Source organism: Rhipicephalus microplus, chromosome 7 (assembly GCF_043290135.1).
Source record: "Rhipicephalus microplus isolate Deutch F79 chromosome 7, USDA_Rmic, whole genome shotgun sequence".
Lineage (NCBI taxonomy): Eukaryota > Metazoa > Arthropoda > Arachnida > Ixodida > Ixodidae > Rhipicephalus > Rhipicephalus microplus.
Genome location: NC_134706.1, coordinates 150,647,436 through 150,718,347, shown reverse-complemented (window position 1 = coordinate 150,718,347; position 70,912 = coordinate 150,647,436). Strand labels below are relative to the sequence as shown.

Sequence of the window (70,912 nt, the reverse complement as noted above, 5' to 3'; positions counted from 1 at the left end):
GCTCTGGAAAATCAACTGCAGACTTTACGCGATTTATCTCGTACACACACTGCAGAGAAAGTTAGAGCAGCTTCCCAAGTGAAGATGCTAAAGTTAAATAAAATGACAAACGTGGTATCATAAATCAACCAGTTTCCGTTCATGTCTCGCCTTGGCGAAGTTAGAGCCTTTAGGCAACATGCGAAAGATTGTCAGTTGCCACTTCGTGCAAATATCAATGTATCCTGCGGCGATCAGAAATGGATGATAGGCAATGACGATAAAACTGTTATAGTGCGGTGGCAGATGGACGGTGATGGTGAACAAGGACGCTTTTCATTTCAGATTATTTTTGCAAAAGACCCGAGTACAGAAGTGGCATAATGGAGGAAAGTGTCATCCTGACAGCGCAGTTTCAATGTCGGCCAAAGGAACTGTGCCTGAATACAGGAAAGAACAAACAAAGTAGATAAATGCGGCTTCGCTTTACGTCGTGATTAGCCCAAATAAGGTTGATTAAACTTTTACACGTGCAGCAGGGTTGCCACTATTACCACAACCATCATGTAATGGAACAAAATGGAAGTAATACTACCTGTAATATAGCGCCCACTCAGCTCTTCACAATTACGCTCTCTACGGAACCCACTTCAGCATCTAAACAAAGTTTTGCTTTTATTGCTTCTTTTACGTTTGCTTTAGCATAGCGGAGCCACAAAGCAAAAACCGTTTCCAATGTGAGCCACTATTACCACCTTAAACAGAGTAGCTGCGCCTACGATTGGATACTTGTGCAGGACGAATTACAAAGTGATTTCGATGTTTTCTACGGGTGGGCTCACTTCTCCTCCCTGGCTGTTCTTATAAATGAAATAAAACAAAAATTTGTGCCACAAAACTGGTTTCCCGACGCATGTGTGTGCAAAGGTTCACTTATGGAAAGAACTAAGAAGCGCATTACTAAAACTTGGTAATTAAATTTATGCAGTGTGATTTTATGTGGCTTCTATTCAATACGTCATTTTTTCCTTGTATCTTGCAACTTATTCATTAGTTCAACTCGTTTATTAGCACTTTCAGAATGCTGCAGCCCGAGAAACAATAAATAATTGCTGCCACGATAAAGTCTGAACATTACACTGCACATAAGCAAAGCCATTATTCTAAAGCAGGTTATCACGACATGGAAAACTTCACTGACTTGTCCTAATGGCTTCACCTTTTGCTCTTTATTCCTTGGTGGCATCATTTCCAATGGTGAGACTCTACAATTAGCTCACACCGCGTAAATACAGCGTTATTTATGTAAGATTTGCTGTCTAAAATTTACACAGTGACCGTGTTTACTATGCTGTTGCAGCCTTGTAATAAATAATATATCGTTGCTACTATGACTCAGTAAGCTGAAGTCTAGGATGGTTCGGGCCTCCAGAAATCAGCGTACGGTGCCTATTAGGGTTTAACGTCCCAAAACCACCATATTATTATGAGAGACGCCGTACTGGAGGGTTCCGGAAATTTCGACCACCTGGGGTTGTCTAACCCGCACCCAAATCTGAGCACAGGGGCCTAAAACATTTCCGCCTCCATCAGATATGCAGCCGCCGCAGCCGCGATTTGATCCCGCGCCCTGGGGGTCAGCAGCCAAGTACCTTAGCCCCTAGACCACCGCGGCGGGGGAGCGTACGGTGCCTGTGATATACTCGTCAGTGCAGAGCAACTTTACTAATGTTTGATGCAACTCATGTCGGTGCTCTAATGTGACAGCAAACGTTGAGTTTGCACTATGAGGTATCCTTCAGGTTTCACAGTGAAGTGGATGTGATTGGGAAGGTTGTGTTACGCAAACAACTGAATTTGCAGAAAGATTTCAATCCGCCTCATAACACTTGACTCAAACATTAAAAACACGGCACAGGCCGCTATTCGACGACTATTTCGCATGACATGGGTCTTACCACGCGTTAAGTTCCATATAATTTCTCGTACCAAAAATTATAATGTCAACTTGAGTAAAGGTTTTAATGCTGTGACGTCTCAATTCAGTCTATACGCTCTGAGAGAAAAAGAATAGTGAAGAACTTTGACTTTTGTGTCCTTGTTTGCGAAATATGATAATCTACTTTAGAGACACATCATTCCTCTCTTTGGAGGGTCGCACCTCATGCGCCTCCCTAAAGCGAGCATAATGATCTGTAAAAGAGATTGACATATCCCAATAAATGAAGTATTACACGTTACAACTATTCAGAAAGAAAAACAACAGACACTAATATTTTTTAAATGCGAAGCATTTCTTAGTGAGCTTCAGTGACTGAGCGTATCTGTCTCGCCGCTTACGTTCGGGTGCTTTCGTGGTCACGCCATTTAGTTGGCGTGAACCGAAATTAGCTTGAGAGGGTAAGATGTCTTGACGAATACGACGCGCTTGTCAAGACATGAATGATATCATGATCCCGTCGCGTACGTTGCCAGATACTTCCGGTCAGACAGTGGCACATACCCATGGGCGGGTATGTGCCGCTGATATGTGCCACAGGTATGTGCCACAGGTGATCGGCACTTGGTATCTGTTCAGGAATGACTAGAACACACATGGGCAATTTTAACGCGTGAGTGTTACGAAATACCTGACGTCGGTAGCGTCGACCCGACGAGTACCAGCTGGAATCGAACCCAAGCATTCTGGGTGCCAATGAAGCATCATCATCATCTTCAGCCTGACTACATCCACTGGTGGACAAAGGCCTCTCACATATTCCGCCAGTTAACCCGGTCCTGTGCTTGCTGCTGCCAATTTATACCCGCAAACTTTTTAATCTCATCTGCCCACACAACCTTCTATCTCCCCCTAACCCGCTTGCCTTCTTTCGGAATTAAGTTAGTTACTCTTAACGATTAGTGGTTATCCTGTCTGCGCGCTACATGCCCGGCCCATGTCCCTTTCTTCTTGATTTCAGCCATGATATCCTTAACCCCCCCTTATTCCCTAATCCACACTGCTCTCTTCTTGTCTCTTAAAGTTACACCTACCATTTTTCTTTCCATTGCTCGCTGCGTCGTGCTCAATTCAAGCTGAACCCTCTTTGTAAGTCTCCAGGTTTCTGCTCCGTAGCTAAGTACCGTAGCTAAGTACAATGAAGCATTTTACCACAAAGCTACGCCCGGTCTCAGAACTATTTTTCAAATAGACGCTAATCTTCGTGAAACTTCAATATTGGTTTCAGTGCTGCCTACCCGATGTTACAAACAATACCTATGTACTATTTTGACACATCCGTTACGTCGGGTTAACGAACGATGTGGTTAGTTGCCATGCGGTGAAGTTGATTTGTGTAGCAGTGTCCAGCGGAAGCATCTTCGAGAGCATCAGCGCTTCATCTCTGCTACAGGTGTTGGTAATACGCATGTTCCAGTTGGCATCGTTGCGCAAGTGCAAACAACTGGTTATATAAATATCTGCAACTCTTTAACATATGTCTATGTGTGCGACAATTGTACAATTATTTAGCATCACTTCATGAAGTGTCGCTCAATAAAAAAATTGCCACACGATCGCCTTTCTTCCGCATGCCTCGCATAACGTGGATTCTCAGGTACGTGGGGTGTATTGCCCCGTAGGTTGCGGTAATGGATGTACAATCTAACGAGGTGACGTCCGACTCCGGTTCGACCACGGCCACAACCTCGAGGAAGCGAGGAAACACATCAAGTGAGAGCGATGACACTGAGCTGTACTCCGCATCTTGCGACGAGTTCTCAGACGACGGCTTTCAACCTGTCCTGCACCGCAAGGCCAAGCGACGGATCATCAATCCATCGCCGGTGTCAAGTAGAGCCACTGTGAAAACGGCGCCCCAGCGATGGCCCCATTCCATTTTGTTTGTGCCAAAGAACGCTACCAAAAATCTGCGTGTTCTGAACAGGCAAGCGCTTTCGCTCTATTTTGAGAACACTGTGCCGAACGAGATCAAATACGTACGACTTAATACAAGGAGAAACATCCTGGCTGTCGATGTACGAACCCGAGTGCGCTGAGCACGCTGCAACAAGTAACACAACTGGGAAACATTGCAGTTAGGTCCATCATACCAGCCGATGGTGCGACCACATCAGGAGTCATTTACGACATTAAAACGGAAATCCCAAACGCAGACCTTCCAATACTTATAAAACCAGCCAGTCAAGACAATGTCATTGTCAGCGATGGACGGCTTGGTAACACACGCTGTGTGAGAGTAACGTTCAAAGGCGACTGTCTTCCCGCACACGTGAAGGTTGGCCACTTTCGTCAACACGTTCGACCGTTCATTCCTAAACCCGTGCAATGCTTCAATTGTCAGAAGATCGGGCATGTAAAGGGTGTTTGCAGGAGCTCCGCAGCGTGCCCCCGGTGCGCCGAACCACACGCGGAAGAGAACTGTAGCGCTACCACACTGAAGTGTCCTAACTGTCAGGGTGCTCACAAGGCTTCTTCGAAAGAATGTCCACACATTAAGAAAGAATTTTCTATTCTGAAGCAAATGATACGAGAAAGCTCAACCCACAAAGAAGCTGCCGAGAAAATCCGGCGAAAACGACGTCGCCGTCGAAGGTCTTCACGTCGGAGAGCGCCAACTTCAGGCGATAAGTCGACGCATCAGGAAAGATCGCCAGCTGCAGTTTACAGCACGGCAAACACAGACGTTGGAAAAGAGCAAAGGGGCAGACCAGTTCCTACAGAAGAGTAGCCTCCACTTACGCGTACAAAACGCTCAGAAGAACCGCAGCAGAAGCCGTCTTCTTCAGAGCAAGCTGCTGCAATGGAGGACTTGCGGAACACAGATCAGCAAGTGATAGCTCTTTTGCGACCCTTAGTTAACGCCATCCGCTTGTTGTTAAGCAACATGCACACACCGTCAGCAAGAAGTGCATTGAAATTACTGGACGCTTTGAGTCCAGTACTCGCAGCGCTTGAGTAAACAATGGCTCACCAGCCACTGTCTTTCAGAGAAGAGGTCTGAAAAGCAGCGATTATTCAGTGGAATGCCCGGGGCCTGAAGTCACGCATCGCCAATTTCCGTCGGTTCATGTACACCAATAAGTTCCCCATCATTGTGATCTGCGAGCCAAATTTGCAGAAAGAAATCAGACTTTCTGGTTATGAGTCATACATGTCGTCTACAACTGCGGACAATAGGAAAGTTCTGATGTTTATTCGCCGCGACCTCACCTACATTCATCATCCGGTGTCCCCCCACGACGACAATCAGTATATAAGTATAACAGTGAAAAGGAGACTTACCATCACAGTTGGGAGTGCCTACCTCTCTCCGTGAAGCCGTTTCCACCATACAAGACTACAAGGTATCCTGTCAGCAACTCCTCAACCATGCATTATAATTGGCGACTTTAACGCCCATCATACAATCTGGGGAAGTTTGAAGACCAATGTTAAAGGGATAAAGTAGGTGTTCTTCGCCTCCGACAACCAACTTTTCTTGCTAAATGATGGCAGTCCAACGTTCCTACGTGGTTCAACGTATAGCAGCTGCCTTGACCTGGCCTTTGCCTCACGAGGCCTCGTCAGGCGTGCTGAGTGGTTTCCAGACACTGTAACGCATGGAAGTGACCACATTCCCACTTACGTCAAAATCGAAGGATTGTCCGATGCTAAGATACGCGCTAGTGTTCAGAGAGTGGACTGGTTGAAATTCCAGTCTCGCATGGAAGAGCAAGGTGAATCAAACATATCCCTCGACATAGAGGAGATAATTAAAAGCACAATGCACGATACTACGTGTACCCTCACCTGCTCTCCCAAAGTAACGGAATTTGACATCGAGCTAGAACGACTTCGAGCAATCCGACGGCGTGCTGAACGAAGATACCGACGCACGGAGGCAATAAAAGACTTACGGATCGCTCGACGTATACAAAAGAAGATTCAGCGTCGGATAAACAAACTCGAGTCACAACGTTGGACTGCTTTTTGTGAGTTACTTGACCCACGAAAACCTTTATCCCAATTGTGGAAGACGGTACGAGGTCTCCGCACAAAACCCAGTCAGTGGTCACCATTCAGGGCTCTCGCACTTTCTGAACAGAGACGCGGCATTGACGTGGCAGAAGACTTTTGTGCCAGAGTGTCTGGGCCACTCGCAGAGCCAAATAGCTTATTGCCCTCGAAGTAACTGTCCAGAAACACTGGATTCCCGCATGGATATGCCTTTTTCCATTGTGGAGTTCAGAGCAGCACTAGCTTTGTGTGGACGCACGTCGGCACCTGGGCCCGATAGAATTTCTTATAGGGCCTTGTGTCATCTGGGTGAACGCGCGAGAATTGTCCTTTTTGAGTTGTACAACAAATCCTGGCAAGATGGAACGCTCCCGACAAGCTGGAAGACAAGTCACCTAGTTCCACTTCTGAAGCCAGGCAAGTCACCGTTGGACCTCTCATCTTATCGTCCGATCGCATTGGCCAGTTGTGTAGGCAAAGTTATGGAGAGGATGATCCTTGGACGCCTGGAGTGGTTCTTGGAGTGTAACAACATCTACCCTGATGCCATGGCAGGATTTCGGCGTGGTCGAGCATCGATTGACAACGTAGTCGACCTGGTCACTTATGTCCAACACGAGAAAGGTCGTAAGCGTCTCTGCGCATCTTTGTTCCTAGACGTCAAAGGGGCGTATGACAACGTTACGCATGAAGCTGTTCTCACCGCTCTCGAAGATATAGGAGTAGGTGGTCGGATGTATCGCTGGATACGTAGTTATTTGTCTATGCGATCCTTCTTTGTGAGCACTGAAGACGGTCCAACCTCTCCACATTACAGCCACCGTGGCGTCCCCCAGGGTGGCGTACTCTGCCCTGTGCTGTTCAATCTTACGTTAGTTGTTCTCACTGAGCATCTGCCAAGCACGGTCAGGCTATCAGTGTACGCAGATGATATCTGCGTTTGGACATCGGCTGTAACACGCCTGCAGTTACGAGGGAGAATTCAAAAACTGCCACTGAAACATTACGCTACCTGTGAAATCGAGGCTTGGAAATTTCTTCCGAGAAATGCGCCCTTGTAGCTTTTACACGAAAGCCTATGGATAAGTTCACCATAAGCATCAGTGGTCAAACTGTACCATACGTTCGATCATACAAGTTTTTGGGCGTCATAATTGACAGGAATCTATCATGGAGCGATCACGTTTCGTACATGAAGAAATGGTTTTTGGAATTCTGTAATATACTGAAGTTCTTTGCAGGGAAGACTGGGAGAATGTCTCCCAGTGCAATGCTGCACCTGTACAGAGTACTTTTTCTCGGTTTCCTGCGGTACAGTTTACCGGCATTGACCAATGCAAGCAAAACAAGCCTTCGAACGCTACAGAGTGTTCAGTCCGAGGCACTCCGGATATGCCTCGGCTTGCCTCGTAGTGCGTCAACAATGGCTACTATAGCTATTGCCGGTGACCACCTCATCACTGAATGGGCTTGGTAACACCACAGCTATGGCCACGGCCTCTTACCTGCAACGCCTTTTTGTCCTGCAGGCTTTCGTGCCACTCTGCGGCCCGCGGTCCGACGGCGCGCGCTTCGGTGCCTTTGGTGACTTCCCGGAGGTGTCATGGTCCCTGGCATGGCTGAACGTTGACCGCTACCCGGACCCACCCCTTCGGCCTGTGCAGCTACGACTGCCACAATCGCCTTCTGCGCCCCCGCGCGGAAAGTGCGTACCAATGCATCGACCGCCGCTACTGGACTGACTAGGTGATTACAGGGATTGCTAATCTTCGGATAACATCCTCCTTGCCCCCGGACTACATAAGCTTAAACTCGCCCAACGCAGCCTTCAATGGGCTTGGCAACACCACAGCTATGGCCACGGCCTCTTACCTGCAACGCCTTTCTGTCCTGCAGGCTTTCGTGTCGCTCTGCGGCCCGCGGTCCGACGGCGCGCGCTTCGGTGCCTTTGGTGACTTCCCGGAGGCGTCATGGTCCCCGGCATGGCTGAACGTTGACTGCTACCCGGACCCACCCCTTCGGCCTGTGCAACTACGACTGCCACAATCGCCTTCTGCGCCCCCACGCGGAAAGTGCGTACCAATGCATCGACCGCCGCTACCGGACCAAGTGATTACAGGAATTGCTAATCTTCGGATAACATCCTCCTTGCCCCCGGACTACATAAGCTCGAACTCGCCCAACGCAGCCTTCAATGGGCTTGGCAACACCACAGCTATGGCCACGACCTCTTACCTGCAACGCCTTTTTTGTCCTGCAGTTAAATAATCGATACTCTCCGTATGCACGTCGTACTCGTTACGCGGCCCTCCTGGTGTTGCCAAGCCCACAGTTTTGTTTCAATGTTGTGCTTCATTGCGCGCCTGTCATTAAGCTATTGCTAGCTTTGTCAGGCGACATTGAATTAAACCCTGGTCCTACCACTCGCTCTAACGTACTCGGCTCTAGCGAATCGCTACAGTCGAGTGACGTAATAACAGCACTTAAAAACATCCAATCTGGTCAAGCTTCCATGCTACAAGAACTTAAGGCAATCCAGCAGAACTGTCTCAAAACGATGACTCGATCAGGGAGATGAACAATAGACTAACTGAAATAGAAAAAGACTGTGAATCAGTATTGGGCATAAAAACGCAATTGGACAATATCAGTAAGCTTTCAGACCAAAATGCACAAGATGTCACTGCAATCATGACCAAATTGGATGACTTTGAAGACCGAGCACGTCGATCGAACCTTGTTCTTTTTGGTTTAAAAGATCGCGAGCGTGAAACTTGGGCTGAATTGGAAGCCTCTGTGCTCCAATTTTGTAGCAAAGAATTAGAAATCAGTCTTGACGCAATGAATATAGAAAGGGCTCAACGTTTAGGTAAATATAATGCTAACAAAAACTGACCAGTCATCATTAAATTTGAACACTTTAAGGTTAGGGAGAACGTACTGTCGAGTGGGCGCAAGATAAAAGGTTAGAACTATCACATATCGGAGGACTATCCACCTAACACACTTAAAGCCAGAAACTTCTCGGTGAGTTTGAAAGGGCACAGCAGCAACCTTAGAAACTCCGTCATGATAAGCTTGTCATTGGCAACAAAACTTTCATTTACGATCGTAAGACTAACAAAGTCATTCTGCGCCCGTGAAACACATAGGCCCCAGCCGTACTATTCCAACCAGGAAATCATTCTCCTTTCTTTATACTAACATTGGAAGCATTATGCCGAAAGTTGATGGCTTACAAAATCTAATTAGCTCTTCAGAGTCACATTTGTTCGTAATATTCAAAACTTGGCTTAACTCTTCAATAGCAGACTCAGAGCTGCTACAATATTTCCCGGACTTCAACATTTTTCGACGTGACTGCACTAACAAACGTGGAGGTGGAGTGCTGATAGGCAGTCATAAAAGCCCTCAATGTACAGAAATTCGTGTGTCCTCATGCTTAGAAATCACGTTCATTCTCTGCAATACTTCTTATCCCCCCACGATAATTGGAGTTTGTTACCGCCCTCCCGGTTTTCACCCCCTTTTTGTACCGAATTTTCACGTGGCTATTCACTCTGTAACTAAAACTTTCCGTCATTATCCGATACTTCTCTTCGGTGATTTTAATTTTCCAGCAATTTCGTGGAATAATCTGGCAAGCACAGCCGCCAAACACGGTCCTGAAAGCGATTTCGTCAACTCATGCCTAACATTTGGACTAACGCAACTCGCCACTGAACCCACACGTCAACATACTACCTCCTCCAACACTCTAGATCTTATTCTCACTTCCGAGCCTGACAAGGTTTCCAAGATGACGTTCTTGCCTGGCTTAGGTGACCATTCAGTGATTCATGGTACCTACCTCTGCCAACTAACACGCTCGTCTGAAATAACAAAAACGATAACATTGTATAACAAAGGAAACTATTCCGCCCTAAACAATGAATTTGCAGATTTCGCTACTTGCCTGCTAGCTGATTTTTCGCAGCGCTCTGTCGAGACTAATTGGTTGCTCTTCAAAAATAAAATCCATGACCTGTTTCTAAAATACATGTCCACCATTACCGTCACCGAAAAAAATACGTCCCCATGGTTCACAGCTACACTAAAACGACTCAATAATAAAAAGAAAAGACTTTTTAGATCAGCAAAACGATCTAATAACATTTCTGCATGGAACAACTACAACGCTGCGGAAAAAGCATTCAGCACGCATGCTATGAAAGAAAAACGTTCTTTTTACTCACAGACTTTGCCGGCCATGCTGACCAATAACCCGAAGAAATTTTGGAGCGTTATCAATCCTCAAAATTACCAACCACTGGCACTGTTTGATAATCATAACCTTCCGATCTCCGACGATGAAGCCGCCGAACAACTTAATCATTTTTTTCTCTTCCATGTTCACTATCGAACCTAACGGCAACTTACCTTCATTCTATCCTCGTGATTACGACATGATGCCGGACATCACGTTTTCTCAACAGGGCATTGCTAAATTAATCGACTCATTAAAGCTTACATCTTCTTGTGGCGTCGATGGTATCAACGCTAAAATGTTAAAAAACACACAACCCATTGTCAGTCTGATATTAGGCCATATTTTTCAGCAATCACTGTCTTCAAGAGTGGTGCCGGAAGACTGGAAAGTGGGTAAGATTGTACCAGTCCCTAAAAAGGGCCCTCCATCCTAGCCTAGCAGCTATCATCCCATCTCGCTCACTAGCATTTGCTCTAAACTAATGGAACATGTGATCTACTCTAACACCGTCAAGTTCTTAAACCGCCACAACTTCTTTCATCATAGTCAACATGGGTTTCGCTCAGGATTATCCTGCGACACACAACTTGCTTCATTCTACAATGACATCAGTTCTAGCGTTGATCTAAATATACCCACCGATGCCCTCTTTTTAGACTTTAAAAAGCATTTGACAAAGTTCCGCATCAACGGCTACTCCTCAAGCTTTCTTGCTTAAACATTAATACAGCGTCGTTCAACTGGATTCGTAGTTTTCTGACTAATCGGCAACAATTTGTGTACGCTAACAACCATTCATCTAACCATCTTCCCGTAATCTCTGGCGTCCCACAGGGCACAGTACTCGGACCCCTACTTTTCTTAATTTATATAAATGACCTCCCAGCTAATATTTCATCAAATATTCGTCTGTTTGCAGATGATTGCGTCGTGTACCGTCCAATAAAAAACCCTACAGATATTCCTATACTTCAAAACGACCTTAACCTTATTGAATCCTGGTGTAACGACTGGCTAATGTCTTTAAACGTAAATAAGACATCGCTAATATCATTTCACCGTAAGCAACATTATCAGCAAGCGACTTACACCATTTCGGGCTCTGCAATCTTAACAGCAGAATCCTATAAATACCTCGGCGTAACATTCTCAAGCAACCTCACCTGGTCCACTCACGTTAACAACGTAGCACCCTCCGCTAATCGTGCGCTGGGTTTTCTTCGTAGGAACTTAAAACTTGCTCCCTCATCAGTGAAATTGTTAGCTTACACCACATTTGTTCGCCCTAAATTGGAGTACGCATGCTCGGTTTGGGACCCTCATCAATCTAATCTATCTAACCTTCTCGAATCTGTACAAAATCACGCAGCCCGGTTCATCTACTCCGTGTACTCTTATCATTCCAGCGTTTCCGAACTTAAAGCTCGTGGCCACCTCAACAACCTAGAATCACGTCGTCATATATCTCGGCTCTGTCTTTTTCACAAATTTTATCACGCTCCTTTCAACGTTCCAGCCATCTGGCCTGCTCATCGATTATCCAGCCGTACAAACCATCCCCGAGCCGTTCATCCACCGCCAGCACAAACTACTGCCCACCTTCGCTCCTTTTTTGTTGCAACCACCCGGGACTGGAACAACTTGCCTGCCTTCGCCATGCACCACTCCGACCCACACGTATTCAATACCGTGATTGAATCGTTAATATGTTGCTAATTATGCCCATCCCTCATGTAATACCCCGACTGGGGCCTTTGAGGTATACTAAATAAATAAATAAATAAATAAATCACGACACATATCGACGTTGAGGCACTCAGGACACATGTAAGGCACATGGCTCGGGCACCCTGCCACCACCTAGCCTCTTTACCAGCAGACAGACCACGTTCGTCATTTTGCCAAACGGTCTCCACATAACGCGATCCTTTGCCAACATGCTTCACACCCGCCGCCAGGCCTTCGACTCCTCCCTGGTGCCTGACTCAGGCTAATATCAGGCTAACTATACCTGGCATCAAGAAAAAAAGCAGATATGTCATCACCTGCTCTTAGACAGCTTGCTCTGCTCTTGCTATACGAGACGTATCAAGGCTGTATACACGTATACACCGACGGCTCTGTTTTACAGAAGAGTTCAACGGCATCATTTGTTATACCGATAAAAGACACGACAAGAAAATTCAAGACCCCCCACCTCACGACATCAACGGGAGCAGAGCTCACAGCTCTTCGTGCCGCATTGGAATTCATCAGCGATCAACAGCCACAAAATGGACAATTTTCAGTGACTCAAAGGCGGCACTGCAATCCTTTTTATCACCTTTACGCCACGGCCCGTACGAACAGCTGGTATTTGAGATTGCAGAAAAGACTCACCAATTCATTGAGGAAGGACATGAAATAGCCTTTCAATGGCTTCCAAGTCACTGTGGAATAATTGGCAATGAACGGGCCGATCGAGCTGCCCGTTCTGCCCATTCTGAAAGCGATGAAATATCTATTCCGCTTTCCATATCTGACGCTGCACGGAAACTCCGCATGCTTGCTCGCAAGCGCACCACGTCACAATGGAACGAGTCACATTTCGCCCATGCTCGGTTAGGTACTTTAGACCCTACCCTCAGTCTTTGAATTCCTCCGGAATTACGCCGACGAGACGCTACTATGCTTTGCAGATTATGGTTGGGCGTCGCATTTACCAATGCGTAAGCATTCCGCATAGAAATGGATGACACTGCTGCATGTGACCATTGTGGCAGTGATGAAACAACTTGGCACAATCTGTGTGAATGCCCACAATACTGCTCGCAGAGACAGTCACTCTGCAATGCACTAGATGAACTGGAGAATGAGCCTGTTTCGGAAGAACGACTCCTGCGCTGCCAACAGGACTTTATGTCGCAGAAGAAGGCTGTGAAGGCGCTCCTGCGCTTCTTGCGTTCAACCGGCCTGTCCAAACGACTGTGATCGGAACTCCCTGAATGTGTGCGCATGTGTTTTTTTTCTAATTTATTTTATATCTCTCTCTATATATCCTCTTTCCGACTCTTTTTCCCACTCCCGTACAGGGTAGCAAACCAGTTCGTCTAGGTTAACCTCCCTGTCTCTTGCTTTTAATTATTTCTCTCTCTCTCTCAGGTACGTGGAATCTGCCACATTTTTTTTTGTACAGTAGCACTATCACAGCGTAAAATTGGCGTGGTTTGTTTGAAAGTTAGACTAATTGTGAGTATGTGCGCAGACCACGTCGTGGAAGAAACCCGACACGGACAGTGGCAAGTTACCGTATTTCTAACCAATACTTTTTTATGAGAAGAACGCATCTTAACAGAAAATGCCTAATAGTTCGACAATTTGTTTGAAAATTACGCTAGTATTGATAAGCAGACCTTTTAATAGAAAGAACATTATAGCTAAACAGAGAACGTATAACGGAGGTTCGACAGCGTGATACATGTTGTTATATTTCAGGAATCCCTTTCAAAGTTTGTGTTGTCGGTTAGGATCGCAGTTGTGGTGCGTTTTGCATTTCATAAGTTCTTCACGTCGGCCGGCATTCAATCAGTGGTTTTGATAGAATGAAACAGAAAAAATAAATGCAAAAATAAATAGAATAAAATTCATTGCAATTTCATAACTACTGTTTTGAAGAGGTTCTCGTAGTCGCAGTGTGATTTCTGACGTGTACAATACTGAAGCGAAGGCCACTTCCGGACCCATGTCACTATACAAGGCCTATTGGGTCTGAAAAAAATGCACTGAACAAAATGAAATCGCACAGTTGACCTTCTACCTCTTGAATGTTAAGAGACGGCTTTATGCTCTCCCATAATAAAGTACTTCGTACTCTAAATCGTTTTCAGTTTTTTGCAAACACACAAGAACGTTGTTTGTATATCTGCTTCCATTCGCAGTTACTGCATTGCCTTCCGTGCTCCCGCTTTTCGGCAGCCGCTAACCATGTCCTGGAGCGCAAGTGTGCGTGCCACAACAAATCGCACACTTGTGTTCGGTTACAGTAACACGTCAAAAAAGCTGCTAAGCATTGCTAAGCAGTATTTAGAGTAACGCTAACATAAGCCCGTCTCCGGTGCACGCGAACTATTCTGTTTATTTTGCCGAGATGAAACGTACACTAAACGCACCACCAACCACCATTATTTAGATTCGTCTAATGATCACTGATCACCCCTTAAGCAGAGAAATGAAAGCAAGAAACATACCACCGCCACACTCAGTAACAAGATTATTGTGTAGCCTTTCTAAAGCTGAAAGAGAAGGAGAGAGATGCTTGTGAACAGACACGTGCAAACGAAGTGTACGCTGACGTTTCCGAAACCGCGGTCTGATGATTGCTTTGTAAAGTGTTCCTCTCTGCGGGTTGTACTTATATACTCCGAAAATCCGCAACCCGCCACCCACCACCTCGCTGGCGCTCCTCACGCCGCCATGGCGGCGTGAGGAGCGCCACCTGGCGGGTGATGAAGACGTCACACCGGCCTAATTGAAACGAGCGCGCGAAACCGGGTGTGCATGCGTGTGCGAAAAAAGGGCCCGTAAAGCACGAGGGCTTCTCACCTAAACATTCATCACGTGACCCATGAAAGCACACGAGCCCGCCTTCATTGGTCACGTGAAAGAAAAGATCCTGTGAAGCGCAATCCCCACCTGCCCTCAACAACCGGATGCAGTTGTTTTGTTGTACGTTTCGCCTATCTTTTTTTCTTCTTTGGCTATAGGCCACCAAGCAGGCACGCTAGCGTCTGCCGAGCCCCTACTCTGTTCCAATACAGCAAACAGTAATGAGCAAGCAACGTAGTGCTGCACGTACGGTTACGGGGCTCGGCTGTCACATTTCGATTGAGGTGAGAGGCAGAGGACCTTGCACTGTACGATGTCACCGCATACATTATTAAAAAAAAAACACCAGTTGGGCTGCTCGATGGGTCGCTTATTGTCGACACTGGTGAACAAAAAAAAGAAAATGCCCTGACTTTGCATTCTAAACCAACGTTGCAAGTAAAGCCTCCTGCAGACTTTTCCACGGTGAATATGAACCCCTGAGTATCGTTTATGCAACTCCCAATAAGGACCTTGTATGGTTTATTTTTGTCAAGTGCATACCTTTTAAATACATGTAAATAATTCCCTTCCTAATATTTTTACTGCTTTTTCACTGCGTTACTATGAAAGCTCGACTCAGTGGCTGCTGAACAAATTTCGTTGCATTATCGTATAAAATGCTCTGCTTATCAGTATAATGTACTTCTATGCTTAAGTTTCAATACATGAGCACCCAACCATTGAAAATCTATTTTGCTTACTCAGAGTTCAATCACAATTTTATTCACTTGACAAACGCATATCAATGTATGTGCGTTCGCGTCGTAATTGTTCAGGTACTTACTACCTGTACTTTATGTTGTTTTCATGTTAAACAGCAGAGCTCCAGCAAGTGTCATGCAATAACGAAAGCTCGTGGTATGGCCTGTTGTGACGCCACAGTGACATCATATTGGTGTAATGATGACTGACAAATTTTGTTATGTTATACCGTATGGTGGTAAAAAGAAGCGTAAATTTAGGAACCCCTTTGCTTTGGCACGCAAAGTATTCTAACTCTTAATAAGACTGTGTCTCACGTTGACGTCATAAAATGGTGATGAATTTTTCATTGTTAATAGTAGCACCGACGCCCCACGACGCCGCTGTCATTAACAGGGGACGCCTGCCGATTTTCTAATTTTCTGAAGCATCCAAGGCTATTTTTCGCCTTTAGAAGTGACTGCTCGATAAGATATCCACATTATTTGGGTGATTTTTTCATAATGGTGCCTATTATTCACAATTATTCCAAACGATACTATGAGCGGAGCCTACTGGGTCTTTTAAAAGCAATAAACAAAACACGGTCACGCAGTTGACCTCGCTTGTCTCATGAGATATTGCGTCATGAGACAAGGTTATTCATATTATATTTTAGCCTTAGAAATTCCAGGCGTTTTTCTTATTGCTTTAGCAAGCTGCCGCATCGTCACCGTCTAGTGAATTCCAGTGCACAGCGGCAGATTGAGAAATGAAGATGCAGACGCTGAAGTTAAAGAGGCTTAACCAGTGGCTCTGAAGTGCGCATTCAGTTTTGACGGCCAGACACGAACACCCTGCATCGGTGCGTGATGCGCAACTTGACGATTGAGCACTGAACTAAACCGGTGTGACGACACCGGTGAGTACGCAAATGGAATGCGGAAATGAAATTCTGAATACTAAAACAGCATATCTCAAGTCTGATTCACCGCGTTCGTCGTGGTGTGGCCTCGACACGACGTAATGCTCATACCATCGGCTACCGCGACACCTGTTTTAATTGTGAACACTGGGAAGAAGCATTCATTGCTAACGCGCGTCAGAAGTAGAGATTATCATAATTGCTTCGTTTTTGAAAGCCGGTACCCCCCTACAAAAGGCACTCACGCTACTACGCCTATTCTGTTAAGGCCACGTAGTGGATGCACAGCAAACTTGAAAAAGTTTACTGCCTTAAGTGTTTGAAGTACGCCCTAGGAACAGGCTGGCGCTATCGCGTTGAACTCCCAAAGGCGAAGCTTTAGGGTGCCCTAATTCTTCATTTATTGCGCCCTGCCCTAATGCAGATAAAAAAAGAAAACAATGCTGGACATTAAAAAAGCAAACTTTGATTTGAACACAATGATTTAGCAACTTTATTTGACAGATTTTCAGGCAGCTTTGATACTCAATTAGTGTAGTTTAACTGAGATATCTTTGCACCTCAAGAAGAACGAATAAGCAATACGTATATCTCTTGCCATACCATTATATCTAACGGGCGTGCCCCATGGCAAAACGCTCACATCAAGCACCTATCTAACAGAAACAAACGTTTTTATCGTGCAGCAAGATGTTTACCTACTATTCACCCGCGCTGGCTGCCTATAAATGTGCATCATTCATCTACATATCTGCACTGAAATCCGCTGAAGACAAGTTTCTTACTAATGATTCGCGGTCTATGATGTTACAAACTAAACTAAAAAAATTCTGAAGAGTCATGAACCCGCCATCCAACAATCATATTTCCTTTATTGATTTATCTGGTAACAAAATTAGTGAAGGCAATTGCGCGGCTGTTTCAAACGATTCTTTATCAAAAACTTGTCCGTGGATAGTCGTATTTATTTACCTAGCGCGACTTTTCACAAATATTCACCCACGTCATTAGTCATTATTTAAACGGTTGGAGTTGTATACCTTAATCAATCACTTAAGAATAATTCATCTCTTGGTTGTGATGGTACGAAATGAATGAATGAATAAATGTTGTTCAAAGTCCGGCAGCTTTCACTGGGCGAGGTGGGGAAAGAGGGGATTAACCCCGGTCCCTTCCCACTTTCTGTTGATGATGAAGGCGATGCCTCAGGTGACCTCTAGAAGTCCTTGGACCCGGGTGGCATCTTCAGCTTGGCGGACGGCCCAAAGCTGGTCGGCCAGCTTGTCGCTAGTGAGTGCCGCCTCCCAGTGGCACTGACATCACCAACAACACACGGTCATCAGATTCTTGATAAATCAGCCCAAGCCGACTGTATTTTTCTAGATTACTTGAAAGCTGTTGACAATGTTTGCCATAGACTGCTACTTAACAAACCTAACTAAGTGTTGACGGTAACCTACTAATGTGGATTGAATGTTTACTCACTAACTGATCACAATTAGTTACTGCAAACGGTCAGAAGTTTTCTTTTCGCAAAGTTTTTTCCGGCATTCCGCAAGGGTCCATCTGTTGTTCGTCATTTATATTGTAGACCTGTCATCAGTTGTAGTGTCTAACATTCATCTCCTTGATGACGACTGTGTTATTTTTCGAGCAATTGCTAGCGATATTGACATTAATATATTGCAGGCTGACCTTAACGCTATGTATAACTTGTGTGATAAAGTGCTATTGAGCGTAAACATTAAACGAAGCAAACTGATGCGTGTATAGAGAACTTCACCTTTTCACTATACAACGTCACCTTTTCACTATCCTTATAACATTACTCTGAGTTCTGTTAACTCTTACAAATATCTTGGAGTTCACACAGGAACTAATCTCAGCTTGTCACCTCTTTGAATATAATACTGACGATGCTAACCGTATGCTTGGCTATTTACGACGCAACTTTTTAACGCTCCATATGACTTAAAACTGCAGCTCTAAACACTAATGCGCTCTGTACTAAAATATGCTACAGTTGTGTGGTGCCCCACCTATATTACTCTGATAACTTCCCTTGAATGTGTTCCGAATAACTCCATTCGTTTTATATTGCCTAATGATAAGAAAACTGCGAGCATTTCAACAATGAAACCTTCTCTTGCAGCCCTTTCTTTACCATCTTGCAGAAAGGTATACCATTCACTACTATTTCACAAAATGTACCATCATTCCTTCTTGCATGGCCAACTACTTCTTCGCCCCCAGCACATATTCAGCTTCATTGACCAACATCGCAAAGTAGGCATCCCTACATTCAACATAAAAACGTTTTTTAATTCATTTTCACCTCGTACATCAAACGAGTGGGATAGGCTTTGCGGTGACATTGTTGCTCTTAGCGGTAACAACTTGTTCCGGAAAACATCAGCTAACATTGTGTAATTATGTATTTTCGTTGCAATAGATAACATTGTACAGTAAGGTTCTGTATTCTATTAGCTAACATGTGTTATTATATAGTGTATTAGCAGACTTTGTATACATAAGAGATTTATTTGCATATGATCCAACCGTATTCACTGCTTTTTGTTCAATTACATATTCTTTAAATGACCCACCAGCCTCTGTAATGCGATTTAGCCTGCAGCGAGAAATAAATAAAAAATAAACAAAGAAGAAATGCTAAATCTGTTCGCACCTTCACTGTGGATGTCAAAATGTTGGACCAGGTAGAGCCCTCCATGGGCTGATTATTCCGACCCGGGCCTGATCCGGCCCAAAAAATTCATCCTCTGGCCCACCCGAGCATGGCCTCGGGTTTTTTTAATACGGCCTGTAACCGGCCCAGGCCCAAAAGGGATGGGGCCGGTCTAGCCCGGCCCATTTCAGCCATATATGCTTTTAGCGCGAACGAAGCACTGTACATTCGTCGGTGATTGCGTAGATATCGGCAGCACACAAGATAACTTGTAAAGAGTGTTCTTAGAATTTGTTTTGAAGGTGAACACTTTGGCTGGTTCTGTTTATATTTTTAGGTAATTACGCCTGTAAAGCTTTTGTAAAATAATTTTAGGGCAATATAAATTAAAATTGGAGTCATAGTGGGCTCTCTCAAGTACGCAGCCCTAACCACGCTCTCTTATTTTGGCATTTAAAAGAACGACTATAAAATATAATAACCTAATGAAGTGGAAAAAATGGCAGACATCTATTCTCCGAGCATATACAAAGTGCATATGAGCTGCGGCTGTTGAATGGAAGTAGAAGTCTCTTGCATACTGATGCTTCGTCATTTGCACATGTCACTGCCACTGCGCACGTTGTGTGCGCATACCCTTCAGAGGCTATAAAAAGCCTCGCTCCCAATAAACGTTGTTCACTGTTGTACATTCGTGTCTGTACGCTTCACCTACTTCATTTATTGCACGATGAAATAAAAAACACGCTCTAGCTGCTTCTGGCAGGACAACACCAAGTTGAGATGCTTTTCGTAGAGCTTTCATGTCGACTCCTCAGTAGGCAAATGTTCCCAGACTACACAATGTTTTCGCGCGTTGAACAAGAGGGTTCTTGTAGCGAGTGAGCCACCGTACTCAATGTTCGCTGACGATGCATATCTCTTTGTCTTCACGTGACAGCCTTTCATGTTTGAGTACGAGGTCTCAAAGAGGCTTCCAAAAAACTGTCAGAGAAGGCACAGAAGTTAACCAGCCGGTGCGGTATCATTGGCGTACCTGTACCCGCAGTACGCACTGTGCAGATTGTCTGGAGTGCTATCTCCCTCGGGGACCAGAAGCTGGAGCACGGGTTGCCGGTGACTGAAGGCCTTGGTGCGATCGAGGGGGGGGGGGGAGTCTGGCTGTGTGTAGCTCATGATAGTGGTTGCAGACTTGCAGCTCGTGGCAGCTACAATGGAGGAAAGTGAGGTGTGTCAAAGATAGGAAAAGCGGCAAATATGGTGCGGAAGAAAAGCTTGAAGGTAACGAAAAAGATTCGCAGAGCCCATGTGCTCTGGAATCAGCGTTACGTGAAGCATGCGGAGGGAAGGTGACTGTGTCGTGATTTTAAAGACGATAGTATTTTTTGGGGACCTTCCACGCAAAAAATTTTGTCTATCTGTATGTCTGTCTGTTTGTGCATTTGTCTATTTGTCCATCGTTACCGCGAACCGGGTACTCTGATTAGCAACAGCCGTTACCCAGAACGACCGACCCCATCCGCAGCACCCACCAATGTTGCTCAAGAATAAGCGTTCATACGTGTGCCATTGTCAATTAAAAAGCAATTGTTGCGCATATCTGAGGCACCATAACAACACGTATATATTCTGCATGTTCGCTTTTTACTAAAAAATGCATAGATAGGTAAATCTAAGGACCGTAGCGCTTATCACGCTGCGCTGACCATGCAACGCTTGCACACAGAAGCGATTGTTTCCAACGCTTAGCTAAGACGAGATGGTGGTGGCACCCACCTATCGCCTTGCGTTCTACACCTTATCACCTATTAGACGGGCGCGCACACCCGTCTCAGGGTCACGCGCTTTTTTTACCAAAAAAGACTGCCAGATGGCGCTAATGTCTCATGTGTGACGTGACTTGATGTGCTCGTTCGCCTCCGCTGCACGCTCGAGGCACTCTACCGCAGCTCCTCCGGAATAGCATTCGCAGAAATTCTTGCGCAGAACATCAAATAACTGTTTTGTTCACTCTCTCCACACGGAAGATTTTCGTCTTTCGACGACACTTGCAGATTACATGCACATACGGGGCCAATTTTTCATTTAGTAAAACGTTTTGAATTGATGTGAAAGATATATTGAAAAATTGTACGCACAGTCATATTGTTACGTGAGTAACGAGACAAAGTATTGCGAATATATTCGAAAAATATATTTGCAAGAGCGGTTGCAGCACTGGCCAGTCTGGCTCCGAGCTCGAGCAGCCAGCGAGCCTCATCTTCCTCGTCGGGCGCACACGCGCATTCGCACTATGGTTTGTGGCAGCCTACAGGTAGCATAACCCCCGTCGGCAAAGGCGCCGTCTCGGCGCATCTAGATGTCAAGATCATTGGGCGAGTGGTACTGCTTCAGGCGTGCGACGTGTACGATGTCGGTGGCCCTAGGGGTGGATGAAGACGGCGAGGCAGCAGGAGTGATTTCATAAGTGACGGGAGTCACCTCACGAAGCACTCTGTAGGGCCCTGTGTACCGAGAGAGCAGCTTGTCAGACAGGCCAACGTGCCTGGTCGGAGACCACAGCAGAACCAACGAACCGGGCGAAAAGTGCACATCGCGGTGTCGTTGGTCGTACCGACGCCGTTGGTTTGCTTGGGAGGTCAGAAGGCGAGCACGAGCGGTTTCGCGTGCGTGGGCGGCCCGGCTGATGGCGTCCAGAGCATATTGTGAAGTTGGAGCTGCTGGTAACGGAATCGTCGTATCGAGGGGTAATGTGGGTTCGCGGCCGAACAGCAAGAAAAAAGGGGAGTAACCAGCCGTGTCGTGGCGCGAAGAATTGTAGGCAAATGTCACGTATGGTAAAGCGATGTCCCAGTCAGAGTGATCTGAGGAAACGTACTTTGCAAGCATGTCAGTTAGGGTTCGGTTCAGGCGTTCTGTGAGGCCATTTGTTTGCGGATGGTACGACGTAGTGAGCTTGTGGCGTGTTGCACAAGAGCGTAGGATGTCCGCTATGACTTTCGATAGAAATGTGCGGCCTCGGTCCGTGAGCAGCTGGCGTGGAGCACCATGTTGCAAGATCACGTCGTGTAGAAGAAAATCGGCGACGTCAGTGGCGCAACTTGTTGGAAGGGCGCGTGTGATTGCGTAGCGTGTGGCGTAGTCTGTGGCCACAGCTATCCACCTGTTGCCAGCAGAAGACAGAGGAAAAGGGCCGAGTAAGTCCAAGCCGACGCGAAAGAAAGGTTCCGTAGAAATATCGAGTGGTTGAAGGCGCCCAGCCGGAAGCGTCGATGGTGTTTTGCGGCGCTGACATTCCTCACACGCCGCGACGTATCTTCTGACGGACCGTGCCAGACCTGGCCAATAGAAGCGACGGCGAATCCGGTCGTATGTGCGGGACACACCCAGGTGACCGGCAGTAGGAACGTCATGAAGTTCGTGGAGTACAGCCAAGCGGAGGTGTTTGGGTATGGCAAGCAGCAGAGATGGGCCGTCGGGATGGAAGTTATGCCGGTATAATGTGCCATTCTGGAGTACGAACGAGCGATAGGATCGGTTCGATGGGGAGGAGTCGAGGCGCTCAATGATAGCTCGTAGGGCTGCATCACGGCGTTGCTCGTCGGCTATGTGGTTCAGTTGAGAAACGGAGCACACGCAGGCGTCGTTGTCAGGTATGGTGGCCGATGGGTCAACTGGATAGCGAGAAAGGCAATCGGCGTCCTGGTGCAGGCGTCCAGACTTGTATATCACAGAAAAGGTGTATTCTTGCAGTCGCAGAGCCCAGCGACCAAGTCGACCTGTAGGATCTCTTAAGGATGAAAGCCAGCAGAGCGCGTGGTGGTCGGTGACGACGGAAAAGTGAGTGCCATATAAATATGGACGGAATTTTGAGACCGCCCAGACAAGAGCAAGGCATTCTCGCTCCGTGATCGAATAGTTACGCTCTGCAGGTGTAAGGAGGCGGCTAGCATACGCGATAACGCGGTCGTGTCCCTGTTGGCATTGGGCGAGAACGGCTCCGATACCGTGACCACTGGCATCAGTTCGGACCTCAGTTCGGGCAGATGGGTCAAAGTGGGCGAGGATAGGGGGCGTCGTCAAAAGTGTTATGAGGTGAGAGAAGGCGGCAGCTTGAGTGGACCCCCACGAAAATGGAACGCCTTTCTTCAAAAGATCGGTAAGTGGTTGGGCGACGGGGAACGACGGCGTTGAGGGGACGGAGAACGAGCAGGAAGGCGGCTGTTAGACGTGTCGAAAGCAGGGGCGGTACGGCTGGACGAATACCGGCGAAGATCTTCATATGGGCTATAAGGTGCGAAAAACTGGCTCCTATGTGGCGGCGTCCAGGAGGCACGGCAGTAGCGAGAGACATGTCCAACGCGGTGGCACCGGAAGCAGATCGGTTTGTCGTCAGGAGTTCGCCATTCCGCCGGGTTGCGAGATCGTGGAGCAACAAATGGGTCACGTCGAGGTGCATTAGTGGGAATTGGTCTGGAGGAGGGGCAAGAGATGGGGCAAGCATCAGGGAACCCGCGGTTGGCGAATTCTTGTCGTACGACCGCCTGAATAACGGAGATCGCGGGGGTTGTCGGTATCGTATGTTCGAAAGAAGTGGGCTGAAGCGGCGCTGGACTTGCTGCTTCAAGTTCCCGTCGAACGATACGCGTTACACTCTGCTCAAAGGGCGGTGTGACGGTAGAATCGGAGCAGGTGGACGTAGCCGCCGTGTTTGGCAACCGAGAAAAAGGAGGGCGCACCCGACGGCTTTTTGCTGTTTCGAAACGGCGGCATTCTTGAATTACACGGTCGATGGTCGAGACGTTAGTGTACACCAGCAAATTGAAGGCGTCGTCCGCGATCCCCTTCAAAACGTGTCCAACCTTTTCAGCCTCAGACATCGCCTCGTCCACTTTTCGGCAAAGAGCGAGAACTTCTTGGATGTATGACACATACGATTCAGTTGGCGACTGGACACGGGTAGCCAGCTCCTGTCGTGCAGCTGCGTGGCGACCGGTCGGGTCCCCAAAGATGTCACGTAGCTTCTCCTTGAACGTGTCCCAGCTGGTGAGTTCGGACTCATTTGTCTCGTACCAGACACGCGGGGTTCCGTCCAAGTAGAAGAGAACATTAGCGAGCATCATGGTAGGGTCCCAACGGTGAGTTTGACTGACCCGTTCATAAAGGCGAAGCCATTTGTCGACGTCGAGGCCAGGTTGCGCAGAAAATGTCCCGGGATCACGTGGTGTTTGGACGGCGACAAAGGTTGTCGGAGAAGCCGCAGATGATGAAGCGGACGCGTTGTCACTGGAAGCCATGGCGGAAAGCTGGAGGATGCGGCCACTGCGGAGCTGCGTGGTGAGGACGGGGATCGTTCCACCTCCACCAAATATGTTACGTGAGTAACGAGACAAATTATTGCGAATATATTCGAAAAATATATTTGCAAGAGCGGTTGCAGCACTGGCCAGTCTGGCTCCGAGCTCGAGCAGCCAGCGAGCCTCATCTTCCTCGTCGGGCGCACACGCGCATTCGCACTATGGTTTGTGGCAGCCTACAGGTAGCACTATGTTGAGCAGTCGAATATTGTTGATATAACAAGTTGTTTACAGTTGCGTAACGATATTAACAGCAACATGTATATTAGTAACACAAAAAGTGGTTAGCTTATATGTCGCACTTGTGCTTGCGAGAATGGTAGTCCTGGACACTGCTACATAAATAAAGCTCATTGGATGTCACTTAAGCACAATTGACGCAAACCCAACGTGACAGCTGCACCTTGGGAGTACGCATGTAATGTTTACTTTGAAAATTTCATAGCCAGCACTGCAACCACACTTGACTTTTTACAAACATTACTCTCTATCTAAAAAGCCGTTCCGAGACCTCGCGTGGCTCTGTGGTAAAATACTCGATTACCACGCAAAATGCTGGGATTCGATTCCTGCTAGGACCCTGACATTACTTCTTTGCAGTAGTCTGATGTCAGCTCTTTCATAACCCTCTCTGGTTAGGTTTGCGAATGTCTATTCTGACCATTCCTAGGAAGATATATAGCGTCAGTCACCTGTGGCACTGCCCGCGTTCTGCTTCATCTAGAATTTTGCCCAAGCACGCGGGGACAAAGATGAGAAACACAAACGGGTGTGAAAACAGACAGGCCCGCTGCGAGGAACGTGCAGCACAGTCACAGCGAGAGCTAGAAGAGCGGCCTTTCAGAGCTTTTTCTAAGCTCTTTGGGTAACTGCTACAAACACACTTGCTGATTACCCACTATGGCATAAACACTTATAGTTTTTGTGTAGTAGGTCGGTCTTATTTTTCTTCTTCTTGTTGACCTCTTTCTGCGGCTCATGTGCACTATGTGGGATCGGCCAGTAATTTAGTGGTCTTAAAATATACCATTAAAATATGCTGTAGCCTTCACAGAGCACCGACAGAGCACCGATATACAAAAAAGGATAGTTTTCGGTGCTTTGCCAAGCCGGTTTTTTTTTTCGTTTGTTGAGTGCAGAACTGCGGTAGTATACTGTTTGCTCTTGTCATCGGCCAAATCGGCTGGTGCCCAAATATTAGGTTGACAAAGCACAAGAGACCATTGTCTAATAATGCTTACTCACACATAAGGTGGCAATGTTCACAGTGTGGCTGTTCCCCGCTGTTCTCTGAGATTGAAATACTGTCCAGTCACAGAGATCATGTGACCAGGAAAGTTATAGAGGCCTTCCACATCACAAAAAAAAGAACTGTATTAGCCTAGCATCGATAACTTTAATCAATTGCGGAGTGTACTTTTTAGAAAATATGCTGCAGCCTGAACGTCATTGTAGCACATGGTACACCGTCATGTTGTATAAGAACTATGTTCTTCTGTCAAATAAACTAGCTGAGAGTGTAGCGGTGTCCCTATTGTTCCTTTTGTGCCTGTCGTCATGCACTGCTTCATATGTTATCATAAACTATTACCGAATCACCCAACTTTTGACATTACTGAAAGTAAAACCGGATACACGTGCCGATACACCGATAGATATGAGACCCGGGCCTCATTTAAGCCTGAATCAGGCCCAGTTCACAGGCGCAAGCCCAACCCGGGCCCTATCTAACAATTCCTTAGCCATCCCAGCCCGCAGGTTTGGCCGGGCCCAGGCTTTCGGGCCGGCCCGGGCCCATGCACTGCCCTGCTTCAATGCACCGCTACCGCTTCGGTATAGCTCTGCGATCAGAAGTATACGCTAGACGGAAGGCACGTTATTATGCATTCAGTACACATCACGCAAACCTTTATGACATTTCTCTGAGACGGGACATGGTGCACAATGTACGTACAGTGTTCAACATGTTCTGCGTTTTAATGTCGCAGAAGATTATGAATAATATTTTAAAGAGTCTGAGTGAAACGGTAAAAAAGCGCATGTTGCTTCATTATTTCGTTTCAAATTAGTTTTATCACTTAGAATTAGCTCCCTGGCGAAATTGAAGAAATTGTGGGCTTCGAGCCTATGCTAAACGTGGCCAAAATTATCCCAAAGTTAAAAATTGTTGGTAACATTTTTTCTGCACCAGTTGTTTTCCACCTCAGCGCTGTACCCGTGCATCCACGCGATGTTGTGGGGACGCCTCATATGAAGCCGACGTACACGGGTCTCTTCAATGCGCCACGCGCGAGCAGTCCATACAGAGCACGCGATGCGCCCCTGCTCCTTTCCGCCTTTCCTCATTCAACCACCCGACAGAGTGTACCCCTCTACTTCTGTGTTGTTTGCACTTATCGTGCCTACTCCTCCATTCCCCTGACATCCCTCCATTCAGAGTTAAGGGGCGCTAGATTTGGGAAGCGGGGCTGGCAAGGGATTCGGGTCGGGCTGCATCGCGTCAGAGAGGAACTGGTGCAGTCAATGGGCCGGAGGGTGAATACGCCGCACGTAGGGAAAAGAGGGATCAGCCACATCAGGATGGCCAAACGGAAAGAATACAAAAGCAAACTAGAATTTGAAGGATGATATCGCGTACGTTACAAATAGAGTGAGGTGCGAAAAGGGGAGTGTGCTGGGGGGGAATCAAAGAGGGACGCGGGACTAGAGAAGCACGCCGTGATAGGATGCAGCGTGCATGTGCTTTTCATAGTAGTTTTGGGAAGGAGAAGGGGCAGGGAAGTGTGACAGAACAAGTGCAGGGAGGGAGGGAAGATCGGGACGAGGCTTGAGGAAAGCAGGGGGATAGCATCGACGCTGTGGCTGAGGAGAAGCAGGAAGTGTAAGCTTTGATTGTTAAACTATTTGAATTACTTTGATTTACTGCTTGTTTAGAGACATAGGGGTCGCGGGAGGTAGGAAATGAGTTTTGTTTGCACACGCCTTCTCCCCACTAGCAGGTGATGGCTTAAGCGCGACGGGCTGGGGACGACAGCCTTAGAGCTGGTATTGGGGTGATTTTGCAGACGTACTCTGAAGTACGTGCTCTCATGGTTTTCCGAAGCGTTCCTTTCTTTGCGAGCAGAACTAGAACTCGTGGAGTCGGGGCATTCATGTTTGATGTAAAATGAGGTTGACGGTGCGGCACAACGCGTCTTATTTGACAGTGAGGACTATATATAATGCAAGGATGGCATCCCATTGGTGTAGGATGGCTGGGGGAATCCACAGGGACAGGAAGGATGTTGTGATCCGCGCTGGGAATAGCTGGGCTATCCCCAGCGCGGTTCAGGTGGTGTCAGTGGCGGATTACGATTCTTAATAGATCTAATCCAATTTCCTAGGTGGCGATGTGATCTGGATTAGTGGTTGCAGAGTCAAGCACCATTGTCACTCCCAAATTTGACGCTCAGTGGACGGCCATTGCGTTGAGATAAGTAAATAAATGGCTTTGAAATGAGGATATTGTTGAAGAGATTGTGGGAGGTTTTCATCTGTCTTTTTTTGGTACTTATGTTTTGCTGAAAATTGAACTGTCTTTCATGCAGCTGATATTTGAGCTTGACCTATGTACATCATAAAGGGCCCACTAGGATGCGGTGAATTTATTGAATAATGCCCGTTATTCTTACGCTGACAAAGGTTTTCATCGCCTCCACTCAGCTACAGCCGAAGCAAGAACGTCTTTTCTGCGCAGAACCACCAATTTTTGCCGAAATAGATATTCTTTAGGGAGTCCTTTTAAGGATGCGGTGACTCAGACTATTATTTGTCATGCAAGAGTGGTTTGCAGCTTTTTATAGAACATTTTTTGATACATTGTTTCGTAATTTGTGTTTACAGAAATATGATCACAATGTTTACTAGTAAATAATCCTACCCTGTTGAGTGCTAGGACCCCCTAAATAGAAAATTTAGGAGGCTCTGCCCAACGTGAGATTTTGTTTATTTATTATATACTTTTTTGTTTAGATCTATCCTGAATTCATTTTTTCCCAATAGCGATGATATGGGTAATTCTAGACGGATTCTTGACGTTGTTGTCACCGTCATGTGCCGTATCCCTAATTATATATCTATTTATTTATTCTCATAACTTAAGGGCCTAGGAGCGCTTTACATAGGGGGGGGGGTATTTACAATAATGCGGGGTCATGTTCTCAAAGGAATATTTACATAGAATACGAAAAGTTAAAAAGGTAAATGCAAAAACTCAAGAAGTTCGCACTAAAGCAGAAATAGTATTGCGATGCAGCACTCGGTATGACATGAAACTAAGTATGCAATAACTCATGTAATATTGAACTTAGACTAAACAAAATAAAGGTACACAATGTTACAGTTCTACATTGCACATATCCTTTAATTTGCTAACAAATGTTTCGTGATCGCGATCAGTTGCAACATTTCTTGGCCGTTTATTCCAATTTTAAATCGCAAAAAAGAAGGGTGAGTCCTGAAGGAAATTAGTACGGGCAAACATGGGTTTTAATTTGTAAACAACATTCAGGCGTGGGAAATGTTTCATGAGCTGGTTTAATCTGTGAATATAAGAACAAAAAATAACTGATATATAGCCTGTGGAAATGAGACAGCAGTGTGATAAGCCTACGCTTTTCTAGAGTGGGTAATTTCAACAATGTTTCAATAGCTGTTATGCTATATACCCGGAATGATTTTCTTGTGATAAAGCGGGCTGCTCTGTTTTTAAAGACCTCGAGTTTATGTATAAGATATTGCTGGCTAGGATTCCAGATAAAAGCCTGGTTTGTCATTTTCTAGCGAATTACAGTTAGGTATGAGAAGTTTAGTGGACTGGTTAGCAGAGTCCCAATTTAGTTTAATGAATCCTACAGCTCTTGTAGCCTTACTGCTTGTCGCCTGAACATGAGTACTCAATGAGAGGTTGTGTGCGAGAACACCTAAGTATTTTATTGTGCTCACATTATTGACTAGCCTATCGTTAATCATCATGTAAAAATATAACTGACGTTTCGTTGTTTTTTGTATATTGTGTGTACTTCATTTTTGAGACATTATTTTTTATTTGCCATTGATAGCATCAGTGGGTGATTCGGTTAATATCAGACTGCAGCACACTCACAACAACATGGTTTGCAATTTGTCTGTAAACTACACAATTGTTGACAAAAACCTTAATTGGGGACGACAATGGGCAATTTATATCATTGATGTGTATCAAGAATAGTATTGACCCTAACAAGCTACTTTGCGGGACACCTGAATTTATCTTTACTAATAAAGACAAGGTGTTATTAACAAAAAGAGACTACTAGCAATCGAACAAAAATTAAGCAATTTATTTAGAGAAATTAAGAATGATGTTAAGGATGCTCTGTGTCATGCTTACGCAATTACGGGGGACCTTGTCGAAGCCATTGGGAAAGTGCATAGATAGAGCACGAATGTCTGTTTCATTGTGTATCGCTTCGGCAATATTTGTTTTAGTTTGAATAGCTGAGTTTTGCAAAATCGGACGCGCTAAAAATTATGCTGACATGGTAATAACTTGTTCGTGGTTAGATGTGTCATAATTACTAATAATATAATGCACTCTAAAAGTGTTCACGGTATTCTTGTTAGTGAAATTGATCTATAGTTACAAAGCATGGGGAGTCACACCTGATTTATAGATGGAAGTGATGCGGGGAATTTTGTTTCAGGCGTCATCAGACACACACACACACACACACACAGATATATATATATCCTCCTGAGTTCCAGCTATGGGGATTTGTCCAAAATATTGGACATGAAATACCCCATCACTACAAAGATCTCAGCATGTTTTCTTCCTCAAAAACCACTTGTCCAATATTTTGGACATCTACTGGCGCCCTCCATGAAGTTTTGTCGAAATTGCGCCAGGAGATCGCGAAACAAAGAAGAAAACATGGTGGCGTTCAACAGGGCAATCTTCTAGAAGTTAAACGGCGAAAGTTAAGGTCCACTTTTCTGTTGGTTTTTTATTATTTGTTACATTTTGAATAATAGCTTGCAGTTATTCCGGAATTTGTCACAATATTCCTCAGTAGCCTTGCTTTGTGTTGCTTCAGGCCCACTACTTAACGCTTTAATTAAGTTTCAGCGTCCAATTAGTTGGACATCACGCCATACCAAAAGCATAGGCATCACGGAAATAATAAGCTTCACTTTTTATCTTCGTCATCTACACACCCAGTTATGAATGTTTCAGGAAATTCCGTGGACCAAAATCCAACCCGGAAGCCAGGAGGATATATATATATATATATATATATATATATATATACTGTCATGACGAAGAAAGACACTGGGGCTTCGGCGCGCGGATAGCTAGAGCAAAGAAGAAAAGAACGAAGTCAGAATAAGAACAGCTGGCCCAGGATCGGGTGTTGTCTCTTGTTCTCTGTCTCGGCTGCTGACCCGCAGGTCGCGGGTTCAAATCCCGGCTGCGGCGGCTGCATTTCCGATGGAGGCGGAAATGTCGAGGCCCGTGTGCTCAGATTTGGGTGCACGTTAAAGAACCCCAGGTGGTCCAAAGTTCCGGAGCCCTCCACTACGGCGTCTCTCATAATCATGTGGTGGTTTTGGGACGTTAAACCCCACAAATCAATCAATCATCTTGTTCTCTGTCTAGTACATCACAATGGCGCAGCCGACGAAGAAGAAGTCTTACGTCCCGGCTTTGTCATCCAGGACAGCCGCGATAAGCGCCGCTTGAGGACGGCGTCAAGGCCTCCTCGGCAGCATTTCACCTGCCGCCACTGCCACCACCGTTCGGGGACGGCGTTACGGCCTCCTCGGCGACTGAAGTACACGTTACCGGTACCATTTCTCAAGGGACGCCGTCCACGCGTCTTTGGCTATGGATTATGCCGTCAGCACAAGCCGACAAGTGAACCCTCTGCGGGAAGCCACCGGTACGTGTCTTCGTGGTTCGTCAGCAGTGCAGGCTTCTCCATCCAGGAACGCCGTCAACGCTTCTTTGGCGATGGAGTCAAGAACCCGGACGCCGCTTCAGCTGGCCATCGGACCATCAGTGGACGGTGTATGCCTCCTCTGTGGTAACAGGGCATCACCCTATGGACACTATGCTACCACTTGGCGGCCGTAATACGCACGGGCTCTTGTCCTTTGGGAGTGCTGTTCGAGCTTCCCACGGCCTGAATTTCCTGTCCGGTACTCTTCCAACACATAAGCCGCCAAGCAACGCTCTTCATGCTTCCTTGGACGTGCGTGTCACCACCGTGAGTACTACTAAAACCACTTACTTCACGGACGCCAACCAAAGCGGTTCTTAAGCCTCGTGCGACAGTGCCGTGGAACTGCGGCATACCATCGCACAGTTCCGCACCGAGGCTAACAAACTGACAGCGTTGATCACCGAGTGAGCTCCAAAAATGTTGCCAGTATTATGTGACATTAACGCAGTGTTGGATGTAGCTGCCTCATACGACCTTGAGGCGAGCACACCGGAGCAACGCAGGGAGCATCGGTCTTCTCTGATCGAGTTCTCACGCCAGCTCGACTGCTTCGCGTCGGTGATCTCTGCATTGCCACCTGCCACCTCACGATCACCAGCCGTCTGCGAACTACCGGAATTCCACGGGGTCCGGAACGACGCCGACAGCTGGGTGGCAACCGTCAACGCGATAGCAATGCGCGAGGCCTTGACAGAATCTCAGAAATAGACCGTGGCTGTAGACCGTCTTCGGGAAGGTGCAGCGGCGTGGCACCGGTATGAAGGCTTCAAGCGGCAGTCCTGGGTGGAGTGGAGCTCCAAGCTCATAGCTGCCTTCGGCCAACACTCTCCAATCTTCCTTCCACCACCCAGTCCAACCTGACCGGTACCGAGGATGGAGTTCAAGAAGGGTTCCATCTCGAGGCTCTAGCTGAGCACTCCACTTCTCCACATGAGCTTTTAGACTCGTCGCTGGTACCTAACCCTAATTCGTGTCAGCCATCGGCCACCCCGTCCTCTTTTGTGGGGGGAGATACAGAGGGGCACAGGGTAGCTGGACCTTTCGTCAACGCGCCCACTACCATACATCGAGCTCAAGTGTGGTGGCAGCTCAATGTCTCATCGCAATCCTCCAGTCGGAGAACAGGCAACACGACCACTCTCGAGACTCAGCAATTGGCATCGCAGCCTGTCCAGAACGCCGACAGCAATGAAGACCAGTGCCCCAGACTGTACCAAAGTAATTGCCTGCTAAGCGTGCTGCGACCGCTACGAGATAGCAATGGTCACCGACCAGAGTGTTCGACAGCCCCGCAAGGCGAGTCATCGCGTCCACGAGAGGGACCCCACAGACGCAGCCAATACGATGACAGCTTCACAGAATGTCCTGCCGCAGATGCCAAGACTGGCCGTGAATTATGTTTTCTGCCACACATCACAGAAGTTGCGTACCTACTCTCGACACCAGCCGAGGCCCTAGCGCGTCTTTTGGGATACTCTTTCGGCAAACCTCGTCCGGCATTTTACGTCAGCCGCTGATTTTGCGGCCCGTCCGAAGCGCGCTGTCAGGTGCATGTTTAGCTGCTTCCCACAGAGAGTCTTTGGATGGCCGAGACAAACCACAACGATGCAGCCAGTGTTGACTTTCCGATAGACTTGTGGCAGACTCCGGCACCCAGTTCCAGCTTGGTCGAGGCCGACCTCCGAGATGCAGCCAGTATCGACCACCAGATCTACTTCTGGCAGATACCCCGACCAAATCGCAGCATGGCCGAGAGCGTCGGCCGCAACGTGGCAGCCAGTGCCAGCCGCCTGAGTCCACAGCACATTTTCAAGAGACATCGTGGCGCCCAAATGAGCGACCAGCTCGAGGCAGCCAGTGCCGTCCACCAGAGACGTTTTCCCCAGACCGTCGCTCCATCTTGCATTAATGTCCGGGCTGACCACCACGATGCAGCCAAGCCTGCCCACCAGAAACTTTGCCGCCCGCTCCACGCGCGCGCAGTCATGGCCGAGTGTCATGACCAAGAAAGACACTGGGGCTCCGGCGCGCGGATACCTAGAGCAAGGAAGAGAAGAACGAAGTCAGAATAAGAACAGCTGGCCCAGGACCGGGTGTTGTCTCTTGTTCTCTGTCTAGTACATCCACACACACACACACATATATATATATATATATATATATATATATATATATATATAGTTAAGTAGATCCTGCGTGAGCGGTCCTAACGTGGTTTATTTCAACGTTTCGGCCTATAGAGTCGGGCCTTTATCAGGATTGACTATATATACTCTCTATATTATATATATATATATATATATATATATATATATATATATATATATATATATATATATATATATATAAGGGAAAGAAGTGTATACATAAGGGCTCGTTTTTCTGTGTTTTAACACAATAGTAATGAGATATAACAGACAGTAATGCCAAGGAATGTACAGGGGAAGTTATGAAAACCAATGGAATGTAAATAAGAAGAAAGAAAAGTGGATGAAAAAATTACCAACTGTGAGCAGGAATCGAACCTACGACCTTCGAATTACGCGTTCGATGCTCTAACCACTGAGCTATCACAGCGGCCCTCCCTCCATCCACTTTTTTGGGTTTATCTGTGAATTTAGAAGTAGGAGCGACAGTCAGCGCCATCTATAAGCCAAACAACGAGTGTGAAAACACTCTTATGCGCATGTTTGGCGTCACGTAGCACGTGAACTTATTATGAGTGGGCAGCTGATTAATTGTCCCTCTTATACAACCTAAACACACCAAGTCTGCCAGTACGAGACCCTCGTTCAATGAAATAAGGGAAAGAAGTGTATACCTAAGGGCTCGTTTTTCCGTGTTTTAACACAATAGTAATGAGATATAACAGACAGTAATGCCAAGGAATGTACAGGGGAAGTTATGAAAACCAATGGAATGTAAATAAGAAGAAAAAAAAGTGGATGAAAAAATTACCAACTGTGAGCAGGAATCGAACCTACGACCTTCGAATTACGCGTTCGATGCTCTAACCACTGAGCTATCACAGCGGCCCTCCCTCCATCCACTTTTTTGGGTTTATCTGTGAATTTAGAAGTAGGAGCGACAGTCAGCGCCATCTATAAGCCAAACAACGAGTGTGAAAACACTCTTATGCGCATGTTTGGCGTCACGTAGCACGTGAACTTATTATGAGTGGGCAGCTGATTAATTGTCCCTCTTATACAACCTAAACACACCAAGTCTGCCAGTACGAGACCCTCGTTCAATGAAATAAGGGAAAGAAGTGTATACCTAAGGGCTCGTTTTTCCGTGTTTTAACACAATAGTAATGAGATATAACAGACAGTAATGCCAAGGAATGTACAGGGGAAGTTATGAAAACCAATGGAATGTAAATAAGAAGAAAGAAAAGTGGATGAAAAAATTACCAACTGTGAGCAGGAATCGAACCTACGACCTTCGAATTACGCGTTCGATGCTCTAACCACTGAGCTATCACAGCGGCCCTCCCTCCATCCACTTTTTTGGGTTTATCTGTGAATTTAGATGTAGGAGCGACAGTCAGCGCCATCTATAAGCCAAACAACGAGTGTGAAAACACTCTTATGCGCATGTTTGGCGTCACGTAGCACGTGAACTTATTATGAGTGGGCAGCTGATTAATTGTCCCTCTTATACAACCTAAACACACCAAGTCTGCCAGTACGAGACCCTCGTTCAATGAAATAAGGGAAAGAAGTGTATACCTAAGGGCTCGTTTTTCCGTGTTTTAACACAATAGTAATGAGATATAACAGACAGTAATGCCAAGGAATGTACAGGGGAAGTTATGAAAACCAATGGAATGTAAATAAGAAGAAAGAAAAGTGGATGAAAAAATTACCAACTGTGAGCAGGAATCGAACCTACGACCTTCGAATTACGCGTTCGATGCTCTAACCACTGAGCTATCACAGCGGCCCTCCCTCCATCCACTTTTTTGGGTTTATCTGCGAATTTAGAAGTAGGAGCGACAGTCAGCGCCATCTATAAGCCAAACAACGAGTGTGAAAACACTCTTATGCGCATGTTTGGCGTCACGTAGCACGTGAACTTATTATGAGTGGGCAGCTGATTAATTGTCCCTCTTATACAACCTAAACACACCAAGTCTGCCAGTACGAGACCCTCGTTCAATGAAATAAGGGAAAGAAGTGTATACCTAAGGGCTCGTTTTTCCGTGTTTTAACACAATAGTAATGAGATATAACAGACAGTAATGCCAAGGAATGTACAGGGGAAGTTATGAAAACCAATGGAATGTAAATAAGAAGAAAGAAAAGTGGATGAAAAAATTACCAACTGTGAGCAGGAATCGAACCTACGACCTTCGAATTACGCGTTCGATGCTCTAACCACTGAGCTATCACAGCGGCCCTCCCTCCATCCACTTTTTTGGGTTTATCTGTGAGTTTAGAAGTAGGAGCGACAGTCAGCGCCATCTATAAGCCAAACAACGAGTGTGAAAACACTCTTATGCGCATGTTTGGCGTCACGTAGCACGTGAACTTATTATGAGTGGGCAGCTGATTAATTGTCCCTCTTATACAACCTAAACACACCAAGTCTGCCAGTACGAGACCCTCGTTCAATGAAATAAGGGAAAGAAGTGTATACCTAAGGGCTCGTTTTTCCGTGTTTTAACACAATAGTAATGAGATATAACAGACAGTAATGCCAAGGAATGTACAGGGGAAGTTATGAAAACCAATGGAATGTAAATAAGAAGAAAGAAAAGTGGATGAAAAAATTACCAACTGTGAGCAGGAATCGAACCTACGACCTTCGAATTACGCGTTCGATGCTCTAACCACTGAGCTATCACAGCGGCCCTCCCTCCATCCACTTTTTTGGGTTTATCTGCGAATTTAGAAGTAGGAGCGACAGTCAGCGCCATCTATAAGCCAAACAACGAGTGTGAAAACACTCTTATGCGCATGTTTGGCGTCACGTAGCACGTGAACTTATTATGAGTGGGCAGCTGATTAATTGTCCCTCTTATACAACCTAAACACACCAAGTCTGCCAGTACGAGACCCTCGTTCAATGAAATAAGGGAAAGAAGTGTATACCTAAGGGCTCGTTTTTCCGTGTTTTAACACAATAGTAATGAGATATAACAGACAGTAATGCCAAGGAATGTACAGGGGAAGTTATGAAAACCAATGGAATGTAAATAAGAAGAAAGAAAAGTTGATGAAAAAATTACCAACTGTGAGCAGGAATCGAACCTACGACCTTCGAATTCCGCGTTCGATGCTCTAACCACTGAGCTATCACAGCGGCCCTCCCTCCATCCACTTTTTTGGGTTTATCTGTGAATTTAGAAGTAGGAGCGACAGTCAGCGCCATCTATAAGCCAAACAACGAGTGTGAAAACACTCTTATGCGCATGTTTGGCGTCACGTAGCACGTGAACTTATTATGAGTGGGCAGCTGATTAATTGTCCCTCTTATACAACCTAAACACACCAAGTCTGCCAGTACGAGACCCTCGTTCAATGAAATAAGGGAAAGAAGTGTATACCTAAGGGCTCGTTTTTCCGTGTTTTAACACAATAGTAATGAGATATAACTGACAGTAATGCCAAGGAATGTACAGGGGAAGTTATGAAAATCAATGGAATGTAAATAAGAAGAAAGAAAAGTGGATGAAAAAATTACCAACTGTGAGCAGGAATCGAACCTACGACCTTCGAATTACGCGTTCGATGCTCTAACCACTGAGCTATCACAGCGGCCCTCCCTCCATCCACTTTTTTGGGTTTATCTGTGAATTTAGAAGTAGGAGCGACAGTCAGCGCCATCTATAAGCCAAACAACGAGTGTGAAAACACTCTTATGCGCATGTTTGGCGTCACGTAGCACGTGAACTTATTATGAGTGGGCAGCTGATTAATTGTCCCTCTTATACAACCTAAACACACCAAGTCTGCCAGTACGAGACCCTCGTTCAATGAAATAAGGGAAAGAAGTGTATACCTAAGGGCTCGTTTTTCCGTGTTTTAACACAATAGTAATGAGATATAACAGACAGTAATGCCAAGGAATGTACAGGGGAAGTTATGAAAACTAATGGAATGTAAATAAGAAGAAAAAAAAGTGGATGAAAAAATTACCAACTGTGAGCAGGAATCGAACCTACGACCTTCGAATTACGCGTTCGATGCTCTAACCACTGAGCTATCACAGCGGCCCTCCCTCCATCCACTTTTTTGGGTTTATCTGTGAATTTAGAAGTAGGAGCGACAGTCAGCGCCATCTATAAGCCAAACAACGAGTGTGAAAACACTCTTATGCGCATGTTTGGCGTCACGTAGCACGTGAACTTATTATGAGTGGGCAGCTGATTAATTGTCCCTCTTATACAACCTAAACACACCAAGTCTGCCAGTACGAGACCCTCGTTCAATGAAATTAGGGAAAGAAGTGTATACCTAAGGGCTCGTTTTTCCGTGTTTTAACACAATAGTAATGAGATATAACAGACAGTAATGCCAAGGAATGTACAGGGGAAGTTATGAAAACCAATGGAATGTAAATAAGAAGAAAGAAAAGTGGATGAAAAAATTACCAACTGTGAGCAGGAATCGAACCTACGACCTTCGAATTACGCGTTCGATGCTCTAACCACTGAGCTATCACAGCGGCCCTCCCTCCATCCACTTTTTTGGGTTTATCTGTGAATTTAGAAGTAGGAGCGACAGTCAGCGCCATCTATAAGCCAAACAACGAGTGTGAAAACACTCTTATGCGCATGTTTGGCGTCACGTAGCACGTGAACTTATTATGAGTGGGCAGCTGATTAATTGTCCCTCTTATACAACCTAAACACACCAAGTCTGCCAGTACGAGACCCTCGTTCAATGAAATAAGGGAAAGAAGTGTATACCTAAGGGCTCGTTTTTCCGTGTTTTAACACAATAGTAATGAGATATAACAGACAGTAATGCCAAGGAATGTACAGGGGAAGTTATGAAAACCAATGGAATGTAAATAAGAAGAAAAAAAAGTGGATGAAAAAATTACCAACTCTGAGCAGGAATCGAACCTACGACCTTCGAATTACGCGTTCGATGCTCTAACCACTGAGCTATCACAGCGGCCCTCCCTCCATCCACTTTTTTGGGTTTATCTGTGAATTTAGAAGTAGGAGCGACAGTCAGCGCCATCTATAAGCCAAACAACGAGTGTGAAAACACTCTTATGCGCATGTTTGGCGTCACGTAGCACGTGAACTTATTATGAGTGGGCAGCTGATTAATTGTCCCTCTTATACAACCTAAACACACCAAGTCTGCCAGTACGAGACCCTCGTTCAATGAAATAAGGGAAAGAAGTGTATACCTAAGGGCTCGTTTTTCCGTGTTTTAACACAATAGTAATGAGATATAACAGACAGTAATGCCAAGGAATGTACAGGGGAAGTTATGAAAACCAATGGAATGTAAATAAGAAGAAAGAAAAGTGGATGAAAAAATTACCAACTGTGAGCAGGAATCGAACCTACGACCTTCGAATTACGCGTTCGATGCTCTAACCACTGAGCTATCACAGCGGCCCTCCCTCCATCCACTTTTTTGGGTTTATCTGCGAATTTAGAAGTAGGAGCGACAGTCAGCGCCATCTATAAGCCAAACAACGAGTGTGAAAACACTCTTATGCGCATGTTTGGCGTCACGTAGCACGTGAACTTATTATGAGTGGGCAGCTGATTAATTCGAAGGTCCTAGGTTCGATTCCTGCTCACAGTTGGTAATTTTTTCATCCACTTTTCTTTCTTCCTATTTACATTCCATTGGTTTTCATAACTTCCCCTGTACATTCCTTGGCATTACTGTCTGTTATATCTCATTACTATTGTGTTAAAACACGGAAAAACGAGCCCTTAGGTATACACTTCTTTCACTTATTTCATTGAACGAGGGTCTCGTACTGGCAGACTTGGTGTGTTTAGGTTGTATAAGAGGGACAATTAATCAGCTGCCCACTCATAATAAGTTCACGTGCTACGTGACGCCAAACATGCGCATAAGAGTGTTTTCACACTCGTTGTTTGGCTTATAGATGGCGCTGACTGTCGCTCCTACTTCTAAATTCACAGATAAACCCAAAAAAGTGTATGGAGGGAGGGCCGCTGTGATAGCTCAGTGGTTAGAGCATCGAACGCGTAATTCGAAGGTCGTAGGTTCGATTCCTGCTCGCAGTTGGTAATTTTTTCATCCACTTTTCTTTCTTCCTATTTACATTCCATTGGTTTTCATAACTTCCCCTGTACATTCCTTGGCATTACTGTCTGTTATATCTCATTACTATTGTGTTAAAACACGGAAAAACGAGCCCTTAGGTATACACTTCTTTCCCTTATTTCATTGAACGAGGGTCTCGTACTGGCAGACTTGGTGTGTTTAGGTTGTATAAGAGGGACAATTAATCAGCTGCCCACTCATAATAAGTTCACGTGCTACGTGACGCCAAACATGCGCATAAGAGTGTTGTCACACTCGTTGTTTGGCTTATAGATGGCGCTGACTGTCGCTCCTACTTCTAAATTCACAGATAAACCCAAAAAAGTGGATGGAGGGAGGGCCGCTGTGATAGCTCAGTGGTTAGAGCATCGAACGCGTAATTCGAAGGTCGTAGGTTCGATTCCTGCTCACAGTTGGTAATTTTTTCATCCACCTTTCTTTCTTCCTATTTACATTCGATTGGTTTTCATAACTTCCCCTGTACATTCCTTGGCATTACTGTCTGTTATATCTCATTACTATTGTGTTAAAACACGGAAAAACGAGCCCTTAGGTATACACTTCTTTCCCTTATTTCATTGAACGAGGGTCTCGTACTGGCAGACTTGGTGTGTTTAGGTTGTATAAGAGGGACAATTAATCAGCTGCCCACTCATAATAAGTTCACGTGGTACGTGACGCCAAACATGCGCATAAGAGTGTTTTCACACTCGTTGTTTGGCTTATAGATGGCGCTGACTGTCGCTCCTACTTCTAAATTCACAGATAAACCCAAAAAAGTGGATGGAGGGAGGGCCGCTGTGATAGCTCAGTGGTTAGAGCATCGAACGCGTAATTCGAAGGTCGTAGGTTCGATTCCTGCTCACAGTTGGTAATTTTTTCATCCACTTTTCTTTCTTCTTATTTACATTCCATTGGTTTTCATAGCTTCCCCTGTACATTCCTTGGCATTACTGTCTGTTATATCTCATTACTATTGTGTTATAACACGGAAAAACGAGCCCTTAGGTATACACTTCTTTCCCTTATTTCATTGAACGAGGGTCTCGTACTGGCAGACTTGGTGTGTTTAGGTTGTATAAGAGGGACAATTAATCAGCTGCCCACTCATAATAAGTTCACGTGCTACGTGACGCCAAACATGCGCATAAGAGTGTTTTCACACTCGTTGTTTGGCTTATAGATGGCGCTGACTGTCGCTCCTACTTCTAAATTCACAGATAAACCCAAAAAAGTGGATGGAGGGAGGGCCGCTGTGATAGCTCAGTGGTTAGAGCATCGAACGCGTAATTCGAAGGTCGTAGGTTCGATTCCTGCTCACAGTTGGTAATTTTTTCATCCACTTTTCTTTCTTCTTTTTTACATTCCATTGGTTTTCATAACTTCCCCTGTACATTCCTTGGCATTACTGTCTGTTATATCTCATTACTATTGTGTTAAAACACGGAAAAACGAGCCCTTAGGTATACACTTCTTTCCCTTATTTCATTGAACGAGGGTCTCGTACTGGCAGACTTGGTGTGTTTAGGTTGTATAAGAGGGACAATTAATCAGCTGCCCACTCATAATAAGTTCACGTGCTACGTGACGCCAAACATGCGCATAAGAGTGTTTTCACACTCGTTGTTTGGCTTATAGATGGCGCTGACTGTCGCTCCTACTTCTAAATTCACAGATAAACCCAAAAAAGTGGATGGAGGGAGGGCCGCTGTGATAGCTCAGTGGTTAGAGCATCGAACGCGTAATTCGAAGGTCGTAGGTTCGATTCCTGCTCACAGTTGGTAATTTTTTCATCCACTTTTCTTTCTTCTTATTTACATTCCATTGGTTTTCATAACTTCCCCTGTACATTCCTTGGCATTACTGTCTGTTATATCTCATTACTATTGTGTTAAAACACGGAAAAACGAGCCCTTAGGTATACACTTCTTTCCCTTATTTCATTGAACGAGGGTCTCGTACTGGCAGACTTGGTGTGTTTAGGTTGTATAAGAGGGACAATTAATCAGCTGCCCACTCATAATAAGTTCACGTGCTACGTGACGCCAAACATGCGCATAAGAGTGTTTTCACACTCGTTGTTTGGCTTATAGATGGCGCTGACTGTCGCTCCTACTTCTAAATTCACAGATAAACCCAAAAAAGTGGATGGAGGGAGGGCCGCTGTGATAGCTCAGTGGTTAGAGCATCGAACGCGTAATTCGAAGGTCGTAGGTTCGATTCCTGCTCACAGTTGGTAATTTTTTCATCCACTTTTCTTTCTTCTTATTTACATTCCATTGGTTTTCATAACTTCCCCTGTACATTCCTTGGCATTACTGTCTGTTATATCTCATTACTATTGTGTTAAAACACGGAAAAACGAGCCCTTAGGTATACACTTCTTTCCCTTATTTCATTGAACGAGGGTCTCGTACTGGCAGACTTGGTGTGTTTAGGTTGTATAAGAGGGACAATTAATCAGCTGCCCACTCATAATAAGTTCACGTGCTACGTGACGCCAAACATGCGCATAAGAGTGTTTTCACACTCGTTGTTTGGCTTATAGATGGCGCTGACTGTCGCTCCTACTTCTAAATTCACAGATAAACCCAAAAAAGTGGATGGAGGGAGGGCCGCTGTGATAGCTCAGTGGTTAGAGCATCGAACGCGTAATTCGAAGGTCGTAGGTTCGATTCCTGCTCACAGTTGGTAATTTTTTCATCCACTTTTTTTTCTTCTTATTTACATTCCATTGGTTTTCATAACTTCCCCTGTACATTCCTTGGCATTACTGTCTGTTATATCTCATTACTATTGTGTTAAAACACGGAAAAACGAGCCCTTAGGTATACACTTCTTTCCCTTATTTCATTGAACGAGGGTCTCGTACTGGCAGACTTGGTGTGTTTAGGTTGTATAAGAGGGACAATTAATCAGCTGCCCACTCATAATAAGTTCACGTGCTACGTGACGCCAAACATGCGCATAAGAGTGTTTTCACACTCGTTGTTTGGCTTATAGATGGCGCTGACTGTCGCTCCTACTTCTAAATTCACAGATAAACCCAAAAAAGTGGATGGAGGGAGGGCCGCTGTGATAGCTCAGTGGTTAGAGCATCGAACGCGTAATTCGAAGGTCGTAGGTTCGATTCCTACTCACAGTTGGTAATTTTTTCATCCACTTTTCTTTCTTCTTATTTACATTCCATTGGTTTTCATAACTTCCCCTGTACATTCCTTGGCATTACTGTCTGTTATATCTCATTACTATTGTGTTAAAACACGGAAAAACGAGCCCTTAGGTATACACTTCTTTCCCTTATTTCATTGAACGAGGGTCTCGTACTGGCAGACTTGGTGTGTTTAGGTTGTATAAGAGGGACAATTAATCAGCTGCCCACTCATAATAAGTTCACGTGCTACGTGACGCCAAACATGCGCATAAGAGTGTTTTCACACTCGTTGTTAGGCTTATAGATGGCGCTGACTGTCGCTCCTACTTCTAAATTCACAGATAAACCCAAAAAAGTGGATGGAGGGAGGGCCGCTGTGATAGCTCAGTGGTTAGATCATCGAACGCGTAATTCGAAGGTCGTAGGTTCGATTCCTGCTCACAGTTGGTAATTTTTTCATCCACTTTTCTTTCTTCTTATTTACATTCCATTGGTTTTCATAACTTCCCCTGTACATTCCTTGGCATTACTGTCTGTTATATCTCATTACTATTGTGTTAAAACACGGAAAAACGAGCCCTTAGGTATACACTTCTTTCCCTTATTTCATTGAACGAGGGTCTCGTACTGGCAGACTTGGTGTGTTTAGGTTGTATAAGAGGGACAATTAATCAGCTGCCCACTCATAATAAGTTCACGTGCTACGTGACGCCAAACATGCGCATAAGAGTGTTTTCACACTCGTTGTTTGGCTTATAGATGGCGCTGACTGTCGCTCCTACTTCTAAATTCACAGATAAACCCAAAAAAGTGGATGGAGGGAGGGCCGCTGTGATAGCTCAGTGGTTAGAGCATCGAACGCGTAATTCGAAGGTCGTAGGTTCGATTCCTGCTCACAGTTGGTAATTTTTTCATCCACTTTTCTTTCTTCTTATTTACATTCCATTGGTTTTCATAACTTCCCCTGTACATTCCTTGGCATTACTGTCTGTTATATCTCATTACTATTGTGTTAAAACACGGAAAAACGAGCCCTTAGGTATACACTTCTTTCCCTTATTTCATTGAACGAGGGTCTCGTACTGGCAGACTTGGTGTGTTTAGGTTGTATAAGAGGGACAATTAATCAGCTGCCCACTCATAATAAGTTCACGTGCTACGTGACGCCAAACATGCGCATAAGAGTGTTTTCACACTCGTTGTTTGGCTTATAGATGGCGCTGACTGTCGCTCCTACTTCTAAATTCACAGATAAACCCAGAAAAGTGGATGGAGGGAGGGCCGCTGTGATAGCTCAGTGGTTAGAGCATCGAACGCGTAATTCGAAGGTCGTAGGTTCGATTCCTGCTCACAGTTGGTAATTTTTTCATCCACTTTTCTTTCTTCTTATTTACATTCCATTGGTTTTCATAACTTCCCCTGTACATTCCTTGGCATTACTGTCTGTTATATCTCATTACTATTGTGTTAAAACACGGAAAAACGAGCCCTTAGGTATACACTTCTTTCCCTTATTTCATTGAACGAGGGTCTCGTACTGGCAGACTTGGTGTGTTTAGGTTGTATAAGAGGGACAATTAATCAGCTGCCCACTCATAATAAGTTCACGTGCTACGTGACGCCAAACATGCGCATAAGAGTGTTTTCACACTCGTTGTTTGGCTTATAGATGGCGCTGACTGTCGCTCCTACTTCTAAATTCACAGATAAACCCAGAAAAGTGGATGGAGGGAGGGCCGCTGTGATAGCTCAGTGGTTAGAGCATCGAACGCGTAATTCGAAGGTCGTAGGTTCGATTCCTGCTCACAGTTGGTAATTTTTTCATCCACTTTTCTTTCTTCTTGTTTACATTCCATTGGTTTTCATAACTTCCCCTGTACATTCCTTGGCATTACTGTCTGTTATATCTCATTACTATATATATATATATATATATATATATATATATATATTACTTAAGCGCTCGTTTTTCTGTGCTCGACGCAATAATATTGAGATCTAACAGAAAATAATGCCAAGTAAAGTATAAAGGAAGGTAATGAACCGAATCGTAATGTAAATGTCAAGATTGAAAAGTGGGTAGAAAGATAACTTGCTGTGAGCAGCAACCGAACCTCTCACCTTCAAATAACGCGTTCGATGCTTTACCACTGAGCTGCCCCCATCACCCAACCCACTTTTTAGGGCTTATATCGATATTAACGTGGGAGTGTCAGTCAGCGCCACAAGTAGCCAAGGCGGCGAGTGTAGTACACTCTTTATGAGCCTGTTTGGCGTCACGTAGCACGTGAACTTATTACGAGCTGGTAGATGGCCAATAGTCCCTCGTATAAAAAATAAAGACACGAAGTCTGCCAGCACGAGACCCTAATTAACGGAATAGAAAAGAAGTCTATACTTAAGAGCTCGTTTTTCTGCGTTTGACCCAACATTATTGAGATTTAACAGACCATGATGCAACAGGAAGTATAGGGTAAGCTATTAGACCAAACTTTTAATGTAAAAGTGAAAAAGAAAAGTTGGTGGAAAGATAGCTTGCCGTGGGCAGGAATGGGACCGGCGACCTTCGAATAACGCGTTCGATTCTGTACCACTGAGCTACCACGGCGGCTATCTCCTTAGCCACTTTATAGGATTTATATGAGAATTCAAAGTGGGAGTGTCAATCAGCGTCACGTGTATTCATGCGGCTGAGTGTGGCACACTCATTACGAGCCTGTTTGGCGTCTCGTACCACGTGAACTTATTACGAGCTGGCAGCTGACCAATAGTCCCCCGTGTACAACCCAACGGCACCAAGTCTGCCAGTACGAGACCCTCGTTAAAGGAGGGGGGGGAGAGATGAAAAACACAGGTTTGCCAACCTACGCTGGGGGAACAGGAAGGGGGCATTAGGGAGAGAGAGATGAAAGAGAAGAGAAAGAGAGAGAGAGAGAAAACAGGATTGTCTGTCAAAGGGCTGACGCGTATGCAGCGGTGGCACTACACAAAAGTTAAAGGTGGTCACGTAGGCCTGTAGTCCTTAAAAAGCACAAGACAGCTTTAACTGCTTTTTGAGCCGACGAAAGGTGAGGACGGTGTTCCAGTAGCATCTGCATAGGGAATGGCCGATCGTCCGATTGTCACAATGCGTCCGAAAGCCTCTGTCTTTCAGAGGCAAATTGAGGGCAATGGTATATCAGATGGTTGATGTCTTCTTTGGTGCAGCAGACGTCGCATTCCGCATTGTCGGTCAATGCAATGAGGGTTTTATATGTTTTTGTGAAGGCAACCCCCAACCAAAGGCGACAAAGAAGCAAAGCTTCACGTCGACGGAGTCCGGATGGAGATTGAAGTGCCAGTCGAGGGTTTATTTGGTAGAGTCTAGTATGTCTTATGCTTGGGGCGTTCCACTCTAGCAAACACAGACTACGTGCCAGGTGACAAAGTGGCTTTGCAGCGTCAATTCTTGACAAAAGAATCGGAAGGGTGTGCTCTTCTTGGTGCGATGTGCGAGCCGCGTTGTCTGCGGAATGATTGCCACTGATCCCACCCACAATGCCCAGTTAGCCACTGAAACTTGACCTCGTGGCCTGTTTCTGTGACGTGGTGAAGAAGCTTGACACGCTCGTAAGTTAACTGTTCATGGCAACCCTGTTGAAGGACTGATTGCGTCCTCTGTAGGGCCGGTTTCGTGTCGAAAAAAATTGCCCGCAGCTTCCCTCGGGGGAACACTGAGGAGGATGCGGACCATATAATTGGTTAACGGGGTGTTAAAGTGCGACTTACTTGGGTCGATGGCTAAATTGGTTAACGTGGTTGTGAAATGGGGTGTTAAATTGCGACTTACTTGGGTCGATGGCTAAATTGGTTAACGTGGTTGTAGGAGGGGGTGTTAAATGAGTGAACACGTACACACGTATGCGAAAAGGCGGCGCTGGTCGAAGGGACGTCGATCATTGTGTTTGTGGATTCGTTGGAATTCATTTCACCGCGACCTTGGACGTCGACGCGCCGTACAAACCAACCGACGAGCGGCAACTGAGCGAGCGAGCGCCGACCTTGAGTATATATACAGCGCGACGGCGCATGCGCTGTCAGCTGTCGAATGTTCTCGAAGGAGAAGCGCGCGCGCGGCACAGATGGCGACGGCGCGACGGCGCATGCGCTGTCAGCTGTCGAATGTTCTCGAAGGAGAAGCGCGCGCGGCACAGATAGTGGACGACGGCGCGACGGCGCATGCGCGCGCGTCAGCTGTCGAATGTTCGAGAAGCGGTGCGGACGGCGCGGACGGCGCACTACAAGGCGCGAGTATAAGATGCTTCCGCATCTAAAACACAGCCCATTTATTCGGTCTCTGGGATTTGATGTACTCTAGGGCGCCACGTAAAGCCGCAAGTTCTGCCGCCGTAGACGTAGTGACGTGTGACAGATTGATTCGCAGAGTGATTCTTCTAGCTGGAACCACCACCGCACCGCCAGAACCAGACGCTGTGGTTTAACCATCGGTGTATAAGTGCACGTGTTTATTGTACATTTTGTGCTGGAGGTGCAAGCTCACTTGTTTAAGGGCTGATGAAGGCAAATTTGATTTTTCCGTATTCCTGGAATTGAAAGACGTACCTGCGGAAGTGTCAGGCACCACAAAGGTTACGACGGTTTCTCAGCAGGCGTAAAACCTGACGTTAACGACGCACGATGTGCACAGACAATTGAACTAAATTTCGTGTGGGGCCTCTCAGTAGCGAGGGTTGCCAAGTGGTGGGAAGGATTTCTATGCCCGAGGTACGTAGGCATCGTTCAATGGAGATGTGCGTCGTGATCGAGTGGTCCTGTGCAGTGGCAATTTTTCAGCTGTCGATGCGCAGTGGGGTAAACCAAGGGATATTTCAAGCCCCTGGGCTTAAATATTTTGAATTGGCGCAGGTTCATTTTGCACGTGTTAGATATAACAGGTGTGCTTTCCCACATGAATCCAATAATTATTACCTTTACAGCTGTAACATAGACACGACAGACACTCCCGAACATTTCTGGCAAGGAACCTGAACAAGCTACAAATGGCAGTCAGCCGCTTTTTCACGAAATTTACGTGTGGGGTCCAAGACAGGTTTCGGTCGATTATAACTCCCAAGAACCTGTGACTCGGCTGCCTGACACCAATTGCCCGTTAATTGATATGCCGTAAGCGGACATTGGCTTTTCTTGTGAAAGCCACGACTGCACACTTTCCACATGAGATTTCGAGCCCTTGTTCGCGTAGGTGATGCGATGTCACTGATGCGGCCTTCTGAAGTCGAGTGCGAAGTTGAAGTCGAGTCACACCTGATGTCTACACTCAGATGTCATCAGCATAAATCGAAAGTCTTACACTGCTTGGTTGTTTGCTAACTAGTCCAATGAGTGTTACATTGAACAGCGTCGGGCTTAGCACTCCGCCTTGCGGGACTCCTCGGCTACAGTAATACTCGGGTGTCGGGCCATTCTCTGTCTGCACGTGAAATAATCTACTCTGTAGGTAGCTCTGAACCCATTTGTATATTTTTCCACCGAGTCCCACTCCTAATACGCTGAGAAATGCTTCGTGGGTGACATTGTCGTATGCTCCTTTAACGTGAAGAAACAGAGAAGCAGATAACCGTTTGCAGGCCTTCTGGTGCTCTTCGTATGTCATGATGTCAACTACATTGTCAATTGATGAGCGGCCTCGTCTGAACCCGGACATGGCATCTGGATATATTTCGTAGAACTCTAAGTAACATTCCAGACGCGTTAAAATCATCCTTTTCATAATTTTTCGCACACAGCTCGTGAGGGCGATCGGGCGGTAAGAGGAAATGTCCAAAGGTGACTTGCCGGCTTTGAGAAATGGAATCAGGCGACATGACTTCTCTTCCTGTGGAACCATGCCAGTTTGCGAGGAGTCGTTGTACAGCAGCAAGAGTGCCTTCTGAGCTTTCTCTCTTAGGTGACAGAGACCGCGGTAAGTAATGTCGTCAGGTGGTGGCGTTGAAGAACGTCTACCCTAAGCAAGCGCAGCTTTTAGTTCGTCCATTGAAAACGAACGCTCCATTCGGGGATCACGTCAGGATACAGAAAAGTTGGGCGTCTTCGTCCCAGTTGCATTTGCCCCGCAGGCAATCCTTCGACGGAGAGAACTTGAGACATCAATCTCTTCGCAGCGTAAGTCAAGCGCCAGAGATTTTGATGGGTAGCACTGAGTAATGGTTGTATAAAGGCTCCGGACAGTTCTCAAGATTAGTAACAGAGCCTTTCTGGGATCCAGGGACTCGCAAAAAGATACCCATTGTTAGTTATCCAACTTGACCAAGTGACACTGTATTTTCTTTTGTGTGCGTCTGGCCACTCTCAGATCATCAAGTGACTTCGTGCGTCTATAACGTCGTTCTGCACGACGGCGAATCCCTCGGAGTTTTTCGAGATCAATGTCCATATCACTGCGAGATGAGCTCACCGGAAGCGAACGCGTGGTGGACTGTAGGACACTCTTTATTGCGTCCTCTAGGTTGAAGGGTGTACCACCAACATAGTCTTCCTTGATTAACTTGTATTTTTGCCAATCGGTGCACTGGATGGCTCTGGAGGACTTGAGACTTGAAAAGCCGTCAATCTTCAGGTATGTTGGGATGTGGTAACTACCCCTTGTTTCCAAGTCTGAAAACCAGTGCACTCTGCTGGCAAACGAGCGTGAGACGAAAGTGAGGTCCAGGCAAATGCTATAGGCTGATCTGCGCACATAATGAGGGCTGCCGTCATTCACGAGGATAAGTTTACATTCAGAAGCGAAAGACACTAACTCTCTACCTCTAATGTTGACCCTGGAGCTTCCCCATAAGTAGTGGTGGGCATTAAAGTCGCCAGTTGTCAATCATGGCTGGGTAGTTGCATTTGAAATCCCGCGCAAGCGCTCATGGTCTAGACGACTTGATTGAGGTAAGTAGGCTCCGATGATTGTGAATGTGGTCTTCTTGTTTATTACTGTTAGGCAAAAGTGCTGGTTTTCTTCGTCAGGGGGTACAGAGTGATGAACATGGGTTAATTTGCGCCGTGTGAACACAGCGACCTTGCTGCGCTCTCCGTGGGTAGAAGACATAAAGCAGTCATATCCAGACAGGCTCATGCGAGCTGACAGGTTTGGTTCACAAATCACAATTACGGGGAACTCGTTCGTGAATACATATTACCGGAACTCAGACTTACGCGCCCTAAGTCCTCTGGCATTCCACTGAAGAAGAGATGGGTTCTTGACCTCCTCTCGAAGGATAACAGGTCGCGGGCCATCGTTTTACCTTGGAGCTGCAAGCACCAGACTCAAAGGTCCAGCACCTGGAGTCCGCTCTGCGCTGAAGGGGTGTTCATGTTGCTTAGGAGCATGCGCATTGCGCTAATAAGGGTCTGCAACATGTTAATGACCTGGCTATCCTCCGTTGTCTTTTCATCAGTTGTTCGTGATGGCATCGAGGATGGTGGGATTCGATGCACTTCTGAAACAGGCTGTGTTCGTGGAAGCGATGGCCACTGTTCACGAGGTGAGAGTGTTGACCCTGATTCTGTTTTCGGTGTATCCGTCTTCGCAGAGCTTGATGATGGGGGCCAGTTGTTCTTGCTTGAGATGACGTGTCTCTATCGGCAGATGTCAAGTTTTGTGATGATCTTCTGTGGTGACGCCGACGTCGCCTAACAGTAGCAGAGGCTTCTCTGTGCGTTGAATTGTCGCGCACCATGCGTTTCAGCCCCGTGCGTTCATTTCGCACTCGCGGGCAATTTTTAGAGGATGCTTTATGAGCGCCGTGGCAGTTCGAGCATTTGAACGCTGTTGCGTGGCAGGTGTCTTCTGAATGAGGTTCGCCACACCGCGGGTACACGACATTGCTGGTACATACTCCTTTTACATGTCCCATCTTGAAACATCTGTAGCATTGTAGGGGCTTCGGTATGTATGGACGGACCTGGTGGCGAACGTGGCCAACTTTTACGTGTGGGGAAAGACTGTCTCCCTCAAAAACAATCTTCAGCCACGTGACTGACCAAGCCTTGCGATGTGCTTGATGAGGATGTCATCTGTGGTTGGCTTTATTAAGATTGGAAAATCGTCAGCGGGAATCGAAATGTCCACGTCATAAATGACGCCAACACTGCCCATACTGTCAGGGGGATCACTGATTTAACTATTAGTCTGTCAATTTTCAATACGTTCTGTAGGCTTTGCAGCAGACTACAGTGTAAAACATCAACTGCCAAAATACTCTTCCGTTAGTTGATCCTGACGTCTTTAATCTCAATTGGAGCAAGTCCTTCGAGGTATGCAGAGAGGTCTTGCCTGTTAAGCCGCCGTAGGTTGGCTGAAGGGTCCAGAGCCATGAAGAGTGTATGTAGTGTGTGACCAACGCTGCGTGGTAGCCTGCACGGTGGGTAAACTCGCCGTCGACGATGGTCGTAGCAGTCTCCTTTTTGCGTTGCGGCTCAAGACGTCTGTGTAGTCGTGATCCAATGACTCGAAGCCGTCGGAGTAGAGCTCTGTGGCCTCGCTGTCTGTCAGACGTAGCGGTTGTCCACCTCGAAAATCCTGAGAGGCTTCTTCATTCGTTCTCGCAAGGAGGGAGCAGTAGCTCCCAGAATTTGCAGAAAAACGAATCGAAAACTTCACACAAGGGTTCAAGCGTTATTTGAAAAATACACTTCAAAGGAATGAAGTGTATACTCAAGGGCTCGTTTTTGCATCTTTTGACACAATGGTAATAAGATATAACAGACGATAATTGCAAGGAATGTATAGGGAAATATATTAGACCCAATTGTAATGTAAATGTGAAGAAAGAAAAGTGGGTGGAAAGATAATTTGCCGTGAGTAGGATCTAAACCTGTGACCTTCGATTAACGCGTTCGATGGTATACCACTGAGCTACCACTGCGGCTATCTCCCCAGCCACTTTATTGGGTTTATATGTAAATTCATAGGTGGGAGTGTCAGTCAGTGCCACCAGTAACCGTAGAAACGAGTGTATCACTCATTTGAACGAACGAAAACCTCTGAAATCATCAAGGCTTACGTGACTTTGAACATTGACCTCAATCAACAACGTCGTCTAGGTATCGCGCGCTAAATCAGCAAGCTTTCAGCAAGCTTTACAAAACGCCGATCACTAAGCCCACGTCAGAAAAACTTAAGTCAGCGGCCTGGGGAGGCAAGGCCGCTGTCGACACTCAAGCGAAAAAAACCTCCATCGCTGACTGCAACCGACGACAACAGACTCGGCAACCGGTACTGTAACGACGACGTCACTTCTGATTTGCGCGTGCTTGTTGATGGCTACGAAGTCATCGCGCTGGTGTACACTGGCACAGATTACTCGGTAATGAGCCGTAAACTTTCGAAAACGCTGCGGAAAGTGCTGCCGCCATGAGAGGGGCCACAAATTCAGGCAGCATGAGGACACCTCATAGACCCAACGCGAATATGCACTGTAAGAATCGGAGTACGGGGTTTCACGTACGCGGCAAGTTTCATAGTACTGCACTAGAGCTTAAGGTAGTCGATTAATGAAATGGACTTATTGAAGGCTAACGATGCTGTGATCAACTTACGAGAATCCTGTGTTTCATTTTCAACGAGGCATGCTAACGCAACCTTCGACACTGATGAAAACAGCCATGACCTCTGTATTGCGGACGAAAACGTCGTGGTACCGCCGAGATTGTGCGTATCAGTTACGACAACAAGCAAAGCGTTCAGTGACTTCGAAGAATTCGCCGACAGCAAGACGAGCCTGATATTTGAAAAAGGAATCTGCATAGCATGAGGCCTCGTTCAGCTACACGAAGGATGCCCCGACGTGTTGCTTGCCAACTTTGGATACGAGGTGCAGCACATTGCGAAGTGAACTGTCATCACCACTCTCAATGACTTCGTCTGGGTCACGGAGGTGAGTGTTTCTGACACCTCAACCTCCGGTGCAACAGGTATAGATTCTGTTCTAGAGTCCATCGACATTGAACCACAATTACTACCCGACCAAAAGGAACAAATTGAGAGCCTCGTAAGGGAATTCACCACATGCTTCTCGGTATCATCCTAAGTTTAACGTACAAGTATCGCCAAACATTGTATAATTGGGGACGAATTGGTGAGGCCCATAAATCAGCATCTCTACCGAGTTTCGCCAAAAGAGAGAGAGGCTATCGGCAGTCAAGTAAAAAAAGAATGCTACGGCACGACGTAATCCAACCGCCAGCAAGCCCATGTGCGTCCCCTATGGTCCTTTTAAAGACGAAAGATCAGACCTTACATTTCCGCATAGACTATCGGAAACTGAACGCCATTACTAAGCGCGATGTTCACCCTCTTCCAAGAAATAATGACACTCTGGATAGACTAGGAGACACGAAATACTTTTCCTCGCTTGATCATAGAAGTGGATATTGGCAAATAGAACTTGATGAAAGGGATCGCGAGAATATGGATTTGGAGACACGAGACGGTTTATACGAATTCAAAGTGCTCCCAGTTGGCCTTTGTTCAGCCCGTGCCACCTTCCTACGGATGATGGACTCAGTGCTCTCCGGCCTGAAATGGCAATGTGGTCTCGTTGATCTTGATGACACTGTAGTTTTCCCGAATACCTTCAAGCAACATGTCGAATAACTGCGGGCTGTGTTCACTGACATCAATTCAGCAGATTTGACCATAAAACCACCAAAATGTCATTACGGATTTCAAGAGCTTCTATTTCTTGGCCATGCCATCAGCTCGGAGGGAGTTCGTCTTGGTCCGGAGGAGACAGCGGCAGAGGCAAAATTCTCCAAACCTACAGATAAAAAGGCTGTCTTGCGATTTTTAGCACTATGTGCCTATTGACGACGATTCATTGAAACTTTTTCACGGATTGCTGAACTGCTAACGAGGCTCACCAAGGAAGACACACCTTTTATCTGGCTTAGTGAACAGGGAGAGGCATTCAATGAACTGCGTAAGCGTCTTCAGAATGACCCAGTTATTGCTCATTTTGACCAGGAAGCGGTAACAAATCTCCCCACCGTTGCGAACAATTTCGTGCTCAGAGCTGTACTCATTCATTGACAAAATAGAGAAGAATGAGTAAGTGCTTACGCTACTCCAAAAGCTGAGGTGAACTACTCAGCGACAGAAAAAGAATGCCTAACAGTCACATGGGCTATCATCAAGTTTCGGCCATATTTACACAGTAGACCTTTTTGAGCCATTAGTGACCACCATTCATTGTGCTGACTCGCAAATCTCAAGGACCCGTCTGGAAAGCTTGCAAAGTGAAGCCTACGGCTGCAGGAATACCACGTAAGGGTCGTACATAAATCCGGTCGCAAGCACAGTGATGCTGATTGCTTGTCTCGAGCACCGATTGCACCAATGGTCTCTACTTCCGCAGAAGATGGGCAAGATTTTCTTTTTCTTGGAGCAGTGACGGCCTCACAAATGACGCATCACCACCAATCTGAATCGGAATTACTTCTACTGATCAAATACCTAAAAGGGCACTGTGTTGACGTTACACGAGTGTTTCATCGTGGTTCGCAGACGTTTACCTTGTGGAATAACGTCTCGTGAAAAAGCATCGTGGTTTGGAGACGTTTACCTTGTGGAATAACGTCTCGTATAAAAGAAACTTTGAGCACAATACAACGAATTCCTGCTCGTATATTCTTCACTGGTGCTCCAGAGATATTAGAGGCCTGCCACGATGACCCATCATGGGGATACTTGGGAGTAAGCAGAACGGTAGCACGCATTCGTACTAAGTATTACTGGCCAAAGTTGCTGAGTTCCGTGCAACACTACGTTAGGAATTTTCCGGACTGCCAGAGACAAAAAACACCACCTTTGAAACCGGCTGAGCTCCTACAACCTATGGAGCCACCAGGGGCACCATTCAGACAAATGGGAATGAACTTACTCGGCCCATTTCGTATTTCATCATCTGGAAAGCGGTAGGTTATAGTGGAAACTGACTATCTGACCCGATATGCTGAGACGGCGTCTCTAGGAAGGCGAACAGCTGTTAAAGTTGCCGAATTCTTCGTCACCAACATCGTATTGCGTCATGGAGCCCGTACAGTGCTGATGATGGATTAAGGGACCGCGTTTAGGGCTGAGTTGACGAAGTCCATAGGAAAATTGACGCACACCAGTCATAGAAAAACTACAACATATCACCCACAAACAAATAGACTAGACAAACTACTGACAGAACGTTGGCTGATATGTTGTCGAGGTATGTGCATCTGGAGCACTGAACATGAAACAAAATCTTGCCGTATGCAACGTACGCTTACAATACTGCACTGCAAGGAACGACCAGTATGACGACTTTTCAACTTGTTTTCGACCGACAGTTAGCACAACTTTAGATGCAATGCTACCTGCAGAGGAAATGTCCGAGCACGACCATGATATCAATAAATTTATACAAATGGCAGAAGAAGCAAGACAGCTGGCACGAAATTGTATTCAAAAGGAACAACAAGTCGACACGTATAGACACAATCTGCGACGAAGAGACGTCCAGTACGCACCGGGTGACAGAGTTTGCATGTGGATTCCCGTTGGAGTACGTGGCTGGTCAGAAAAGCTGCTATGCCGCTTTTTGGGTCTGTACAAAGGCAATCAATAGATTGGTTCCCTGAACAGTGAAGTTGTTCCGGACGAACAAGAGAACTCATCATGGGGGCGTCAGCGCACAGAAATTGTGCATGTCGTAAGAATGAACCATTATGATGACAGACAATCAACCATCAAGCAAACACTGGCCCTTCACGAAAACAGCTTTCACCAAGAAGCTGTTTGAACGAGCCTGGAAACCATCTCCTTTGAAGCATTGAGACGATGCAGTTTTGGTAGGGGGGAGGGGGGGCAAGGGCAAAAGACACAAGAAAACTACGAACGCTCTTGGATTCTTATGCCCCCCCCCCAATATTAGAAAGATCACCAATTCATAAAATCGCACGTGTTAGCATGAGCCATATAACAGCAGCCTCAAGAGAGACTCTAGAGAAAGAAGATGAGATGGATGCTTTTGAACGGACCGTTGTCAGGAGCGGACACATAGACTTTGAGTCGTCTGTTTCTTGGGCACAAGTTCGTCCCAACCACTTCATTTCATTAAAGTGTAATGTTCAACTTTGCGTTACAATATATTAGAGTACAATCCAAGAGGATCGTATTCGATCACATAACGACGATAGTATCTTTTATATGGAATACATCTTGTTCTGTCAACGAGTGTCGTATCGCAATACGATTTCAATTATCTTTGCTCAGCCCGGTGTGGTCGTTAGCATCTGAAAATGTTGCACCGTACTACAAACAACATCGTTGCAGAAGACTCCTCGTAATTATATCTACCTCTAGAGCTTTGCTTTTTTTCAGTTAGCACAATGTGGCAGCATCCACGAAATACGACCTTATGCAATGTCGTCTGCACGACTGCAAATCAAGCCAGCAATATGCATCTTCGAAGCCAATCACTCCCGAGACAACACCACGCATGCATATCTATAACCGTTGCAGTTACTGAACCACTCACATGATCACCAGAGTTTGTCTATTCACACATCTAGGAGAGGAAACTATGCCGAAAGCTGTTTCGATTCTTCTTTTTATCTTTTGGGATGAAAATGGAAAAAGAAATACTGCTGTATTGAAATAAAGTATTACGCGCTAGAATACGTTCGTGACAAAAACGTTTTACTCGATCATAATGCGGGGCATATTGTTAGCAATGGTGTTTATATAGCTATTGCAAACTTAAAGGACCCCTGACACGAAATTGATAAACTCGAGATGCTTGTGTTCTATGATAATATTCCAGGCGGGGCCATCTCTGACCGATGATTACCAGCGAGCATTGTCAAGAATAAATTTTAATAAGGTTTTAAAGTAAGGGGCGTGCTTCTCCGAGTAGTCAGGTACAATCGACATTTTCTGTGGTTTCACGAAAACAAGGATCCCCTTCGAACGTTGCAGAGGTCAAGAGCATTTGCGGGACGCGCACAATACCCCGACTGGCATCGGGCAGGGACTGTTGTTCGTCACACCTCTTGCTCTGTTGCCGGGCTGCTGTCGAGGTAGTTTGAGCTGCTTTCGTCAGGAATGCTTGTCTTTTTTGGGAGGGGGGCATGCTCGAGGACCCCACGTCGTTTCATTCTGCACCGCTCATGGGTCCCCCTATTATAAACTGCGTGTTTCACCGTCACCGAAGCTTCAGCCCACGTAGTCTCAGGCGCTTCTGCGCTGTGGGACGCTAGTTTCTTATGACATTTAGACGGGCATTTCTAACTGACGCAAAATTGTTCTGAATGATTGCCACTAGCATCAATTATACAATGCGTTAAAGCATTGACAATATAATTTGGGCATTAACATGCGCAAAGCTACAAATTACAGTAAAAAAACTCGTTAACAAAACTTTCGCTGTCAGGGGTCGTTTAAAAGTTCTTCAGTTCAGCCTGATCATTCTCATTAACATGTAAGAGATGCTATCACAGTCTTCTTATTCCCCGTGACATTGATAAAAGAAAAAATGGGTGTGCACAAGGTAACGATCATCCCCCCGATCCGTGCGATTCGTAAGCCCGTTCAGACGCACACCGCTAGAACTCGCCATCGCGAAGCCATCTACCATTGTGAGTCACACCTTCCCGTTTGATAAGTGTACGTCGTCAGTGTCGACACCCACTGATCCCGTGGTCGTAGCTTAGTGCAGATTTCTTCTCCTGTCGCATGCCTTGATCTCGAGCAGGGTGGATGGTGACGAAGCACAAAGCAGCACGCGATTTTTCAACCCGCGTGTTCACGGGAGTTTCTCGTTGCCCCAGAATTGGGCAGCGTATCAGGAAAGTCTGTTAAAGGGCCGGCTTAAAAATATACGGTGTACGTTCAACATAGCAAAGAGGTTCTTGCGTAATACAGATATCATTTTCATTATGTATTTACAAACAATTTTATTTTGTTACAACCGTACAATTGAGTGGGGACATGAATACGAATTTATGCGATCACAAAATGGCATGTGGCTGCACAGTTTGCCTTCCACGCCTTCTTCATTGATCGCGTGTCTTTCTCTGCGAAGCCATTCAGCCATCGACTAAACTAAGTGACTAACCCATAAATGAGCCACATAACGTAAGCGTTCAGTTTCATTGTGGGTAGCTGCCGCCTCCAGAACGCCGCTTTTGAACTTTACAGGCATGACGTCTATCATGTTTTCGTGTTTTAACAGGAAGTGCTTTTTTTCTAAAACAGTGTAATTCAGTGCATTGGGCAAGAATGTCATTGGCAGCGAGAACTGCACCCGCTTTATCACACAAGGTTTGATCACCGCTGGCAAAAAAGTACGAGTGTATACTGTGTGTTAGCCCATTGCGCGGGCCGCCTGCCTATCCTCCTTGATAACAGTACCATTTATTGTCCACGTCCGTTGCCTCATTTCGAACCACTCGTTTTTCCCACTGAAATGGTTGTAGTGCGCCCTATCATAGCAGCTGAGTCAGCCAGCGTCCAAGCCAAAACCCAGCCAGAGCCAGCAGGATCCGGGTGACGCCTGTCGTCGAGCACCAACCATGGCCACGACACCAGCACCTCGTCCTTGCCTCTTTCTTCTTTGCCACATCCCTCCGGTGGCTCCCCCATAGTACATACCGGGAACCAGTGTTTTGTGCTTGGTGACCAGATCTTTGCACTGGATTCACCACATGCTGTGCCACGGTATATGATTAGACAACTGCGCTAGCATTACAGGGCCAAAAATGAATTGCAATGGCGCACGCTACGAAGTAGATCCGGCAGGGGAAATGCTAACTCCCAATACTCAATACTAATGTGCATTGTTAAGCAATACGCTAACGAGCAGGTGTATTTTGACTACTTCCACTACAACAAGGGTTAAATGATGATAGTGCACGGTAGTGGTCAAATAGAAGATAGGCCATTAAATGCCAAATAAGGTGGAAAATTCTCATACTTCAAAGACTAGATAGGCGAACTAAGACACTCCTAACCCTAACCTAATCATCAAACAAAAACAGATTTGCGTCACCGGCGAACAAACACTTTACCCCATTTACCTTTGTGGAACTAGAAATGGGAAGCAGACTGACGCCACTTGAACAGGCCAGGTGAGACGTTGTAGCCAGTAATGGGCGGAAAAGGCACTCTACTTGCCATAATCATAAACAGCCTATCAATAATCGTTTCTTCTCTTTCTAGCCTGGTCAAGCACCAAATTCCAAGAGACACTGTGTAGGCTTTGTGCACTGTATATAAACATACATTATACAATCAAGTACCCTAATTAAGGCACCATTTACTTTTGTGTGTGTACCAATTCCTATGTAAACGGCACCATGTTTCTTAAGTGTCTGCTTTATTGTTTTATTTAAAAATTTTGATGAACTGAGCAGTGAAGTTAAAGACACGTGACTTTCCTCGCTGTCAAAATATCATAGCTTCAGTGTACAGATGCGTCCTACGTAATGAACTAAATCGAAACAGGGCCAGAATGCCAAAGCATTCTCGAAGAGGTTTTTTTTTATATTTGTCAGCATCATGTAGAATGATGAGCCAATAAGAGATAACAGGACAATACAGTCTCCAGTTTACGCGCACACACGTGGGTATGCGCACACACATATTCTCGTTTGAGTAGCGTACTTGTTATATTCGCCCGAGAGATGCACGGAAGACTGGAGCCAATTTTCTCGGCGCCCTTTTAAGTTCGGGGACGTTGAGCTCTTGATTACGAAGCGGAATCAAACGGCCGCACAATGCACTGGAATGCACTGATGCGGAAGCCAAGGATCCTGTAAGGACCATTAAAGCAGGATCACTTGGTCTTCATGACTGCTCATTAGCTAAGCAGCCATTAATTTTGTATTGCTTCTTATTCATTCCTTCACATTATTTATACGAGAGGCAGGTCTTTTTTTCTTTCATTGGAGCTGATTAGTTCGCATAGCTGGTTGTCGCAGAAGAATTCATTTCGCAACAGACAAGTCTGATACTGCGTTACCTACGCTAATGACCTATAAGTCACGCCCTTTGTGTCTTCATTGCTTCGGCGACGCCTTAATCACCTGAAGGCCTTTTATTGCGCTTCCTTTATTGGCAATTCTCGCTTGGAGCGAATAGAGTGTATTAGAAGTTACGCCTGGAATGAAGTAATTAATACTACCACCGCCATAAGCCTAAATAATTTGCGGCCCGTTAGTGGACTTCATTTCCTGTACCGCGACCCACTGATTAAGTGACGCTGACGCAAGCAGCCGTGGAAGAGGCACTTAATAAGTGAATGAAAAGTAAAAGAATGAATGATTTGTGGCAAGGACGTGAAATGAGGATCGGGTAATGCCTCCATGAGATTATTTAGATCTTGCATGATTAATTCTGGCTTGGGAGAGCCCGATTTCTTTGAATAGTTCTGTCAATTTCCCAGTGTGCGCAAGTTTTAGCTTTGTCTTTAGAGACCACATTAAATCTGTGTGTCATGCATTATGTGTGCTTGTGTTAACACTGATACATATTACGATGACTGCTGGTAACCAAAATACTTTCACTGTAATGTCTCATTTATAACACTGCTCTAAGCATTATTCATCGTGCCCATCTCAGCAACCCTCTGACTGGAAAGAGCTTCTTGAAATCTGCTATAAAAACATAATAAATTTTTCCGCGACCATGAAGCTATAAGGTTTTAATTCATTCGGGAATTATTGTTGACATTGCTTGCTTGAAGTGTCTTATTTCTTTTTTTTTGGGGGGGGGGCAACTTGAAACCAGAAAACGCCATATAAGAGGCCCGTCAGGGCGTTCATTACACTCGAATATGTGAACTTCACACGACGCTAGACAGACATGAAAGTTCACTAATGTAAAATTTTAGAAATACTTTTCAAAGTAAGCCACTGTGCAAGCTTAGATAAAGACAAACACAATCCGTGGCCGGCGTAGTCAAATATAGGAGGCGCAATCATTAAAAAAAAGGTGGCGCAAAAATCTGCGACAGGAACTGGTGGACCAGTCGCGTTCACTGTCGCCTGTGCCAAAAGGCGACAAGGAAGCATATGGTGCCTTGTGCCTGGCCTAGCAACGTCACTATTGAAATCACCAATAAAACTTTAGCGTACACTATATTCTGCAGGTTGGGGGGAGGGGGGGGGGGCTACCGCGTCCTGTTAAGTCGTTTGCGCCTCGTGGCGCACACATGTCTCGCGGATAGGCCGCAATTGGTCTACCAACCACGAGTGGTAGGTGTCTCACTGGTCACGCGATCTCACCATCGTCATCATCATGGTTAGAGCGGTAGCCATAGCAGTAGCGCGGTGGCGAGGCTTGTTATGCGAACAGGAGAAAGGAGCGAGTGTCTTTGGCGTATAGCGGCTAGTACAAAACGGACGTCTCCTGTGGTTGGTCCATGGCGACAGCACCGCGGGTCGTCTCCTTTGGGACGGCACCGCGAGACGAACAACGGGGATGCTGCCTTCGCGTCGCCTCGTGTTTGTTGTCATTTGTTTGAGTGTTGTATTGGAAATACTGTATAAGGTTTTCCAGTGTGTCACTAGTATAAGGTTTAAGGGGCGAAGCTTGTTATAGTGACACCCGTTCGTCCATCGTAGTCGTTGTAGTATGTAAAAAGTATAACATTCTGACCTCCAAGATGGTGCCGGTGAGATATTTTTTCTGTGCGTTGTTGAACAATAAAAAATAGTGCTCAGTGTACATGCCAATGGCTGCTAATGGGGAATGAGAGACAGGAGCATTCGCCTTTTAGTTAACGCGCACGCTGCGATCCCCAATAGCAGCCATTGGCATGTACATCAAGCACTATCTGACAAGAAAGGGTTGCTACGTTATACTCGCTGGGTGTAACCTCCTTAGTTTTAGAAAAGTTTAGCGAACGTTGAGCCGCAGTGCCATGAATAAATTTAAATAGCGTATACCAAGAATGAACTCGAGGTGGGGACTCGCTCGCTGGATTCCGTGCCGACCTGTTGTGCCCTCGCAATCTCCGACGTCAGCGTAGTTCTGCCCGACTGGACTCGCTCTACGCCATCTCCTGACGCCGACAAGAGCTGTCGCAAGTGGTGCCCCGTTTTCGAACTCCTGTGACCGTGTTTCCATCTTTCCTATCTCTCCTATCCCCTCGATACGTCGTCGCTCTCACGCTTTCACGCTTACCTCATCTCTCTTTCTCTCTCTCTACACCTTTATTCCTATCCTTTTAATCCCTCCCCCCCCCATCCCCTGTGAGCTACTGCTGAGGTGTCGCTCCCTGAAGCAGACAGTTACGGGGCTCACTTTTCTTTTCCCTCTTACAACATAACCACTCCCTCCACTTGAGGTGGTTAAAGGTGGGAAGTAGATGCGAAGCGCAAGCCGTAAGAAATTAAAAGCCGAATTCTCCTGTCCCTCATTTCCCATTAGCAGCCATTGGCATGTACATTGAGCACTATCTGACAGGAAAAGGTTGCTACGTTATACTCGCTGGGCTTAAGCTCCCTGGTTTTAGAAAGAATTAGCGAGCGTTGGGCCGCAGTGCCATGAATACAGTGAACTAGTATATACCATGAACTTGAGGTGGTTAAAGGTGGGAAGTAGATCCGAAGCGCAAGCCGTAAGAAAATGTGTTTGTTCCACCTCTCGTTTAGTCCTAGGAATGCCCACTGGATGGCGGTACTTCTATATGGGGAATATATGATGAAAAGGTGCGAGATGTTGGTACTTGGAGTGTTGAGTAGATGGACGAACGGACACACAGACAGATGCATGGATCGACACAAGAACGGACGCAGGGGAGGATGCATGGATGAACGCAGAGACGGACGCACGAACAGACGCACGCACGGACGAGTGGATAGACGCATGGACGGTCACACAGACGGACGTGTGGACGGACGGAAGCAAGAACGAATGGACGGACGAATGCTTCGCCCCGCTCCCCATAATTCACTCCGTGGATATGCTGCCATTTTTTTTTGATTGGGCTGGCGGTGCCGTTTGTAAACGTATTTGAATTATTGTACGCGATAATTGTTGTGCTTCATTCACGTCTGCTGTGCCCGTGTGCTGTGAGAACGGCGCTTTCTTTTCGAGATCCCACAAACTGCAGTAGTATTGTGAAAAAAAAGTTATGTGCAACTCAGAAGTACCATTTTTTGTAAGGTGGCCGTTTGGATCTGTTAGTTTGCCATTTTAATGAGTAAACTTGCAAGACCGAAACACGGCCACTAAAAGAGAAAAACAATTAGACGCACGAAGCGCAGACATACAACGTTTTTTTTTATTTAGAGAATGGCGAGACGTTTTATACACAGGCCTGTCACACACAACTATTTTCACGAGATTTCACGATGCATGTGTGCACTGGAAAACTAATAGACCAACAATGAATGGGTCACTGGTACCTTGTATTTCAGATATACGTGGAGCCTAAAAAACAGCGAAAGCTGTTATAAGATCAAAACAGGGTTGACGTGCGGAGCAGTAGTTGTCCGCCGCTGCCGCCGCCGGTGTGCGTAACCAGTACCTACGAATTAAAAAAAAACTTAATATTAAGAAAAAAAAACGCCAGGTCTGCGCAGAAAGGCACATCACAGCCACAGCGAAAGTTGGAAGAGTGGCCTTTCAAAGCCTTCCTAAACACTCATTGTGTAACTGCTGCAAACACATTTGCTTGATACCCATTACGGCATAATAAAAACTTTAGGGTAGTAGGCCGGCATTTGCTATGCTATCTTTCGTCATTTTTCGCAGAAGCGTGTATCTGCTAAACTATTGCGAGAAATTTTGCGCCAGTTGTTCATGCAGAGGCTGACGACGAGAAGGAATCATGCCTCAAGCGCGTATGCGCCACAAATAATAGCTGAAGAAATTCAAGCTTTTGTAATGGGTTGGAACGTTGGACAACCCACTTGTTACGCATTCGCATTGTGCGACGACTGATTGTTGTTTCGCTGTTTTAAAATGCTTGATAAGTCGTATTGCGTGAATGCTTTTGTGACATCAAGCCTACGTAAGGTAAGTTTGCCAACCAAGTGCAAAAAAAAAACTGACTTGGCTTAGTCGTAGAATACTGGGCTGGCACCCAGCGTACCCGGATTTGAGCGCAATTGTGCCATTGGTACTGAGTTTTTTTCTTTAAGTTTCGAGCGATGTGGTTACAGATACTTGTGGCGGACAACTACGGCGTTCATAAGAACTTCACTGTGAAAACATTAGGGACACAATGGCACTCGAAACCGGTTCTGCTGCGTGCCAGCCGAGTATTCTACCACTGAGCTATGGCAGAGCTAATAACTCATTTCTTAACTGGCCCCAGGCAGGCTTTATGTCGAAAAATAAATTGCAATAATAGGAGTAATAAAGCATTTTATAACATCAAACGAACGACCAGGCGTCGCATATAGCGGATTGCGTAACGAGTGGGTGATCCAATGCTCCAACCCATCAGAAAACTTGTTCCGGATCATGGATTGCATGTGGCGCAAACACACTTAAGGAATTGTACTTCGTCTTCATCACCCACTACATAAAAAATTGCAAAAAATTTCGTAGCAGGTGTGTAGCGGATCCCACACTCTGCGATAAATTACGAAGGAAAGGATAGGAAATTCTGGCCTACTACACAAAAATATGATCATTTTGTGGCGTAGTGGGTACCCAGAGAGATTGTTTGTAGCAGTTACCCAAAGAGTGTTTTGAAATGGCTCTGAAAAGCCGCTCGTGTGGCTTTCACTGTGACTGTGCTGCGCGTTTCGCGCATACCGGGCGTAGTTATAAACCACGTCAAAACCTTCGGCTACTGACTTTTAAATTAAACAACTCAAGTACAGGCCTAAGGTAATGCAATGAAAAGGGCTAGTTGGCTCATGTTCACTTCTGTCAACATGGTGTCATGTGTTTGATAACACTACGTTAACATGTCTCCTGTGTTCTTTTTACACGCCGTCAACACATTCTGTTAAGACTACGTCTTGTGTTTACTGCTATCTGTAGCTACCGTAAGCTTATCGCAAAGCTACAGGCCTTCACCCACAATCCTTGTCGTGAATTGCCAAACAGCTAACTGTTTTATTCTCGACATTATCAGAACGCTCGGGTAGAGGAAGAAAAAGATGCGAGTAAAGGCAGTTGCAACTTTAGGAGCTTCCAATAGGCTATGTTGTTCCCAGAATAAGGCAAATATAAGCGAGATGGTTGTGCTAGTACTTAGCCTTGATCACTCCTTCCTCCAACAGCACACGTTAAGTAGATCTTCTGAGGCCGTCTCGTTCTTATTGTTGGTAGCAGGTGGTTTTATCTTTATTGTAGCAGCCAACTGCTTCCGAGCTTGAGAAGTTGTGGCGTTCATTTGCAGTGTGTAACTCATCTATCTCGTATATGGTAGCCACACCAGACTATAGAGGAATGGTCGAAATCCTCTATCTGGAAAAAAGTTTTGAAACGATAGTGAAGAATCAATCAAGAAATATAAAAAATTTTTAAAAAATTAGGGATGCTTGTAGTGAATGTTACTTAAAATAGACGTAATAGTGTGAATTATGTTGACTGACAAAACAATAAAGCTAGTCTCGTGGATAGTTAAAACCTAGACATAGGGACACTTACGCTCTAGAGGCATAGGAAGGTGCCTCAAAGTACAGTGTGAACGGACTTAATAATTGGCATTTCGTGCCTACGTAGTACTTGTTCGCCTGGAAGGCAGTAGACTAAACTCGTTTACTGTTCGAATCTAATGAATTGAGCGTCTAATTAGACTGTAGAATGCCGATAGATCAGACTTAAGGTGCATGTACAACACTGCACTTCATGACGGATTATTTGCTCTGACTGGTTGAGATTAGTAGGACTTTTATGGGGAGCATACTGCATCAGCATACTCTACCATTCTTAGGAGCTTAGGGTAAGCAAAAGAGTGTCGTTAATCGCTGTAACCATCCGCCGTAATATAGAGGCGTCATTATAATGCCATCGTACTACAATGTCAGCTGGAGACGTGTGCGCGCCTGCAGTGGCTTGCGCTCACTCCCTTTATGTGTAATGCAGGTGCGCCATGGTCTACAACGAAGTCTTAGCGCACTGTGTGAGCTCACGCAGTCCATAAGTTCACATGAAGGGTTCGCAAAGTTTAGTGAAACTACATTTCATCGCTTGAGCAGCGCTCAAGCCATTTCATCACTCAAGCGCTGCTAAGGAAGCCTTCAGCTTTAATCTTGTGTACATTTCGGTTGCCCGTACATATTTGCTAGGCAACCATTTTCATTGGAGTCAACATAAGAGAAATAAAAGAAAATGTAAAGAATATAATGACGCCAGTGTATCAGCCTGCCTTTGTCTAATTAAACAGCAGCTTCGCCTTGGGAGCGAGCACGCCCAGCTGAAGCTTATAAACTGTTCTAAAAACTTAAGCATCAAGCCACATTACATGAAGGAGGGGTGATTTACGCCGATATTGTTAATCAACAATTGCGCGCAGATCAATGCGCTAAAGCTGTTCTAATTGCAAACAACACCTATGCTGTTGCGACAATTCAAACATGCTGGGTAAACATCACGTGTTATCTTTTGCGGTATGAATTGATTAGCTCTACGAATAAGCGCCCTATTTCTGGATAGATAGATAGATAGATAGATAGATAGATAGATAGATAGATAGATAGATAGATAGATAGATAGATAGATCAACGTTCCTAGGTTTTGCTAAGGAATGCTTCGCATTCAATATAGTGCGCATGCTAGATACTTTCTTTACGGGCAAAGCTCCTTAAGGTGTGAGCTGTGCGTCGCTTGTATGTAGCCACCTCTCGTTTATTTCTTGCACTGTTCACTAGATAGCGGTAGCGTCCCCTGTATGTAGCCACCTCTCGTTTATTTCTTGCAGTGTTCCCTAGATGGCGGTACTTAAAGCTAATGATGAAGAATGAGCATGGTCTATAAAGAAAAGGGGGACAAAGCTGACATAAACAACTACCACCCTGTAACAGTGACATCAGTGGTCTACAGGCTGGCGATGTAGGTTATAAAGGAAAGAATGCAGGCATGAATAGACGATGAGGGGGTGCTGCGGGAACCACAAAATGGGTTTTGGAAACCAACAGGTTGGAAGACATTCTGTTCTCACTGACGCAGTGCATCGAAATAGCAGAAAAGGAACACAGGCCCCTGTGGCTAGCATTTTTGGATATCAAGGCAGCGTACGATAGTGGGACTCAAGAGGACTTGTGGGTAATACTGGACACACAAGGTGTGGAAGATGGGGTCAATAATCTTTTAAAGGATATCAATAAAGATAGCGAGGTAGTTATGAAGTGGGAAAAACAGGTATGCAAGCCTACAGGGGTGAAACAGGGGCTTAGGCAGGGGTGTCCTCAGTCACCCTTGTTATTCATAATGTACCTACAAGGATTAGAGGCCAAATTCGGGGGAAGTTGACTTGGCTTCAACTTCTCTTTTGTCAAACAAAGTAAACTCAATGAACAGGCACTACCAGCATTGATGTACGCAGATGATATAGTGGTAATGGCCACCAACAAGGAAGATTTGCAGAGATTGATGGACATCTGCGGTAATGAGGGAGACAGGTTAGATTTCTGATTCAGTAAGAAAAAATCAACAGTCATGATTTTTATAGATAATGAAAGTAGTGGGCTTAAAATTCTGGATGTCACGCAAGAGAAAACAGAAAAATACAAATATCTGGGCGTATGGATAAGCAATGGGACCAAGTACCTGAGGGAACACGAAATATACGTGACGACTAAAGGTAACAGGAATGCAGCAGTGATGAAAAATTAGGCACTGTGGAATTACAATAGGTATGATGTTCTGAGAGGAATATGAAAAGGGGTCATGGTTCCTCGGCCGACGTTCGACAATGCGGTCTTGTGCATGAGATCAGAAGTTCACGCAAGATTAGAAATTAAGCAACGTGGAATAGGTAGGCTTGCTTTAGGAGCTCACGGGAATACACCAAATCAGGGAGTACAAGGTGATATGGGATGGACATCATTTGAGGGCAGGGAAGCTAGCAGCAAGATAAAATTTGAGAAGCGATTGAGAGAATTGGGGGAGGAGCGTTGTGCTAGGAAGGTATTCAGCTACTTGTACATGAAGATGTCGATACGAAATGGGAGAAGTGAACTTCAAAAACAGCAGGTAGCCGAACCAAAAAAAATTATTGGTTAAGAAGAAGGTGAAAGAAGCTGAGACCGATATTAGGAGGATTGGCATAATTAAGAAGTCTGCACTAGACATTTCTCGAACTTTTGGGCAGGAAATTGCCAAGGAAATGATCTATTATAACACTCGGGGTAGTTCTCTACTGTTTGAGGCCGAGACGGCAGTAATGGGAACCAAGACATATCGGGCCAAAAATGAAGGGGTAGACACGTTATGCAGTGCGTGTGGAGAGGAGGAGGAAACTGCCGAGCACTTGATAATGTTCTTTAAAGGGCTTCACCCTATAGTTCAAGATGATGGTGCAGAGTTTTTCAAAGCACAGGTGTTTAGGGACAGAGAGGGCATAATAGACTTTAAGCGGATAGAATTAACTGGAAGGATGTTATCTGATTGGTGGCTAAAGTCAAGGCACGAGTAAAAATTAAACCCTTCACAGCAAGGTACCAGTCCTCAACCTCAATATTTAAAGGGGACAAATAACAATATTTATTGGCTCACTAAATATTATGCCTTGGTGGCGTTAGTGACCACCCGAAGGGTACAGCCTTATGAATCAAGGCATTCATCCATCGAATGAAAAGATGCAAGATGTTATGAACTAGACGGCGGTATTTGTAGTTGATGATGAAAGATGCGAGATGTTACAAAATAGGAATGATGTCACGTATGGTGCGTGCCATTGGTTGAAGGCAATTGTTCTATTTAGTGTGGCGGCGCACACTAGGGGGAACGTTGTAATAAAATCGAGTGGGCAAAATGTAAGGAGGATTTATGGTTTACCAGGTTTACCTCCGTAGTTTCGCCCATTCATCATCATTCACTTCGTGGATATGGCAGCACTTTTTTTTTGTCGTGTGTATTCCTGCTTAGGCGAGCACGCAAACGTCCGACATTTCAAGCAGGTGTTTTTTTGTTTTTGTCTTACCTTCGCTCTCACGTTGTGTATTGTACACGCCCCAGAACACAGACGTGATATCTCAATGCATCCCCGGGTCGTCGCACATTGAAGAAGTGCCACGTGACCCCGCTTTTCCACACAGGTCATGCGTGTCCATCTCACGTGTCACGAAAGTTAGTTGTCCTTTTCTGAGTATTGTTTATTTACGTGTAATTTATTATTCTTCAGAGATTTGTGCTACTTTTGTACGCAGTTCTCTGACGATGCCTATTTGAATGTATATAGTGCTCACCATCGCTTGTTTTCTGCAGCACATACCATTGACCTTCGGCCTGCACGCAAGAAATTCACAGAAAGCCAGCGACGCTGTCAATGGGTGTATACATATCCGCAGGGGTGCGACTTACTCACAACTAACGTCACTCTATAAAGTATCTCAACTTCAAAATCTTGGAAGCAGCATAGTTAGAAAGAAAAGAATGCACAGCGGAGTAGCAATAGTTCAGGGAAAGGCGCGTCGTGTGGTGCATATCTCGCAAAATAAATAATGATCTTATCTGGTGGCTACTGAGCTGCGCACAACATTTGCAGTAATTAGCGCTGAAACAATTATGAACGGCAGCGAAGTAATTCATGCACCTATGGGATAGAAGCATGCAGCGATGACCACTACCGCCGACTTCATTAGAATTAAGCCATGCCAGCGTCGTAATAAAGTCATTAATACTACATCAGAAGCTGCATGCATCACGGGTCTCCAGAAACCAACGTTTACAGATATTTGTCAGTTTGCGAACGTTCCAAGCAAACGAGGATCGTCTACAACAGCTAGACGCCTTGTAGCCGGAGTGCAACGATTTCACGTTAAAAGCCCCGCACCGCAACTTCTCGTTTTAGACACGAGGAGTATATCGTAAGGAATAGATGCGTGTGTGGTGTCTTTCCAGGTTCTTCGTAAAAGTAATAGCCCTCGTAAGCGTGGTGCTAGGCGAGCACTTGTGTTTTACAGAGCCGTTTCGTCGCCGTGAAAATTCTTGTTCTTCCAGTTATTGTCGAAGCTGAATTTGGACCCCAGTCGTATAAACCACGTATCAACGAAGCCTCGGTAATAACCGCGCTTCATCTCATTCCAACTTAGTTGTTTAGAAGCTATTTGCGCGATTTTTAGCCTGCATATTTTTGACGACATGCAGATTAAAGTTACACAGAGATAAACATCTCGGCAGGCTGGACCCTAAAAGAAGTTGAAAGCTAGCCTTGGCTGTAAGGTTTACAATCCCACTGAAATAACGCTATTTCTCTGTTAGGCTGCTATAAACCCGTGCACTTTCTACTTGTGAAGTATACAAATTTATGCGTGTTCATTAGTGCATAATACTTACAATCAATGGAACAAAAACGCAAACGATGTGAAAATAAAACGTCATTATGTCGACATAACAACACTTGCCACAATCACACTACTTTACAAGTATACTACGGTTAACTTACGAAAATGATGATGTATCTACTTTTACGTGTCTCGAGAATTCAAATTTCACGCTAGTTCCAATAGCTTCCTGTCACAATTTGGGCTTGTGAGCAGCAAACAAAGCATGAACCAATTTGTTGTGTACCTATACCCATTCGGTGACATTGCGTCTTCTTGCATGATGGATGTACAGTGAATAGTCACTTTCTGCGCTTCAGATAAATGTTGAACTAAATTTTCGGGTTCACTGGAGACGCAGTCTAATTTTTCACTCCACCGGCGTTTCTTAAGGTTTCTTCGCTCTCGAACGGTGGTGACCAAACATGACGCGTTTCCCTTATTCACTGCTCGCGGTCTGCACTTTGTTCTGGGCTGATTTCACCATT

The 70,912-nt window shown here is 45.6% G+C and overlaps 21 non-coding genes across 21 annotated transcripts; 10 read left to right on the top strand and 11 right to left on the bottom strand.

Annotated features, from left to right (window-relative positions):
- Positions 1 to 34,030: 34,030 nt before the first annotated feature.
- Positions 34,031 to 34,103, bottom strand: TRNAT-CGU (transfer RNA threonine (anticodon CGU)). Its single transcript has one exon. It is a non-coding gene; the product is annotated as a tRNA-Thr (tRNA).
- A 382-nt stretch (positions 34,104 to 34,485) lies between these two features.
- Positions 34,486 to 34,558, bottom strand: TRNAT-CGU (transfer RNA threonine (anticodon CGU)). Its single transcript has one exon. It is a non-coding gene; the product is annotated as a tRNA-Thr (tRNA).
- Positions 34,559 to 34,940: 382 nt separating this feature from the next.
- Positions 34,941 to 35,013, bottom strand: TRNAT-CGU (transfer RNA threonine (anticodon CGU)). Its single transcript has one exon. It is a non-coding gene; the product is annotated as a tRNA-Thr (tRNA).
- A 382-nt stretch (positions 35,014 to 35,395) lies between these two features.
- On the bottom strand, positions 35,396 to 35,468 carry TRNAT-CGU (transfer RNA threonine (anticodon CGU)). Its single transcript has one exon. It is a non-coding gene; the product is annotated as a tRNA-Thr (tRNA).
- A 382-nt stretch (positions 35,469 to 35,850) lies between these two features.
- On the bottom strand, positions 35,851 to 35,923 carry TRNAT-CGU (transfer RNA threonine (anticodon CGU)). Its single transcript has one exon. It is a non-coding gene; the product is annotated as a tRNA-Thr (tRNA).
- A 382-nt stretch (positions 35,924 to 36,305) lies between these two features.
- On the bottom strand, positions 36,306 to 36,378 carry TRNAT-CGU (transfer RNA threonine (anticodon CGU)). Its single transcript has one exon. It is a non-coding gene; the product is annotated as a tRNA-Thr (tRNA).
- Positions 36,379 to 36,760: 382 nt separating this feature from the next.
- Positions 36,761 to 36,833, bottom strand: TRNAP-CGG (transfer RNA proline (anticodon CGG)). Its single transcript has one exon. It is a non-coding gene; the product is annotated as a tRNA-Pro (tRNA).
- Positions 36,834 to 37,215: 382 nt separating this feature from the next.
- Positions 37,216 to 37,288, bottom strand: TRNAT-CGU (transfer RNA threonine (anticodon CGU)). The gene has a single exon. It is a non-coding gene; the product is annotated as a tRNA-Thr (tRNA).
- A 382-nt stretch (positions 37,289 to 37,670) lies between these two features.
- TRNAT-CGU (transfer RNA threonine (anticodon CGU)) lies at positions 37,671 to 37,743 on the bottom strand. Its single transcript has one exon. It is a non-coding gene; the product is annotated as a tRNA-Thr (tRNA).
- A 382-nt stretch (positions 37,744 to 38,125) lies between these two features.
- Positions 38,126 to 38,198, bottom strand: TRNAT-CGU (transfer RNA threonine (anticodon CGU)). Its single transcript has one exon. It is a non-coding gene; the product is annotated as a tRNA-Thr (tRNA).
- Positions 38,199 to 39,035: 837 nt separating this feature from the next.
- Positions 39,036 to 39,108, bottom strand: TRNAT-CGU (transfer RNA threonine (anticodon CGU)). Its single transcript has one exon. It is a non-coding gene; the product is annotated as a tRNA-Thr (tRNA).
- A 1,033-nt stretch (positions 39,109 to 40,141) lies between these two features.
- On the top strand, positions 40,142 to 40,214 carry TRNAT-CGU (transfer RNA threonine (anticodon CGU)). Its single transcript has one exon. It is a non-coding gene; the product is annotated as a tRNA-Thr (tRNA).
- Positions 40,215 to 40,596: 382 nt separating this feature from the next.
- TRNAT-CGU (transfer RNA threonine (anticodon CGU)) lies at positions 40,597 to 40,669 on the top strand. The gene has a single exon. It is a non-coding gene; the product is annotated as a tRNA-Thr (tRNA).
- A 382-nt stretch (positions 40,670 to 41,051) lies between these two features.
- TRNAT-CGU (transfer RNA threonine (anticodon CGU)) lies at positions 41,052 to 41,124 on the top strand. The gene has a single exon. It is a non-coding gene; the product is annotated as a tRNA-Thr (tRNA).
- Positions 41,125 to 41,506: 382 nt separating this feature from the next.
- TRNAT-CGU (transfer RNA threonine (anticodon CGU)) lies at positions 41,507 to 41,579 on the top strand. Its single transcript has one exon. It is a non-coding gene; the product is annotated as a tRNA-Thr (tRNA).
- A 382-nt stretch (positions 41,580 to 41,961) lies between these two features.
- Positions 41,962 to 42,034, top strand: TRNAT-CGU (transfer RNA threonine (anticodon CGU)). The gene has a single exon. It is a non-coding gene; the product is annotated as a tRNA-Thr (tRNA).
- A 382-nt stretch (positions 42,035 to 42,416) lies between these two features.
- Positions 42,417 to 42,489, top strand: TRNAT-CGU (transfer RNA threonine (anticodon CGU)). The gene has a single exon. It is a non-coding gene; the product is annotated as a tRNA-Thr (tRNA).
- Positions 42,490 to 42,871: 382 nt separating this feature from the next.
- TRNAT-CGU (transfer RNA threonine (anticodon CGU)) lies at positions 42,872 to 42,944 on the top strand. The gene has a single exon. It is a non-coding gene; the product is annotated as a tRNA-Thr (tRNA).
- Positions 42,945 to 43,781: 837 nt separating this feature from the next.
- Positions 43,782 to 43,854, top strand: TRNAT-CGU (transfer RNA threonine (anticodon CGU)). Its single transcript has one exon. It is a non-coding gene; the product is annotated as a tRNA-Thr (tRNA).
- Positions 43,855 to 44,236: 382 nt separating this feature from the next.
- Positions 44,237 to 44,309, top strand: TRNAT-CGU (transfer RNA threonine (anticodon CGU)). Its single transcript has one exon. It is a non-coding gene; the product is annotated as a tRNA-Thr (tRNA).
- A 382-nt stretch (positions 44,310 to 44,691) lies between these two features.
- Positions 44,692 to 44,764, top strand: TRNAT-CGU (transfer RNA threonine (anticodon CGU)). The gene has a single exon. It is a non-coding gene; the product is annotated as a tRNA-Thr (tRNA).
- Positions 44,765 to 70,912: the final 26,148 nt, after the last annotated feature.